General features: G+C 42.5%; 2 protein-coding genes across 8 annotated transcripts; both read left to right on the top strand.

Moving 5' to 3' along the window:
* Nucleotides 1–17,502: 17,502 nt before the first annotated feature.
* On the top strand, nt 17,503–36,014 carry TMEM196 (transmembrane protein 196). Of its 7 annotated transcripts, XM_064167009.1 has the most exons (6): nt 18,104–18,193; nt 24,036–24,149; nt 28,463–28,519; nt 30,363–30,617; nt 32,471–32,544; nt 35,102–36,014. In XM_064167009.1, exons 4-6 carry the CDS (start codon nt 30,363–30,365, stop codon nt 35,106–35,108), a joined length of 336 nt encoding a protein of 111 aa, XP_064023079.1. In that variant the 5' UTR covers nt 18,104–18,193; nt 24,036–24,149; nt 28,463–28,519; the 3' UTR covers nt 35,109–36,014. The 7 variants fall into 7 exon arrangements, with proteins under 7 accessions (XP_064023073.1, XP_064023074.1, XP_064023075.1 ...); XM_064167003.1 differs by lacking the exon at nt 24,036–24,149 and having other exon boundaries at nt 17,503–18,211; XM_064167004.1 differs by lacking the exon at nt 24,036–24,149 and having other exon boundaries at nt 17,503–18,205.
* Nucleotides 36,015–53,275: 17,261 nt separating this feature from the next.
* POLR1F (RNA polymerase I subunit F) lies at nt 53,276–57,049 on the top strand. The gene is made up of 4 exons (XM_064167138.1): nt 53,276–53,545; nt 53,708–53,849; nt 54,953–55,161; nt 56,320–57,049. Exons 1-4 carry the CDS (start codon nt 53,328–53,330, stop codon nt 56,972–56,974), a joined length of 1,224 nt encoding a protein of 407 aa, XP_064023208.1. The 5' UTR covers nt 53,276–53,327; the 3' UTR covers nt 56,975–57,049.
* Nucleotides 57,050–71,686: the final 14,637 nt, after the last annotated feature.

Below are 71,686 nucleotides of genomic sequence, written 5' to 3' on the forward strand. Positions count from 1 at the left end.
ATGGGCTGCCCGGGGAGGTGGTGGAGTCGCCGTCCCTGGGGCTGTTCAAGGCAGGATTGGACGTGGCACTTGGTGCCATGGTCTAGCCTTGAGCTCTGTGGTAAAGGGTTGGACTTGATGATCTGTGAGGTCTCTTCCAACCCTGATGATACTGTGATACTGTGATACTATGCACACAGTAAACCACTTTATCATCATCATCACACACCTGAAGCCCATTAATATTTATTAGAATCATAGAATCAATCAGGTTAGAAGAGACCTCCAAGATCAGCCAGTCCAACTTAGCACCCAGCCCTGTCCAATCAATCAGTCCATGGAACTATGTGCCTCATCCAGGCTTTTCTTGAACACCTTCAGGGATGCTGACTCCACCACCATCCTGGGCATTACTCCTTGTCCTGTCATTAGAAGACCTTGTAAATAGTCTCTTCCCAGACCTCCTGTATCCCCCTTCAGATACTAGAAGGCTACTACAAGGTCTTCTCAAAGCCTTCTCTTCTCTGGGCTGAATAGAACTCTTGTAGCCTGTCCCCATAAGAGAGTGTTTGAAGAGAAAAAGGAAACTGCAGCCAGCAAGAGATGCATCTGTATCAAGCAATCCTGACTTGGATTGAAAATAGAAAAAGAAATGGAAAAGTGAATGTGAAATTAAGTGAACTTTGTTTATGAGAGATTCTTTCTTCCAAAGGCTCATTGAAAATAAGGATGGGGGATTTGAATTTCATCAAAGTGTGTATTTTAAAGTAGCAGTTAGGAACTTCATTTCCTTTATGTGAAACTTTGGATCAAGGGATTCTCCATCTAAAAATTACCCATCAAAATAAATAGAGTTGCAGAATCCAGACAAAAGGAGTTTTAAAACGAGGTGATAAATGTGTGAGTCAAATTCTGCACACACCTAACTGACATTTTTCATATGAAGCATCTTCCAGAGAATGGAAATTATTAGACAAACATTACCCAAACAGACCATGGAATAAAAATCAACTATATCAACCTAAATGATTTAGTACAGTGAGGGAAAGCCTGGCTTAAGATTTAGAGGATCTAACACACCTTCACCTTGCCATTAAAAAGATTAAATAGAAAACAAGAATAGCAAGATTATGTAGCAGAAGAATTCAGTCCACAGCAACCCTGCTTGTTAACTTCTGTCCCTGACACGTATTTTTGAGGTGATATTACTTTATACCAATTTTGTGACATGTTAGAATGACTTCATACATCTCTGAACACAAGCTTGGTGGGTACAGAGCAGAAAAGAATGAGCTCAAACACCTATTCTCTGCTGCCAGGCATGAGATTTTACAAGAGAGACCAGACTTAGGAATGTCAGATGCCTGCCTAAATAATTGCCAACTACAGTGAAGTGAGGGCAAAAGTCATTCCCAATCAGACTATATTTAAACCTGCTTTCTACTCCAGGAAACATGACTGAGATTCATCTTCAAACCCATGCTGTGTGTTTCCAAGCTCAGTCATTCTGAGCTCCAGAACACTTTAAAATAAGAGATTTACTGAGCAAGGTACTGCACCAAACTAGCTACAGGGAAGGTTGCATTGTGTTGATGAAAACAAAATCTCCTCTGTCACATCAGAGCAAAGCTAATTTAGAAACAGCCTGCTGTCTCCAAACTTCTGGCTGGATTCATGCATTGAAAAGAATTAGTTTCATTTATGATCTGAAGTTGTGATTTGCTCAGACATTGTGGAGGTAATGTTAAATTCCAGTCAATGCATAGGCAGAAGGAGCAATATCACTGTTCAAAGGATCTGGTGGTTGTGTTCCAAATCACTGAGTGGGCACCAAGCTCAGGTGGGTCAAATTCTTCTCCTCATGAATATACCCTTCTCCTGCCCAAGTCAGTGAGAGCAACATGCCTACCTTGCAAAGCTGTGCATTGTAGGCACAGAAGCAAAGATAGATTTCTGCAGAGAGCTATTTCTTGTGTTCTTTATGTGCATTGTTTGGGGTTGCTTTGGTTTTGTTTTGAGTGGGTTTTTTGGTTTTATTTTATAAGCCTGCAAAGCTGCAGGATATTGAGAAAATAAGTGTTGGATGAAATCCTGGTTCCACTAAAGTCATTGGGAAAATTCCTATTGGCATCCACAGGGTCAACTTCTATCTACAGTACAGTCCCTTGTGTGTTCTTTCTTGATGACACCCAAATAAAATGTGCCTGGCTTACAAATCAGACCTTTTTCTTTTTCTTTTTCCCCCTTTTCTTTAAGCTGCTAGCTCTTTCAGCTCAGCATGGTAGCTGAAATACAAGCTGTGCTCTCCTCTGCATCTCCTATTATTACCTGTCATAAAGAATCCGTAATTAGGCTTTAGCTGGCAATTTTGTTGCTGATACATGCAGCAGATGAAAATCCAGATTGTTTTTCCAAGTCTGTTTTAGCTGTGTGTTGCCAATGTAATAGCCTTTTCCTGGTTGGAATAGTAAGCAGATATGCACCTTCCTCCACACTGCCAGATCAGAAGCCAAATGAAATCAGTGCGTTGGACTCCACCCTCACTGGAAATTAATAGAACTCTGCACTGTTTCTGTCGTTTCATTTCTACAGTCCTGAAGCTGGGTTTACCAGAGCAGCTGTGCCAGGATACCTGATCTCTGCAGGATTTTTCTGAATGACTTAGTGACAATAGGACCAAGCCTTTCCCAGCTGACACCGGTACCTGCAAACACAGAGAGGAAGGAGCTGATAGTCTAAAAGATATTTTCAAACAAAGGTGACTCTAAAAAACCAAAAGTAGAAGGACATGGAACTGTTGGAGTGAGTCCAGAGGAGGCCACCAAGAGGATCAGAAGGCTGAAGGAGCTCTGCTGTGAGGACAGGCTATGAGAGTTGTGTTAGTTCGAAGCCGGCTAGAATGTTTTGGTGAGAACTAGATCATAGGCTGTGAAAGGAAAACAAGGGTGATGTCTACTCCCCTCAGAGTAGCCAGGTGGGGGTTGGTCTCTTCTCCCAGGCAACCAGCAACAGAACAAGGGAGCACAGACTCAAGTTGTGCCAGGGTAGGTATAGGCTGGATGTTAGGAGGAAGTTCTTCCCAGAGAGAGTGATTGGCATTGGAATGGGCTGCCCAGGGAGGTGGTGGAGTCGCCATCCCTGGAGGTGTTCAAGCAAAGCCTGGCTGAGGCACTTAGTGCCATGGTCTGGTTGATTGGACAGGGCTGGGTGCTAGGTTGGACTGGATAATCTTGGAGGTCTCTTCCAACCTGGTTGATTCCATTATTCTATGATAATTTGTGGAAGGTGTCAGAAACCTTACCTTTCTTTCCGTGCAAGATGATTCTAACTTGATGCCTGTCCTGTTGCAATGAAGTCAAGTTGAAATATTTCCTTTTGCCACAAAATGTCAACAACAAATTAATAGTTATTATTATGTATAGAATAATTTTGCATCAGGTCAAAAGAGGCAATTCTTCCCCTTTGCTCTGCTTTTGTGGGACCCCATCTTTGATACTGCATCCTGTTCTGGTGCTGCCATCCTAAGAAGGACACAGCTGTTGGAGTGAGTCCAGAGGAAGTCCACAAAGATGATCCAAGGACTGGAACACCTCTGCTATGAAGATTGGCTGAGGGAGCTGGGATTGTTCAGTCTAGAGAAGAAAAGGCTCCAGAAGGATCTTAGATCTGCCTTCCAATACCTGTAGAGATCCTACATGCAGGCTGGAAAGTGACTTTCCACCGGAGTGTTTAGTGACAGGACAAGAGGGAATGGTTTTAAGCTGAGGAAGAGTAGGTTTAGACTGGATCTTTGAAAGAAGTTCTTCAGTACAGGGATAGTGGAACTCTGGAATAAGCTACCCAGGGAGGTTGTGTATGCCTCCTCCCTGGGGGTGTAGAAGGATGAGTTGGATGAGGCCTTGAGCAGCTGAGCCTATTTGAGAGATGTCCCTGTCCACCATGGCAGATGATCTCTGAGGAAAGAAAATTACTAAGAGGAAACAAAGCAGATCTTCCAGCTTTTTGTAATTAAATTGAAATCAAGCCTTTCCCATGGAATACATATTTGCTCAAGAGAATGGTTCTCTTACTATTGTTTGTCCACATCTATAAATAGATGTTGTTTGCTCCACTCTTCTTCTCTGCTTCCTTTTGCATTACTGCTCAAATAATCTCAATTTGTGCTTTGTGCCTACATGGCAATGCAAAGGATTGAAGCCTGTGACATCTATTAAAATAGCCTGTGTCAGAGATTAGCCTGTATTTGCCTCGTCCTCAGGCATTTTCCTGTGGTCTTTTTGAATTAATTTACTTTGAAAAATGTTGTGTCTTTTTTTTTTTTCTGGAGCTAAAGTACATTGACTAATGGTTGGTTGGGAAACCAAATAACAAGAAATAACTCCAGCGGTTTTTGTCAAGCTACTAATTGCTTTGCTTATTTAAATTAAGAAAACTGTATGCCTAAGGACATGTTATGAATTCTCTAGACTATAGATCTTTTTCTCTGCCCAGAAGCAGTTTTTAAAATGAAAAGAAAAAAAGAAATGTAAACCAAAAAACACTCATTTGTTTCCAGAAAAAAAGGAGAGGCTGATTTAGTGGTTCTTTAGTTAATTGGAGGTTTTTAGCCTGCTTGACATGAGAATGGAAGTCAGGGACATGGCCCATCCTCACAGGCCAGAATGGTTATCTTCCTTTTAATGAGGCTACTCTCTTGCTGACAGGCTTTGGGCCAAACCATCAGCACATCTGTGCAAATCCACATAACATTCTGCCTTGAGCTGGCATCGCAGCAAAACCCTACTGACTGAGACTGACTGAGACCTAAAGTGAACACACTTCTTTCTTCTACGTGAACAGGCAGCACTGGAGCAGGCACAGTGCTGCTTTGTAACAAGAACCAGTCCCTCAGGAGGGGATGTTCTAAATCAAGTCTGTCAAAAAGGAAAGTGTAATGAGTATGTGTCCTATGGAAGGTGTTCAAGAAAAGACTGGATGAGGCACTTAGTGCCATGGTCTAGTTGATTGGCTAGGGCTGGGTGCTAGGTTGGACTGGATGATCTTGGAGGTCTCTTCCAACCTGGCTGATGATATGATTCTATGAAGAGAAATGCACTATGAAAATAAGAGCCTTGTGAGAGGACTTCACCATTGCCTCAATGTGCATAAATGCCTGAAGGGAAGGTGCAAAGAGGATGGCCCAGGCTCATTTCAGTGCTGCACATTGACAAAGAAAGAAGCAACAAACTAATCCTGAACACCAGGAAATACCTTTTTTATGGTGACTGAGTGCTGGCACAAGTTACCCTGGGAGGTTGTTGACTCTGTGTCTTTAGAGATATTCAAAAGAAGTTTGGACATGATCCTAAGCAAGCAATCTGCTCTTACGTGACCCTTCCTGAGCTGGGGAGGTTGGACCACAACCATCTTGTCATTGTGTGATTCTGTCTTGTCTGGAAATCAACCCTGCTGAAGCTATTTGTGGACCAGTTCTATTCACTCACTGTTATGTTATCTTCAGGGAACAACAGGTTCTTATTTAATAGTCTCAGTGACTTAATGAGATGCATCTAGTCTGATTCCCATTATATTTAGACATCTTTACACTGCTCTGGAAATGCAGGGGTTATACACGAGTGTGTGGTGTAGAAATAACTTATGCTGTCACAGAAGCATTTCCTCTCAGTTTTACAGCTGCTGATGGACCACTAGTTTCAGTTGCATATTCCTGATTTATAGTGATAGAAGGATTCACAGGATGTTAGGGGTTGGAAGGCACCCAAAGAGATCATATCCAGTCCAACCCCCCTGCCAGAGCAGGGCCATACAATCTAGCTCAAGTCACACAGGAACACATCCAGACAGGCCTTGACAGGCTCCAGAGAAGGAGACTTCACAACCTCTCCAGGGAGTCTGTTCCAGTGCTCTGGGACCCTTACAGTAAAGAAGTTCCCTCTTGTGTTGAGGCTGCAGTTTATATCCATTGCTCCTTCTCCTATCACAGGCCACAAATGAGCAGAGGCTGTCCCTCTCTCCTGACCAGCCCTCAGATATTTATAAACATTTACTAAATCACCTCTGTTTCTTCTCCAGACTAAAAAGCCCCAGGTCTCTCAGCCTCTCCTCATCAGGCAGTGTTCCAGTCCCCAGATCATTCTTGTAGCCCTCCTTTGGACCCTCTTGAGCAGATTCCTGCCCCTCTTAAACTGGGGAGTACAAAATGTATCTCTTTGGGGCTTTGTTTTGTTTTGTTTCACCTTGAATGTGACTATGGATTTGACTTAGTAAATTTGAGGTGTAGTTAACTAGCCTGGCAGTTTTTATTCTGGTGCTTTTGTTTTCTTTTCCCTTTTCAATTTATGATGCCTGATTTTCTTTCTCAATATCACACTGATAAGGCCATATACAGATAGCTGATCTGTCTTCCCAAGCTAAAAAGATTTCAGAAAAGGCTTTGTTCAGATCCTAACTAAGTAAGTATTGATAAGATCCCCTCTCAGCCTTTTCTTTTGCAGGCTAAAGAGCCCCAGGTCTCAACCTGGCCATATTAAAATTGTTTGAATGCTTAAATGGGTCAATCAGATTCTTCTCCTTCTAAATCAGTAAGCAGAAGGAAGAACATGAAATAATTAGAAGCAATGCTAAACCAGATAGAACAGCAAAAGACAATTTCCTGTAAGGAACGTGGCTTTTTTCCTGTACTCTTCAAATTCCATGTCTGGGTTTGTGACCTCCATCTACAGTGAGCTGAACCCAACAGGAGTTATGAACAATAAGACAATCTTCCAGCGGCGATGGTTTTCCCTGAGGTTCTACAGCTCTGAGAAACAGATGATGAATAGAAAGGTCTATGTGATGTGGTCAGAGCAGGCAAAGTTTACAACCATTACTATTCTGTAGTTAAATGCAAGTGCAGGAGGCTTTTGTTCATACCCATTCCCATAGTGACAACTCTTTTGGCAGCTCTACCAGATTTAAAACAATTAATGCACCCAGGGCTTAATTTGAAGGGCTATTTAAGTCTGTAAATTGTGTAAATATATTTGTTTTATCTATGTCGAGTTGTGTTTGACCACATCAGCTAGAAACCAATTAAAATATGTCTATTTCAATGGTGCTTTAGTTTTTTTCCTTACAATTTCCATGTATCATGGAAGAGAAAGCACAAATCTCTGCTGTAATTTCATGGAATCATAGAATCAGTCAGGGTTGGAAGGGACCACAAGGATCATCTAATTCCAACCCCCCTGCCATGGCCAGGGACACTCTACCCTAGATCAGGCTGCCCACAGCCTCATCCAGCCTGGCCTTAAACACCTCCAGGGATGGGGCCTCAACCACCTCCCTGGGCAACCCATTCCAGGCTCTCACCACTCTCATGTGGAACAACTTCCTCCTCACATCCACTCTGAATCTCCCCACCTCCAGCTTTGCTCCATTCTCCCTAGTCCTGACACTCCCTGATGGCCTGAAAAGTCCTTCCCCAGCTCTTTTGTAGGCCCCCTTTGGATACTGATAGGCCACAAGAAGGTCACCTGGGAGCCTACTCTTCTCCAGGCTGCACAGCCCCAGCTCGCTCAGTCTGTCCTCACAGGAGAGATGCTGCAGCCCTCTGAGCATCCTCCTGGCCCTGGGATTTCTAGAGTACTCTTCATTGGAGGTGAAGGTACCATGACCAGAGGGAAAATGCATTTTCTGTTTATTATATTTAGGTGATGCCACTCTTTTCTCCTAAATATTTATTCCCCCCCTCCCCCCCAACCCCGAGCATCTATTTTCCATACTGGCACCATTTTCTATGCAGGCACCTTACAGGCACAACACATTTTAAAATATATTTTAATTTTATTTTAAAAATTACTTTTTTTTTTTTTTTAAGTTATATTCACATTCAGTAGCCCCTAAACTGCTGGTTGAAGGGCATTTAATTTAGAGCAAAAATTAATTTCTGAGTAAAATAGACAGTTGAACTGCATTAAAAATGAGCATTAACACACTTAGAAGTATAGGATCATATTGAATGTACACATAGGGAAGCATCCTGGAATGGTGAGCAGGTTGTAATAGCAGTTTCTACTCTTTTCTTTTCCTGGTACTATAAAGGAGTCAAGAGGTGTGAAGTGTAATCAGTGATTTCTGTGAGTATGGTTTAAATTGAGAGAGTGGTGAGAGGCTGGAATGGGTTGTCCAGGGAGGTGGTTGAGTTCTCATCCCTGGAGGTCTTTAAGGCCAGGCTGGATGAGGCTGTGGGCAGCCTGATCTAGGGTAGGGTGTCCCTGGCAATGGCAGGGGGGTTGGAACTGGATGATCCTTGTGGTCCCTTCCAACCCTGACTGATTCTGTGATTCCATGAGTTTGGAAGAACGGTGAGAGGAATCATGCTTTCGTGAAAGACAATCTGTTCAGGCACAGCCAAACAAGCAATGTGAAAAGCAAATGGGAATGAAGTACTAGAGATGGCTGAGATGGCCTAAGGCAGTGCTCTTCCTCCCCTACCAGAGGTTTGATGGAGGCTCTCTCTCAGAGCAGCAGACAGAGAAGTCTGTCCCATGAAAGTAACCTGCTCCATTCCATCAGAGGCTGTGGGGTTCACAGACTCACTTTAAGGAAGGCGTGAGGGAGCCTTTGAAGGTTTTTAAGATGCACATTTCTTAGACAATTATTCCTTTCTTTTAAGATGCTTTGATTTTTCTCTCTCCACACACACACACACACACACATGCAAGCAAAACAGCCCTCAAAAATAATTATGCAGTAATAAGCAGTTTTTAAAGCAGTTTGGTGTAATTAATACACTGAGATGTAACACAGAATGCCAAAAAAAGTATCAGGAACACATGTTGGGGAATGAGCTTTGAATCAGAAATGAAAACACAGCTCTGTGATTACCTTCTCAAGATGGAAAGTGCTAAGCAGAAGTGAAAATCCTCTGGCAATACGACTGGAAGGAACTATTACAGAAGGAGTCTTTACTATTAACTTGTACTCACTGTTCTGCTGGTTGGGAAGGTATAGGGACTTTTGGATTGCTCAGCTACAGTAATTGCTGCCAGATGGATGCAATTTTAAGATCATTATTCCTAATCCTTCCTGTGCCCTCAGTATTTCATCTTGAAACAATTGCAATTACGATGCTCCTCAGCAGTTTTTTGCTGAGATGCATTCTTTCCTCGCTCAGCCAGGTTAAAACGCTGCTAAATTAATCATTGTACAATTTAGCCAAGGCACACAGCTTTGCTGATACACTGTTACTTTTAGCGTTTAATTACAAGCAGTCAGAGAGCTGATTAGCAGTACAATATGACAGCATGTATCACTGAGGCTCAGATGCCAACCTAAGTGCACTGTCTTCTTGCACCACAGCCAGTGGGCAACTACTTGCGCAAGCAGAGCTCCCCTGACACGAAACGCAGCAGTACCTAAGTGAGAGGGGGCTTTGATGGTGGGACCTGGTTGCTTTGTCAGATGTGTGGGAACTGATCTGATTGAAACCAAAGGGAACCACAGGCACCAGCACAGAATCGGTATAGAATCAGTCAGGGTTGGAAGGGACCACAAGGATCATCTAATTCCAACCCCCCTGCCATGGCCAGGGACACCCTGACCTAGATCAGGCTGGCCAGAGCCCCATCTAGCCTGGCCTTAAACACCTCCAGGGATGGGGCCCCATTCCAGGCAACCCACTCCAGCCCCTCACCACTCTCATGGTGAAGACCTTTCTCCTAACATCCAGCCTGAACCTACCCATCTCTAGCTTTGCTCCATTCCCCCTAGTCCTTACACCCCCTGATAGCCTGAAAAGTCCTTTCCCAGCTTTTTTGTAGGCCCCCTTCAGACACCTAAATGCCACAAGAAGGTCACCTCAGAGCCTTCTCTTCTCCAGACTGAACAGTCCCAACTCTTTCAGTCTGTCCTCATAGCAGAGCCTCTTCAGCCCTCTGATCATTCTCATGGCCCTCCTCTGGAGAGGCTCCAGCACATCCACACCCTTCTTGTAATGGGGGCTCCAGAACTGGATGCAGTACTCCAGGTGGGGTCTCACCACAGCAGACTAGAGAGGAAGAATCACCTCCCTCGCCCTGCTGGCCACACTTCTCCTGAGGCAGCCCAGGCTCTGGTTGGCTCTCTGGGCTGCAAGTGCACACTGCTGGCTCCTGTTGAGCTTCTCATCCACCAGCACCCTCAAGTCACTCTCATCAGGGCTGCTCTCCAGCCACCCACTGCCCAGCCTGGATTTGTGCTTGGGATTGGCCCGTCCCAGATGTAGGACCTTGCACTTGGTCTTATTGAACCTCATGAGGTTCAAGAAAAAACAGCAGAGGATCCAGGGTATCTTGGTGTCTCTCTAGCAATAGTTATTTCAGATACACTTACTCTTCAGACCTGTATGGGTTTAAATTGGCAGAGGGGAGATTTAAAGCAGATGTTAGGAACAAGTTCTTTACAGTCAGGATGGTGAAACACTGGAACAGGTTACTCAGGGAGGTTGTGGATGCATCCCTCCCTGGATGAGGCCTTGAGTGACCTGTTCTAGTGGGAGGTGTCCCTGCCTAGGAGGTGGGTTGGAACTGGATAATCTCTGAGGTCTCTTCCAACCTAAACCATTCTATGATTCTGTAAGGGCAGACTTCTGGCATATTTTATCTATAGCATATATTCATGTAAAGTCCAGATGTGATTTTGTTAGATGGGAAACAAACCAACGAACCAAACCAACCAACCAAAAAAACTGAGGGTGCTTTTAGCCTCCTTCTGTTTTTAATAGTGGCCATTTTTGCATCAGCTCCCTAATGCCATGACAGTGATGTGATTGGACAACCTTCCCAGTCAGACAGCAGGTCATCAAAACTGTCAGCAATAGACAGAAATTACTGACCAAAAGTGGTCTCAGTTTTATATGTAGCTGTGGTAGGATTTTAGCCTAGCTACATACCCTATATTGTCTCAGCTGTAAAAACTATCTGTAAACCTTGATCAACAAATAACTGTTACACAGCTATACCAAACCCAACTTACATTTCATTCAGTAGAAAGATTTCTACCAAGACAAGAATTGGATCATACTACAGATCTTTGATAAAATCATGTGTTACAGAAGTTAACAATTTGCTGGGCTAGTCCAAGAAAAGCTGTGAGTTCCAAGCAGGTTGGCAAGTCAGTCTTGCAACTCTCTGTCTTCTGAGCTCACCATTTGGGACTACTTTTTCACTTTCTCCATACAGCATGTTTCTTATAAAATATGTTAGAGTTCAGCAGACAAAATAGATTGAAAGAAAACCTTATTCCTAGCCATGAATTGCTATTTTTGCCTAACCTGGGAAAAAAAAAAGAAGTAATGAAAGTCTAGTCCCCAAATTCCTTCATTTTTATTTTGAATGCTGACCTTTCCCCCCACCCTGTATTCTACCTTAGGCACAAAAGTTTAACAATTGTTCTGTTAAAGTGTAATGCAACAAAAGAAAACCCAGTTCCAAATCTCCTCAAGTAAGAGCCCAGATGCCCCACGGTGAAGGGTTTTACTAGACACAATGCATCTCATCAGTGGAAAAAATTACTCAGTGGGAGATGGATTCTGATCTAATTAAAAGAGCTGGCAAAGGAGAAATAACCATGTGCCTTACTGCTCTGCAAAACCATCCTAACAGGCTCCAGGTTGGGGCTTTTAACGGGATTTGTCCCAGCTGCTACATCTTTCATGACTCATCCGAAGAATATGAGCAGGTAACAGCTGGAGTCTGGATTCTGCCTATTTCTACAGTGTATTGGATACTAAAAATGGGAGCAGATACTGGTCCTGAGGTTCTTGAGCACTGCTTTCCAGGTTGGCATTGTTCCTTGTTACTGCAGCAGAGTAAATCCCTGTCACGCATGAGTTATACAGTCTGTCAGGCCACTTAACATGTGCAGGTTTGCCCTAGCCCTAGTTCAGGCCATGCTCCCATTCAGGCAAATGTGAGCTGTGTGAATTTACATGAGGGAGCCTGTAATGACTTTGATTCAGCAAAGCTCTTTAGTGCATATTTAGCTGTGCATGTGTTAAGTTCATCCTCATTCAGGAGAATGTTATTCATAAGGCAAATTCTGAACACACACTTGAGTGCTGTACTGTGCGAGGGCTGGTACTGATGAGACACCTCCTAACCTTTATTACTTGAATGCACTGCAGGGCTCTGAAAAATGATGGCAGACCTATAATGTACCGAGGTTCTAGCTAGACACTCATTTCATGGCATTTTAGGTTTGAGAATGCTTTATTGCAGCCTGCACTGTAAGAAAATACTTGGACTGCATTGAGATTAGAAGGTTTTAATTGAATCTCCATTTGATGGACTTCTGTGGAATATGAAACCTACCCCACAAAGTGAAGGCCAGAGACCAAAATGATGGCAGAATGTCAGAGGGGTTATATAAGTCATGCATTTCAAAGAGCACTTTAATTTACTACCCTGCAGAGACTGTTTGTACATTCTGTTTACATAGCAAGACAGTAATGATGTTATCTCACCTTTGCTTTGTTTTGAACATCCAAGGTTAATGTATTAAAACAAAACAAAACAAAAAAAAAGGTGACTAAGTCAAGATTTTTCCTGGGCATTATATTTGAAAGCATTATTTGGAATTAAGATTTGTGTTCCTCTCTGTTTCAGAGCAGTATGCTTAATGTTCATCTCCACCAGCAGGATAAATTGGGGCAGACTTTGCAAGCAGAGAAAATGTAGATGCTGTTTTTTAACTGCTCAGTTTATTGCGGAGGACAAGATGAAAAGGAGATGTGTTCAGAAGATGTCAGATCCTTGTGGCATAGCTGGTGTTAGGAACTGTGTCTTGTAACCTTTGTATGCTCACAGCTAGTATGGCAATCCACTACTTGAAGTGCAACAGCTCCAAGAGTGTAGGCAGGTTTCAGAAATGTCTGAACAGGATGCTCACTGAATAGATTTAATGATTATGAAGTGTAAGAAAGCCCTGCATAGCAATGGATTTTTTCATTTGTAGAGCTGCTACAAATATATATATATATATATATATATATATATATATATATATATACACACGAATACACACACACACACACACATATATATACACACACATATATATACATTATGGTGTTTTTCTGATGATCATCCTTTCTTGCAGTTTCCACAGAAACCATATCAATGTAGAAAAAAAGTGTTCATTTAAGAGGATGTTGATGTTGGATGAATAAGATCTTCTTGGTTCAGCTGTAGGCTTTAAGTACAATGCTAGGCAAGTCACTTCAAAGATCCTGTGGCTCATACCCTTGTAGGTAACGTGAGCGTAAGTAATTTCACGTGCACTTTGAATGTTTGTTCAAATAGTGAGAGATTAGAATTTGCAGAGAGATTTCCAATCTCTTCTACTTCCATCTAATCAAGGTAGTAAGAGGGGCTTTGAGGGGAACAGACTTTCATACAGTTATAGACAAAGATCAAAGAATAAATCCATGAAAAAGTATTTTATGTCTACTTTTAACTTGTTCTATAGAGTCCATCCAATTTTCACTACCCAGCCCAAAGATGAAATGTGACATTTTCTATACAATATCAATGACTGCCACAAATCCTCTAACTTCTCTTGAATGAAAACATAAGCAAGCTAGTTTAAGAATATGTCGTCAGATTTTCTGCTCGTTGTAAGCCAATACCTTGATGACTTCATGTCAACAAAACCAACTGTGACCTATCAATCTGAACAGCCACAAAAGTGCCACAGATCCTAGCTTTGTTGGGGCTGAGCTACTCATTCAGCAAAAAGTTTCTCTGAAGTTTGAACTGGAAAGTTTGTACTTTAAACTGAAAAAAAAACCAAAAGCAATGCCAGTTCCTTATCTTCTCCCATACAAAATCCTGATGGGTTTTGTTCCCCAGATTAGAACAGCAGTGAATGCTGATTTAGAGCATGAACAAACTAAGGAGTAAAATGTATTATGAGCTGATTTTACACCAAAACAAAGAAAACCAAAAAGAGAAGGAATGTTACAAAGGCTGTTTTGTACACGTTGCGATGGATAGGATGCAACTGATACAGCTGGCTTTAGAATGAAATCAATAGCTATCTCTTTGTATCACTGCAAACACTTTGTTAGAATGCTGCTCTCAGTTGCTTTTGCTTCAGTCAGACTGAATCGAAGTGATCCACATGACAAAATTTGTAAAATGATGGAATCAACAAAGTAAGACAAAAGCAGAAGGTGTTGGAGGGGAAGGGGGGAGAAGGAGGGGAAAAAAGAGAGAAAAGAAAGGGGGAAAAAAGAAAAGAAAGGGGGGGGAAAGGATTTGCAAGTTGGCCTTGAGGCTGAATTTTTCCATTTCCCACAGAATGTCCTGCTAGAAGTCATTTAGCCTGTGTCCTTTATTTTAAGACAGCTAAACAGATAGTCCTTGGTACTGGGCAGAAAATAAATCCATGTGGTGGAAGGGTAATCCAGCTTCCAAGATCACTCGAATTTCTGTTTAGTTGCTCCTGACTGCTAGCTTATAACTGCATATTAGTAACACCAATGTTTAAGGAGCAAGTACCTCACCTCTTGAAACTGCAGTGATTTATTTCTCGCCTTCCAAGCAGCCATAGGATGGCTGCAGAGTTTCACTTTCCTTCATAGTTTACTTAGTCTGAATTAGATGTAACGGCCTGAGTTCTGAAGTAACGCTATAGACTACTCTGATGCACAATAAAGATCTTTGCAGCACTGTTTCAGAGACACATGGAATTAGGAAGTAAATAAACTCAACCACTGTAACAGGATGCATTGAGCTGTGAACTAAAGAAATGTTACATACAACCAGTCATTTCCAATGGAGAGGCTACAACCTTCTTAGTGTCTCTCCTTTTGGTCACCAGAGCCACAAAAAAAGGGATCCAGCAAAACCAGATCTTTGTGCTCTGATTTATGCTTCTTCATTGCCAGTACTATGTCATCCAGTTGCCCTTCATCCCACTGTGTGACTAAAATTGTTTTCTTGTGAGCCACTTTTAAAGTCTCCAGTGATAAAAAAGAGAGAGAGAGAAAAGAATTTTCCTTTAAAGAAGTCAAGAAGAACAAGATTGATGACTTCTGTTCATGAATCCAACATTTTAAATTAAAAACTCCAAAGCCCTCATGGCTCAATTAATTGTACTTTGGAGATGGAATTTCACTCTTTAACTTTCTGTTGGTCCTAATGAAAACTTGCCTGCACATGGACTTTTTTTCCCCCTAGTATTTCATCGTAATAGTATTGTTATGGGAATCACAAATACCAGCAACGTTTCAAAACCAGCTAGCTGAGAAGTAAGCAGTTAAATAACTCTAGAAAAGAGTGCTTTAATGCTGTAAAGATGCATGTGCTGAAATGTATGCATGAATAGTCCCATGTGTAAAGTTAATTGCCCAGACCAACACATAATGATGATGCCACACCATAGTACAACTAAACTGAAGTGATTACAGAAAAACTGTACCTTTTCATTTTAAAACTACAGTGATTAGAATGTTCCATTTCCTTCCTGTCTTTATTTGAAAGGGCACAAGACAAAAATAACTCCCACAGCTCCTCCTGGGCAAGTCTTACTAACTCTGACTGAGGTCTTGCTTAGTTCTTCACCTCTCTGCAGTCTGCAGGTTAGGAAGCATCACCCAGAACACTTTCTCTCCTGCCACTTGACTCCAGCATTGCATCCCTGGTTTAATAACTGTTGTATGAAATGATCTCCATCTACGATGCACTTTTCACAAGGTCTCCTTCCTCCCCATCTTTCAAACAACTTATTATGACTGAAGTGGAAATGTTACATAAAACAAGATGCTTATGGAGATCTTTCTGTCACGTGAGCTACATCTTGGTAAGGCAGGCATTCTATCTGGCTGCAGGTATGAAATATATTAATTATATCTATTACACAATTCCCCTCTTATCACCACTGGGGTTTATAGTCGTGGTAAAGTATACCCTGAGCAGTAAAATCATTGCACTTTAACACACTTGAACGTTTATAGCAATCTGACATAATAAGGATACTGTCATTGCAGAAACACCTTCCTACACCCATGCGGGTACTTGCAAATCTGTGATTTCTCCATCCTCCTACATAAATATAGTAGCTTAGGAACTTTTATGCTGTGCCTTGATTTTTTAATGATAGGAGATGTCAGGTACCATTTATAACACAAGAGATGAAGAGGGGACAATTTGGCTTTAACTGTAAGGTAGCTTTTGCTTAGATGTAGCCACGTCTTCTGCTTCTGTCAGCTGAGAAAAGTGTGAGAAAATGTGCAACAGCTAAGTTTTAAACTAAAAAGCATGAAGATCCTATCCTAGGATCCCTTTCTCTCACTCTCAGATACCTAAAAATCATAAACAGCTTAAGAAGACAGACACTGATGCCAGTGTAGCATTGCTCACATCAATTAATCATGCAAGATTTCTACATATGAAAACTAAACTCTGTCCTGTATCAGTGGACCAGATATTCCCAAGTGGATATAATGCCTGCATACAACTTGTTCTCTTGCACTTTAGGAAGTGCTCATTACAATGGGACAGTGGCTCAATGGTTGTATCCTCAAAGCACAAGACTTGGAGCCCAAAGAAATAAGTTCAGTCAGGATCTTATTAATCTCATGTTCTTGCCTCCAAACTGCACTGTCAAACTAACGGATTAAGCGTGAACTGCCCTTCTGGATTCTGATGCCTGAGTGCAGGATTTCTGTGCAGGTTAAAAATTCTAAATGCCTAAAATGAAAATAATCTTGCTTAGAATGAAAAAAAAAAAAAAAAAAAGGCACCATGTATGTAGACAAAATTAGATAAACCTTGCAGGATGCTTACAGTTTTGAACCAGAACCTAGATTTTGGGGATGTAATTGCTGAAGTAGCTCTTTTGTCCTCTTGTTCAGGTAAATGTCCAATCGTTGGTGATCCATACTTAGGAAAGCCAAGGTGCTAGATGGGGTGTTTATGTGTCACCACTTTTTGTAACACATTTGGGCTGCAAAACTGCAGTCTGAGTGGTGAAGCATTCCCTGTCCTTGAACCACAGGGAGAAAGGTTGGTACCAAGCAGTCCAGAACGGCTCAAGGAACAGCTCTGGATCTCTCCTGATATTTTGCTTTGCTGCTTATTTGCTTTAGGACTGACACAGTTCTAGTCATCGTCAGAGCAATGAGAACGGCACCAGCAGTCACCTATTTTGGCAGTAGTGTTTTGGAATCTGTGATTCTGTGATTTGGAAGAGACCAGAAAGTCATGCCATGGTGAGCCATTGCATCCAGTCCTTTTACAGACGCAATAGGAAGACGGACTTGCTTCTGAATTTTGACAGCAGCACCTGCTTGGAGGGAGGCCAGCGCAGACCCCATCGAGGGGCTGACCTGTCACGGCAGTGCTGCACGGCGGCAGCCAGCACCTGGCGCTGCCAGGGCTCCTTGCATCCCACCGCCGGCGCACTCGGGCGCGGGACGGAGGAGGTGCGCCACTCGGGGCAGCGGGAAGGAAGGAGGACCGGAGGACGGTGCCGCTGCCTTGTGGCTCCGGGGCGGGGCTGCCGTAGCGCCTCGCCTGTGCATTGGGTCTAGATTCATACATAAATATAGCCGGGGTGGGCTGGCCTCTCCCCCCACCCCCACCCCAGGCAGAGTCGGGGGAAAGAACTACGAGGGGGGGAAATAAATAATAAAACAAAAGGCAGTGAGGTCATTTCAATGAGAGCGCAGGAGGCGATCAGACACGGTCGGCTCTCTCGGCGGAGGCGCAGCCCCTGAGCAGCGCGGTGCTGCACACACCGGCCGCCGCGCTGCCCGCGCCGCCTGGCCCCGCCGCCGGACCGGCACCTTGGAGAGCTCCGCGGCGCCGGGGCCGTGCTCGCTGCCGGTGCGGTGCGAAGCTCCGCGGGGCCCGCGGGCAGCGGGGCCGTCCCTCGGCAGCGCCCCTCGGCAGCGCCCGGCGGCCGCGGATGAGCCGCTCCGCCCCGACTGCCGGCGAAGGAAGAAAAGTTTGGGGGCGACTTGGGGCGGCGGGAGCGCCGGAGGAGAAGGAGGATGTGCGGTTTTCCCGGCTGATCGGGAAGGAAGGATGACCGAGGGAGGATGTGCACCAGCAGCCAGATCATCGGGAGCCTCCTAGTGCTCTCCGTGCTGGAGATAGGGTTAGGGGTGTCCAGCGTGGCCGTGGGGGCGGTCAGTTTCAGCCTGGTCCTCACAGAGCATAAACCTCAGCTGGGAGACTCTTCTCCGGTATGGAGCGGGGTGTGTGTACGTTAGCCATTTCACTCTCTCTTTAACTCTTTATGGTGATGATCAGACCGTGCGAAGGCATCCCCCTCCCCTCCTCTCCCTTCCCTTCCCTTCCCTTCTCTTCCCTTCCCTTCCCTTCCCTTCCGCGTGTGCATGCTGCGCCGAGAGCCTCGCCGGGTCCATCTCCGATGTGCATGGGGAAGAGTCTGCATACTCGTGCGGTGATGGGGGAGGCATGGTGGGGAGAGAGGTGTGCAGCGGGAGGGCAGAGGGAGAGCTCTTCTTTCTGGCTTCTTTTCATTTTTCAATTTTGCCGAGAATAATTGAACTTTCTGTGAACCCACTCTCACACCTGGGGAAGCCCCGATGCCTCAAGTGGAACATGGGCCATAGCTTACAACCCTTAAATTAGCCATGAGTTTTTGCTTTTTAAAAGAAACAGTCCTGTCCTTGGTGACAAGACTGTTAAAACGGATTTTAAAATAATGTCAAGGGTATTTCAGCTGAGTTCTGAGCTCTTGGAGGAAAAAGAGACCAAAAAAATTGGTAAGGAAAAGGAAAGATATGTTCTCCTGATCTGGGAACCAGGAGATTCTTGTAAAACGAGGGGAGGGGGGGGGAAGCCAACCACCAATAAAGGGTTAATGGAAGCAGTGCGTTCACATCACAGAGCATTTCTCACTTCTCTCTTTTTTTCTCCCAGTTTGAGATATCCATGTTTCTAGGGGAAAAAATTCCTCCAAAAGATTATTTACATTTACAATACAATGAGTAGGAACTATTAAATATTCAGCCTAAACATGAGTGGGCATTTTTGAACTCCAAAGCTGGTTTTGGCCAGCTGCGATTGTACAGCAGCATTTCTGAAAGGATTGTTTGCTTTGCTTGAGATAAGATGATAAATGCAAAGCACTCTTGGTTATTCATCAGTGTAACCTCCTGTAATTTATAGATTCATTCTGACAAAGTGCTCCATGTAATATCCTCACTGTCGATAATTATTAATTATTGACAACAGTCACAAATATTTTTGGCAGCATATAAACAGACACATAATTCTGTGCTGCAAAATGGGCAGGTGAGAAAGGAGAATGAAGACCAAATAAGATAAGACAGTGGCCAACTGTCTTATCAAAATCAGTTCAAAGAGGGAGGTTTCTCATCAGTGATGGTGAAGAAAAAAGATCGCTCACAAACGTGTCTATCTGAAGGCTCCATAGCAGAGGGTGATATGCTGGGTTTCAGTCAAGTCAAAGAGTTTTGACCAGTCCAAGAGATCTATGCAGTGATTGCATTATGTGACAGCATTGTCATAGTTGATACCATTTCATGACTATGCAGATTTCCTGCACAACTGCCTCATTCATTTTTATGGGTTCTGTTACCCTAGAGCTTGTACTAGCTCTATATTAAGATTACATTACATTGGATGTTGGTTCTAAAGCAAGTCAAATGTAGAATTGGAAGGATGTAAAGGAGTATACAGAAATAGCAAAGCAAAACTGATATAACAGGTGGTTGCATTAAGAAACCATCAGTCTGGCTGATTTCAAGCTGTTCATAGGCAGAGTTTTAGAGAAGAGCAAGACAAAGGGCAATTGCATGATTTTATAGATGCTTATAGAAAATTCTCCCCATATGTGAGTGCAGTGACATGGAAGAGAACCCAAAAGGACTTGTTGGAAACATAACGAGTGAAGGATGACCACCACCAGAGCCAGTAGTAACAGGCATCAGCTGCTAGGAACTGAGCAAACACTTGCAGGCTGGGTAGGCAAAGAGAAGCCACAATGAAACTGTAAAGTGGAAGCAAGCAGTTTATGCTTCCTGTAGTAAAGGACATGAGATCTAACAGTGATAGTCAGAGTGGAATGACATGGTTATAGAAGCTTACTTTGCCTCGAATCACAAACCTTTGTTCTAAATTGTCACCACTAGGGTACTCTTTGTACCACTTCAGCAACTCCAACCCTCTGTTAGGTTGAGTTGCTCTGACTAGAGGACTAGCAGGTGAGACAAAACAAGAAAGGGGACAGAGATCTGCCATACTGCAGGGTTCACAGAATCATAGAATCATAGAATCAACGAAGCTGGAAGAGACCTCCAAGATTATCCAGTCCAAGCTAGTGCCCAGCCCTAGCCAGTGAACCATACCATGGCACTAAGTGCCCCATCCAGTCTTTTCTTGAACACCTCCAGGGATGGTGACTGCACCAACTCCCTGGGCAGCCCATTCCAATGGCAATGCTTAGGGCTGTGAGGAACTAGGTCTGAATTAAGACAACTGGAGAAAGATTTGTTTGCATAGCCCCTGGAATTGTCCTGCTACAGAAATGGCCTAAAAGCCACCTTTCTGCTCACTGGATCTTTCCATGAGCACACATTGCTTTTATTAAGGAATTCTTTTAATAAATTATGTTATTTTTTTCAGTTCATACTCTTTTCCATTCAGAAATGAACATCAAGAAAAAGAAATGGGCATTAAAGTACTACTAATGCTTTGATATGTTAGTATGCAGAATGCTGGAGTTAAGTTTAACAGTGTCACAGCTCTCGATGCAATGTACCTAGAAATACACTGAAAACTTTTGCCCCTGCTCTATCCTTTTATGTGGGTGGAACTCAGCAGAGGCCCAAGTTCATAAGGAAATAGATGAAGATAGAATCATCATGGAAACCTTAACCTGAATTCCTAAATTTTGGGCATCTTAAAATCATGCACATTCTACCTCCTGTGCTTGCCTCCATTGAAGCTTTGCATTGGATGCACATTAGATTTCTTCTCAAAAGAAGGTTGATGTTCTTATTGTTCACTGCCTCCATTCAGCCAGGTAGTTTACTTATGTACCTAACTAAAAGCATGTGAATCCCACCGATAGGATTAGAGATACAAGTCAAGCATGAGCTGAAGTGCTCTGATCATTGCATCCTCTGCATTATGTATAAGCAAGCCAGGGAAAGTGGAATAGACAAGAATGAGGAAATGGAAAGCCCAGACATTGTCTACATCAAAAATGCATGGAAATGGGAAAGCAGTTTCTAGATTTGTTGTTCTTGTTGGAGTAACTGGATTGAGGTAATAAGAGTTGTTTAAAAAGTAGCCAAAAGGAAACAGCTGAAGGTGTGGCTGACTTCTCAAGTTATCTGGAGCACGCAGAGACAGTGATCCAATTTATTTTACATCATATCCAACCTATTCTTCCTTAAATAGACCACAGCTGCTAAATAACTACAACAAACAAACAAACAAAAACCATAAAAGTCAAAATCCAAAATAAAATATCAAGGAAAAAGAATCAAACAAAAGAAACAACCCCTCTGAACAAATACCAGTCCCATACAATCTAAGGTGAGCACGATGCTGCTTTCTGGATTTTCTTTCTGTTTGTTAGGATTGTATTGGTATTATCTACTTATCTACCCCATGGGCTGTACTCAGTGTCTCTCAAATGTCTTCCCCCTGCCCCCTATAAATTAAGGTATCTTTCTGGAATCACCATTCCAATTCACATTCATGAATGACAGCATCCAGAGCAAAGGTTAAAATCATAGAAATAAAAAGAAAAGAAAATCAGAAGATAATTCCCAAAGCACTCACAGGTACTTTTCAAATGGTCACATACTCTCCCACTTAAGTTTAGAACACAATGGTTGCATCACTGTCACTATGAGTAGTGGGTATGTATTCATAGACATATATAGATGGCTCTAAATCTCATGTATTCTGAAGGGGTGAATAAATTCTTGCTATAAATGAGATCTCTTCACAGAAAGAGAAAGAGAATGAGAGACAAAATCCACATCAGTAGTCACATATACCATTTATCTTAATATGCACTGATGGCTATGCCCCTCCAGAGTAATATTTGCTTCCTTATAAAGACAAATATCTAAATGTATTTCAGAGATAAGCACTTTCTGGATGTTGGTCAGTCTGTCTGTAGGGTTGTTTTCATGATTTGTGATTTTAGCACAGTGGAACTGTGCCTGCCCTTGAAAAAAAATCTACATTTATACTTCAACTACAGAAATTTCCTTCAATTTGGCATTATTTTATTTCTGTGGCTTATTTTCACCCAAGGCTTGAAGGAAAAGCAAAAGGCTCAGACAGTATGGAGCTCTCCCAAAGCAAGATTTCAGACAGCTAAATCAACGCTGGTGGCCTAAAACTTTAAAACATTAAATTTTGCATCTAGTTTCTGCTCCTGCCAAGTTTCTTTTGGAAGTGGTAGTAAAATCTTATTTATTTCCTTTTTCAAAAGAACAGTGAAAAAAGAAAAATCACACTGCTGTTTAGCATGTAGGCAACATGCAGATGTGAGCCTATTTTATTTTAACGTGCTTCCATCAACCTGCCCATATTTCTGGCTGGCTCCTCTTTCTGATGAAATGAATTGCAGCACCGTTGGTGAGCTCAGTGAAAGATGGAGAAAGTTCTGTTACCTATAGGTGAGGGAGAATGTACCAAGCGTGGGAGCTTCCTGCCTTGCATGGATCCAGGAAAATTCACTCCAGCTGGGAAGTCTTTCAGTAGGACTTTAGTACTCTACCAGTATAGGTCTTTGTTCAAACACTCCAGAAACAGAAACCAATTTGGAATCAGAATCATAGAATCAACCAGGTTGGAAGAGACATCTAAGATCATCCAGTCCAACCTAGCACCCAGCCCTGTCCAATCAACTAGACAATGGCACTAAGTGCCTCAGCCAGGCTTTTCTTGAAAGATGATCTATCCAAGGAGACTTGTCATTCCTGGGTTGTATTTAGGAGGATCTGTTGAATACAGACTGGCTTAAGTATGTGATTAAACATTTTTTCTGAAGAGAAGATTTTCATTTACCTGCAGGGAATATTCTTTCTCTTTCTCTCTCTCTTTCTCTTTTCCTTTTCCTTTCCCTTTTTCTTTTCCTTTCCCTTTTTCTTTTCCTTTCTCTTTTTCTTCTTTTCCTTTTTCTATAAAAGCAATCAACAAAAAGCCAACAGAAGAGCCAAGAAAAAGTATTACTATTTAAAATGTATTATCTAACAGGCCCTAAACAAGTAAATAAGTGTTGTTATTATTTAAAGTCCTGAGAATTTGAGTGTTCTGGGTTTTTTTTTTCCAAATGGCCAGAAGCTATTTTGAATCTCTGGTGGCAAGGCAGACTTGCAGATTCATAGACCCACTTCTAAATTTGAGTGTTTCTAAAAACTTTTCCCCATTCTTAAAACATCTCTGCAGATTTAGAACCAGATAAATGGAAACACCATTCACAAAAGCTAGGGTGGAATTTAATCTGCTTGCACCACCTGACTAAACAGCACACTGCCAGGTCAAGGTATTAGCTCAGACAAACCATGTCTCACTTTAAATAGCAAAGCCCCCCCTCTCAGTACGACAGATTGGATGGGATGTGGAGTTGCAATGCCATTGCACCTGGCTCTGGGTCTGGATGACCTGCAGCCAGCTACACACTCCTGTCTCCACAACCCCTCAAATGGGACAACAACATCACTAAACGTTTCCATCCTACTTTGGAAAGATGATTCTGTTTCTCTGCAGAAGTAATGGGCAACGCCACTACCTGGACTCACTCTTTTTGACCGTTATAATTTTTCTTTAGCTTAATGCCTTTGTTTTCATGCATGGATTTATGCCTGCATTAAGTAAATTTAATCCTTTTCCCGAAAGAACTTTGAAGAAGAGTTAAAATCAGAGACATCTGCTCTGCTTGGTTCACCCATTAGAGATTTCAGCTATTTTCTCATTTGGATGGAGATGAAGCAATGAAATTATTAAACAAAATGGTCCTTTCTAGACATTATTCATTTCAAATTCCTGACTATTCTCATGTTTATATAGTTTTAGGGTGAAACATAGATTTTCTGGTTTACCACCTGACAAGAGAGTACAGAAGTGAAGCTGTTGATTCTGTTGTGATGGTTTCTTCTTTCAAATGGAGGATTACTTGAATAGGTATGATATGCTTGCATTTTAACTCTGTGCATTCAAATTTGGCATCATTTCCCTTCCACCACTTCATCAGATACTGATGGATGTCCCAGAATGCTGGAGGGCTTTCCACAGAGTATGTAATGTGGGATGCTTCTTTGTCATGACCAGTAACTAGGGATCAAGCACTTCTTATATTCAGCAGATTTCCCCTACTATTTTCTTCAGCCTCTCTCCAGAAATATTTTACATGTTTTTCATTTTCTCAAGAGAATTCCACTCAACATTGCTTTTGCCTCCTCAAAATAGAAGAAAGGAAGGGTCCTATTTATTTCTTCTTAGTTTCAGTGCAGAAAATAAAATGATTTCTTTTTTTCTTTTGCATGCTGGAAACAAACACATCTTTGGCTCTCTGCAGATATAATTAAAATGGAATCATTTTTACAGACTGCCAGTAAGAAAGTCACCTTCTTCAAGGAGAAAGTGAGAGGCCAAGGAAATATGAAATAGGGATGGATCCAAACCACAGAATTTGAATCTAAATTGATGTTTCAGCCTCCATACCAAAATCTCTGGGATGTTTGGTTCTCAGGTTCATTTCAAGCACACACTTAATACCATGGTTTGTTCAAAATAAGCATTCCATTTTCTGGGAGGTCTTTGGTTCTTTGTTCCAAAGTTCAACAGACCAGAAAAGAGATTTTGAAACATGCATATTGAATATAAGCAGGCATAGCTGCAGTGTGAGCAGCAAAGACTCCACAAATGGACATCACCTTGCAGCCACACAAGTCTCTTCCAACCTGGTTGATTCTATGATTCTATGAACTGTGACTCTGATAGGTTCCTGGCAAACCTTCACTGAAAAGGGGACCGAGGCAACCACAGCCCACTGACTCTGAAAGTACCTTTTGTGCTTCATACCATCTTTCTTTGGATTTTTTTTTATCACTAAAATGTGGTTCTGCCCCTGTCTATTATGGGTTGATTCACTCAATCAATCCCTGCCACCTCTGCTAGTCTCGACAAAAAAACACCCTGAATCACAAGAGGCACGAATACGTTTGCAACCAAAAGTAATCCCAGGAGCAATGGGAATTGGATGCAAATAATATCCTGTGTAGGTTTTTTATGTTAGATTTTGGTTCTTTTAGCCTTTTGTGGTTTTTCTGATTGACAATAATTAAAATTAAAGTCCAATAGTGAAACAAGTCCCAGTTGAAAGTCCTTCTCTCCCAGGGCATTATTAAGAGCTTATTAACTTAACTGATTAAGTGTTTTACCCTTATTTTCCCCATGGGTGTGAACACTTCAATGACTGATCATTCTTTGTAACAATCTCATCTTCAGTGATATATTTCTATTACACTCCAAATGTACAGTATTGAGAAACAAACAAACAAACTTACCTATTCTCTCAGCTGTGAATGTAAATCATCAAATCTCCACATTTTAAAACTAGTTAACATACACTTGGTAAAACTGGAAACTACTTTTGACAGTGCCTTACAGATACCTTCTGTAAGGTTCCCAGAACTCATACATTTCCCTTTATATAACATTTTCCTTTCAATTCTACTCAATCACTACAGAGAGAAATTATTAATCAAATTTATCAATTCCAACTGAATATAATTTAATTACAGTGATGTCTTCAATATTTTTCCCCCTGAGGTTTCTGCATCCATATTGAGAAATGCAAAACTCTGCATGTGAAAATCTGAGGCATCTGAAGGACTAGAAGACAATCTGCAATGACAGGACTGGGAATGATGCTTCAAAACTTCACAGAAAGCCTAAGTGAAATCTTGCAGGTGTAATAGTTATGATCTGGAATCTCCTTTGCCTCTGAGAAAGGGGCAGAGGGAGCCTTACCCATCAGTTTTCTTGTTATTCCAATGGGTGAGTTCTAGTAGCAACTGGCAGCAGTATGTCCTCAGCCATTTGGTCTCATGGCCTACAAGGCATAACTCTCTCCATAATCAGATTGGTATTAAGTCCTCGTCCTTTGCTTAGCACAGAAGTAATTAACATACAAAATGTAATCATATTCATTGTGGGGAATTGAGACATGGACCTACTCAAGTAGGTCCAGAGGGTCACAGAGATGATCAGAAAGATGGAGTAACCCACTCTGTGAAGTCAAGCTGAGAGAGCTGGCATTGTTCAGCATGGAGCAGAGAAGGCTTTGGGAACACCTCATAGCAGCCTTCCAGTACTTAAAGTGGGCCTACAGGAAAGGCAGGAGAAGACTTCACCAGGGAGCGCAGTGATTGGATGAGGGACAATGATTTCAGATTGAAATCTGGGGGTAGATCTAGACTGGATAGAAGGAAGAAATTCTTTACTGCAAGGTTGGTAAGACATTGGAACAGGCTGTGTGGATGCCCTGGAAGTGTTCAAGGTTAGGTTGGATGAGGCTTTCAGCAAACTGATCGAGTGGAAAATGTCTCTGCCCATGACAAGGGGTTAGAACGAGATGATCTTTAAGGTCCCTTCCAACCTAAACCATTCTTTGATTCCATGATTTAATGGGCCTAACTCAGTGTAAAAACACATCTCACCTTCTGCTTAGTTACATGCATGAAGTAATTTAGTTGGAGGAAGATAAGCTATGTGTTTAAAGCACCTCCTCAACTAATATACAGAAGTTGCAAAGTTTTTGAAGGGAAATGAAATGTGATGCGATATATTGCAGGGACCCTGACAGATGTATGGAAATTGCTTTCAAATGTTGTCTCCTTTTCATTTTTCCATGTAACAGCCAGGTCTGTTCTGAGACTTAATCCTAAATCCAAGTTGAGCACAGCTTGCTGGGGATACCATCTCAGTGCAAAAAGAATGTGAAAAAAACCAGTTTTGAAACTCTAAAATCACTTCCTAATAGAGGTATAGGCTTAGCTTTACTGAAAATAAGTTTAGGAGGTGTTGAAAAAAATCTTTTGAGAGCATTACAAACATATGGAGAAGGCATTATTGCCTTCACACAACCCCTGTATTTCCTATCATGACTGCTCCCTCAGGGAGTGTTTGCTGTTTCCCTTATTAAACTTTTCTGTGGGAGGAAAAAGAGCCATCAGAGGACATTACTGGTCTTTGATGCAGGTCACTCAAAAGCATTAACATATACACATATCAGTTTCTGGTTTTGTTAATTAGGTTTTTGGTCCAATGCTTGATGCAACAATTAACAGATTGGTTTGTGAAAGGGAGCTACATGAAAAAAAGTACAGATATCTGTGTGCCAAGGAGGATATCTGAAATAGGTGTTCCTGCATGCTCACTGCAGCCACACAAACAGATACACTTTACCCACCCCCCTATGCTTAAGAAAATCACCCAGACTAGACTCAGCCGAGCTGGAAATTAAAGAATAAAGCTTTATATTTACAGCTTAGCACAATATACAAGGAGACATTTACAATATATATACAACTATAGATAGAAATATGCAAGTTAATAAAGTAATACAGAAACACAACAGCCCTCCCAGAAACCAGAGTCCCCAGGAGGGGCTCCCAACCACCCTTCTGTCTCTTTTCCATCCCTCTACCTTATCCCAGACTTTGCCTTACATTCATGGTGAGTTTGAAGAATTGGCTAGAGGATTAGGAAGCAGAGGGATTAGTTACACAGACAGCAGGTGAAAGAGAGAAGGAAGGCAGCCAAAGCCAGAGAGCAGCTCTGTTATCTATATTTGTGTTCTTTTTTTTCATACATCTCAGCAAGCCTATGAGTGAAACAGACATCACCACTGATTCATTTCCACAGCCTATAATCTAATTCTTCTCACCAAAATATCCCAGCTATGCCAAAACTAGCACAACCAGCACCCATGGAGGTGACTGAATGGCATTCTTGCCCAGAGTTCCACCACCCTGGGGACAAAAATCCACATGTGATCCCCCAGTGATTCAGATGGCAGAAACAGGGCATTAAGTGGACAACTGGATCTCTGACTGTTGCCTTTTCTGAGAAAGAGAGTCAAAAGGCATCTTTTGCTTGCAATAGCAGCTTGGGATTTTTCATGTTTTGCCTACCCAAGCAGCTTAAAAGTTTTGGTTTGTTTGTTTGTTTCTTCTGAGTAATCACCCTCAGTCTGACTTCTCATTCCCATTTCTTCTTCTTGGATAAGTGTGCTTATGGTTGGGTTACAACTTCCTGAAACAGAAGAGTTGTGATAAAAATGCTGACAACTGTAACCTGCTGGTGTGGTCACTACTACAGCCACAGAGCAGGATTTACACTTGAGACATTTAATGATGAAATAATTGCCTTTTCTTTGTTGTTTTTTTTTTTGTTGTTTTGTTTTGTTTTTGTTGTTTTCTTCCTTGCAGTTTCTACTTTGTGGCATATGTGGAATACTGTGTGCCAAAAAAAAATCTGGACTCGTTGTAAGTTTTTCCACTGCATATATAACACCTGAGTATTTGAAAGGCATACTTATCTAACTCCAGCTCCTTACTGGGGGCTTGCTCTGTCCAAGGCTTTCTGATGAAAACTGGAAGTCAGCATTCCAAAAAAGCAATAAGCACTTTGGGTTAATCGAGCCAAAAAGGCAGTTTCTGAGATGACTTGTTTAGCTCATGTCTGTTTAAGCTACACATCACTGTTTATTCCTGTCTGGATAAATTTGAATGGAAAACCTCCTGATACAAATTTAAGCCAAGTCAATAAGAATTTCTCTGATAATGTCACTGTTTTGTATCTTCTCTTGTTCAAAACCCAGCATCAAGCTCCACCTCATTGAGGCTGCTGCCCAAGTTTGATTCTGGATATCATAGCTGTTTGCTGTTTAAATAAGTTAATTTTGCAATCAGAATCATGTATAATGCAGTTCTTAAGTGATGGTGGATGTTTTCTGTCTCCTCTGAGAATCATTTTTCTGACTGCAGCAAAATGGTGTAGTACTTCACAAGTCACAGCAGAACTTCATATTAAGGACATGATAATATTGTAAGCAATATCATGTTATAGACATGGCAGTATTGTAAGCAATATCTGGCTTAGTTTTCTATCAGTCTGATTATTCTGCTGTGTACAGATGGGAGTCAAGTTAAGCCAATATAAATGTGAAGGGAAGATAAACTCTCCATCAGATTATCTCTCAATATTGATGAGTTATTCTGAAGCCTGTTACAATGGCAATCTCATTTCCTGAAGCATGTGGACCATAACCAGTTTCTAAGGGCTATCTGCTCTGGTGGTCTCATGGAGCAATCCCTTCCCAGTGGACTGCAGCATAGAGCCTGAATCCAAAGTTTCTGACAAGATTCTCATCCCAGCTGTGTAAAGAAGTGGTCTCCATAGATGGTTTCTACCACAAAGGTTTAAGTACATATAGAAAGCCTCATGGAGTAAACATCAAAGGCCTGTCTAGATCAACATCTGACAGTCAAATAGTATCAAGGGGAGTGAACAAGACAGTAGTTTAGCAGTGTCTCCATAATAATGTCTTTTGCCCTTAAGTAATTTGTAGTTCAGGGACCGAGGTGGCACCTGTGTGCTTAAAGTGACAGGAGATCTTTACACGTCTCATTAATTGCAGCCTGTTTCACATCCTTGTGAAGTTCTGTGAAACATTTTAACTGAGTTAAAAATAAACAAACAAGCAAACACAGGCACCACATCGATCTGCCGTAGAGCTGCAGCACAGATTTCTCTGTTGGTTCTCTTGCTTCTTTGTCCAGCACGTTCACTCTGAACAAAGTCTCCACAAAAGCTGTAGAAAACCTCCAAACTGCTGACTGAACAAATTAGAACTGAACAGGAGGCAGAGTCAGATGGCACAGAAAGCAAGAGATTCACTGTGAACACGAGGCGTTCACGCCTGAGAAGCGATGCAAAACTGCACAGCTGAAATGATGACACTCTGCAATGTAACCTTTTTGAATGAAGCCCTGGAAATCAGAAGAATTGTGTCCTGGTAGTCCTTCTGTTGACTTGCTTTTTAACATGATCGCCTCACGCCGGTCGTGTTAAACTCAGCTTTATCTTACACGCAACATCAATCTCAACTCTTGTACACCAGAAGGCAGTGGATTCCCTCAGAGCTCTTTGGGAGCCGAGGGAGATAAAAGCAATGTCTGTGCAGTACTTTTCAGTCCGTGATGCTACTAAACCTTTGAGGTATAGTTAGCTCCATTTTTTATGTGAATGAATCTGTCTCTTGAAGATGTTACTATGACATAACCTCTCTTGTTACTGTGACATAACCTCTCTTGTCTCTCCTGACAGATGATACTTTTCTCTGCCTGTTGCATCTGTGGACTAATCGGAGGGATCTTAAATTTTCAATTTCTTCGTGCTCTGACAAAGAAGTCGTCTGCTCTCTATTCTTTGCATCTTGCCTCCATGTCTCTTGCATGCATTGGAATTGGTGGTTGCACCCTTTCTTCATGGCTCACTTGTCGGCTAGCCAGCTATGAACAAAGGCGAATGTTCTCAGAAAGAGAACATTCATTGCATCACTCCCATGAAATGGCAGAAAAAGTGAGTTGTGTGTCCTCCCTTCTTTGTTCTGCTGCTCCTAAAATGCTACCGTGTGTGTTAATGTTTACAACTGGCAAGAGATGTAGTCAGTTTTCAGTTTGATATGAGAAAGAGCTTCTGGGAAATGAAATGCCACCCTTCTCTGTAAGCTTTATTATTTTGCATTCTATGGAGCTGTTTTTAGGTACTGTGTATTTGCAGTACATCCATTTCAACGAAGTACATCCATTTTCGACATAATTCCATTGTATAGCTGTTCAAAGGCTTAGCTGCTAAATATAGCACTTCATAAATAATTGGAAGCCTTATTAATGTGGATTATCATGTATTGCACAGTGAAAAAGCACAGAATGCTTTCTATAACCACATCATTGCATGCTCCCAGGACTAAATCAATTTCTTCCTCTCCCAAGTATTCAGCTTATAAAGTAGGCTATTTAAACACCAAAGCCACAGTTCACAAACCTGGATGATTAAACCTAAGGATGTAAGGGTGTGTTTAGGTACCTAAATGAAACTGATCTGATGTGCTACAGCACTGAGCATTTACTACCTTTCTTTGTTAGAAGGAAGCTTACCAAGATCTATAGGTCTACCAAGATCTGCTAGGTCTATATTTAAGTGCTGAAACTTAAGCTCCCCCAAGTAAATCACATAGGGCCAAAAGAATGAATCGCATAGAAGCTTGAAATCCTCCTTGTATTTACAGATCTGATTAACATTTGAGGATTAACATGTTCAGTTACACCTTGTGTTCATGTGACTTCATATCCAAGGCCTTTCATTTGAGAAATTAGTTGAGAAGGGAACAAAGGTCAAGTGGACTCTCTAAACCTCCAGGTGCAAGTTTGCCTTACGGTGAAGTTCAGCAGTCTGTGTCATACCGACTGTGACGTCTGAAGAACAGAGTGAGGATTCATTGACTTAGACTTGTAGAATGCTTTCAGATTCTCTGACAAAATATGGTATAGCACTTAACTGTTCATTAACTAAAAATTATTTGGTGCTATTCTCTGGTTTCTTAAGTGAGATAAGATTCTGAGTAGAAACATATAGCTCTGGAGATGTTTGAAACGTGGTTTAAAGAGTTAAATGGTACAGGTTACAGTAGAAACAGAAAGCAGAGTGATAAAATCAAGAGAAGAGATACCATTTCCCCTCTCATTTTCAAATGAAGCAGAATTCTGGCAAGCTACATTGGCAAATATGGCCATGGCCTTGCAGATGGTAGGCTATGTTGCCTTTCAGAGATGCTCTTGCCTTATCAAGGACAAAGATGAGGCCCATTTAAGAGAAAAAGAGAGAGGAGGAGAAAAAAATAAATAGCCCAGGAAGACAAAATTTTCAAAATAGAGACAACTGCCAATTCTATCAATTTGGGCTGAAGGTGACCATGTATAGCAGCAGTTCCTAGCCTGTTGATCTACTGAGCTTTCAGACACTTAGCAATGAGGATTGTCAAGTGCCCATGTATCCTGGGTGAAGTGCTATGATTAATGTGTACCGCACATGCTCAGCAACTGTGGGATGCACCCCGCTGATAGAGGTCTCCCTGCATGTGTGTGGTAGAATCAAGTATGCATGCTGAGATGGTTTGACCTGGGACTTCTTAGACCAACAAGTCTGCGAACTGCCTGCTGTCGGCAGCCTGGCTCAAGGCAAGCCCCTTAAAAATAACAAAGAGTCCTTCAAAACTTGCATTAAAGGAGGCCCTGATTTCAAGAACAGCTTTAAACTTGTTGTATACGTAAAACTACTTTGTATATGTATACTGCTATACAGTAATATAGACATGTACTGCATGTGCATTTGTTTGTGCTATATTTATTGTATAATTGTTATATTTACATCAGAGATTGAGGGGTATTGAAATAACCGACCTGCCCAGCTGCCCGGTGGTTCCCCCGACACCAGAGTTACCTCCAAGGTACGCTGAACACTAGGGAGCTACCATGGTGTTATGTCACTTCAGGAAGGGCCACCTCTAAGAGGAAGTCATAGTTTCAGCCAACCCATGTTGGCTGATGCTGTGATGTCACTCTGAGTCAGGAATGGCGCTTCCAAGTAGTGACATAACTCTATGCGGTGAATGCTGCAATCTGGAAGTAAGTTGAGTATTTGAAATATTCACCCCAGTAACAGACATCCAAATGCTCCTATTTGGATGTTGCCACCATTGACTCGCTCTGCTTCTGATCTGTGTGCTCCTTCATGTCTTGAATTCAGCAACATTTTATTTTTAATGTATTAACCCTTTTAATTTTGGAAGTAGAAACATTGGGGGAAGTACATGCTTTTTGCTACTTTCAGAAATGATGATGATGTTCTGATAGCTGATGTCTGTAGAGGATCCAAGTGACAAATCTGACAAAAAGAAACTTAACCTCACTCATGAGTAGCCTTCTGACAGAGCATTACTATCAACGTGGCTGACTGATAATTGGTAGTTAATATTAAATGCCTTCGATAGTTTGGGTCCCTTTCCCAGCTGATTGCTATCTTCACTGTAGATACAAATAAAAGGTTTGGGCACCTACAAACAGGCAAAATGCAGTGCCCTGTTTCAGAGTAGACAACCCCCAAACTAGGATCCAGAGCCCAATGTTAAGTATTCCTGTTCCTCTTCAGTACATGAGGAAAATAAGGCACCACACACATCCGGCACCATACAAACACAACCAACACCATCACTTGCTAAATGGAGAGCTGGGTGGCAGGAAACACTGAACATTCAGTAAGCTTACACACCTGGTTTTCTCCGAAGCTTAAAATAGTTTCAGGAGTATTAATTGGTAAGGCTACTTAATTTAATGGCCCTATTTGCACTTTACAAAGAGGAATAGGACATCCCTTCTCTTGAGAACTGTGCAGGGAACAATTAAGTCTCACAATCTACTTTAAAACGTAGCTGATCGGACCTAAGAGAGGAGGCATCAGTGTTGCCACTTTAAATTCTGAGTTCTGGTCTCTGCCTCCCGAACTATTTATAAATCAAATACTGTGGATGAAAATTGAAGATTTTTCTTCTCCTTATCAAGAAGAAAAGAAGACTTTTCTTCACTTTACCAAATGAAGGATTTTCTTCTCTTTACCAAGAACCTCAGCTATGATGCTACAGAGTCAGGCTCTCTCTGTTTTCTTTTTAGCCCAATGATTCTTGCTTTTCTTTCCTCATAGAAGGACAGATAAATTCTTCTTCTTCCACGTTTCCCCCAAGTGTACCTAGGAGGTGGAAGAGGTGAATATAACCTTTCCATGAAGAGAAAATCTTCTGTTTCTCATGCAAATATTTTAGAACTAGTCTGGCAGTGGCACCTCTGTTTTATCTACCTGGGTTTTTAAAATGTTAGCTCAGTCTGTGTTTTTATATGTGCCCATCCCTTTTGGCATTGTTGGATGTTCTCTAGGATCTGTCATCAGACATAAACAGCAGACAACTTCATTTCATTGTATCACAGTATCATCAGGGTTGGAAGAGACCTCACAGATCATCAAGTCCAACCCTTTACCACAGAGCTCAAGGCTAGACCATGGCACCAAGTACCACGTCCAACCTTGCCTTGAACAACTCCAGGGACGGTGACTCCACCACCTCCCCAGGCAGCCCATTCCAGTGTCCAATGACTCTCTCAGTGAAGAACTTTCTCCTCACCTCGAGCCTCAATGTGGTATGAATTAGGCAAATGACTCCTCAGGATAAGGCAATTTCAAGCATAAACTCTGTGTGGATTTGCAATCTTGAAGGTTGGAGAATTGCTTAATGAATGTAGCCATCTCCAGGCTTAGACAGCTGCTAAGTAGGTGGTGTTTGGATTGCAATTTTAGAATTAGAAAATCTAACTCCAAACAAATGGTGGCTTAGGTGCCCTAGGAGTCTGACTCATGGTCAGGTCAGCTTATTCTGGCATGACTCATGTGCTGCTTCAGCCACAATTGCTGAATTGCTAAAAATCTTAGTCTGGCATAATAAGGGAAAACCCAAATCAGTCCTACCCCAAGGCAAGCAGTCAAAACCCTTAGATCATCTTTGGATCTAGAACTATTTCCCAAGTGTCTATCTCAGATCGCATCAGATAGCATCTGTTTGTAGCACAGCATTGCAGAAAAAGGTTTGACTGGAAACAAAGACTTAATTACCATCTCGTTCCTTTGTAGATTACCACACAAGCTTGAGATGATGCACTCTCAGAGGACAGTGTCACAAAATCTGCACAGATGCCATCAATGCTGTATATGTTGTCTGAGAGCAATGTCCAACTCAATCAGTATCACTGAGCCTATCAACTTTCAAATGTACTTCATTTGCATAGGAAGAAATGTGAATTTTTTTTTTCCCTACAGTGAGCCTTATCAAGCTAAATAAAGTTTTTTGGAGGGTTTGAAATTAAGAGTTTGTTAAACTTTTATCAAAACCTTATCTAGCTGAACTTCAAATACCAGAAAATGCTTGCAATATTAATCAGTGTTTTCTATTCTTGTTCCAGGAAATGACAGACAACCTAAGCAATGGAGGCCCACATCTGATTTATAATGGAAGTGTATATTAAAAGGATTTTTTTAAAGTTCCATGGAAAGAAGTGGGCTTAGAATTTTCTTCAGGAAAAAATAGACTCCAAGAAATTGAGCAGATGGAACTACCTTAGCTTTTACAGCTCAAGAATCACGACTGCAGAGCAGCACAGTTGCATTTCTCTTTTAGAAGGATGTTCCAGATTCGTCTCTCCTAAACATTTTGTGGATGTACAGTATTTATTCACTTCCTGGCTACTCTCTTTGGGTTGTTTTGGGGGTTGATTTTGTTTTGGTTTGGGTTTTTTTTTTTTTTTGTCTGAATAACTTTTCAAGACTGTGATAATATTTGAAAGAGACATCTCAAGGCTCTTCTTCTAATGAAGTCTCAAAAACTAGAAAAAAAAAGAATTAAACTAAACCACATTCAGCCTGGTCACAGGATTCCTAAAGAGAAGAGGAGAGGACAGAGGAAGGATGGCTCAGGGGAATCATTTTCTCCTCCCCACTTGGCAGCATCTGGTGTAATATGATGGCTTCAGATCATATGGCACAGTACCAGCAATACATCTGCACAGCCCCCTCCCTGCATCCCGAATGCATTCAGCCTCAGTTTTCCCAGTAGATCGTATCAAAAAGAGTACAAATCACTCTTCCAAGAGGCTCTCATTTCACCTTCAGAGTGTATATGGACAGTGTGCTGAAAACAACACCAATGTCTTTGTTTTGAAAGACAGAATGCTCTAAGAACGCCATAAATCAAAGAACCTCAACAATGCCTTGTTGTAAAAAAACAGAATGCAATTGTAAATATTTCCAGTTTGTGAATGAAGTCTATTTCGTAACTTGTTCATAAAAGATGACAAATAAAGGGAAATATAAACCAGATAGTTCAGAGAGTTCTGCTGGAACTTTTCCTTATTAGAAAGATCTTCCAAGACTGTCGTGCCCACAGTCTTGCATAACATGCTGAAAGGTTCCTAAAGGAGTGAGGCAGACTCAGAAAAGAGAAAAAAACAAAGGCTGAACAGAAGCATGGCCAAGCTCAGAACATGCTAGCAACTCTTCACATCCACCACAGAGTTCAGAGTCTGAACAGAAGCATGGCCAAGCTCAGAACATGCTAGCAACTCTGCACATCCACCATAGAGTTCAGAGTCTGAACAGAAGCATGGCCAAGCTCAGAACATGCTAGCAGCTCTGCACATCCATCATAGAGTTCAGAGACTCTTATATCACTGTATATGTTAAGGTAACAGCTTTACTAAGGTTAAGTCTCTTACTTAAACATCATGCAGATTAGTTGAATGGTTATGCTTGTGAGTCAGAAAGTGGCCCACATTGTAAGGCCACTCTCCGCTTACCTACTGCTCTTATTTCTTGATGCACTAAGATGTATATTATGTATATTAGCACTTTCTAATGAGACTGTGAAACTTCACAAAGAACATAAATACCACCACAGCAAAAGAATCAAATGTTAATGCATCTCTGCTCAAGGAAAGTGCTCCCCTTTTCAAGTCCTATCAGCCTCTAGACTGTCTCATCTCCTCCATTCCAGCTTGCTTGAGTTCTTTATAGATCCCATTCTGTCCAGCTTCATGATCCTCTTCCTCAGCAGCAGGAAACATGGGACATATCTGTCCCCAGTACATGCTTATTCTGGGAGAAGTATTGCTGCAGCTCTGGACACAGTCTGTCAAGAAAGGACTTCTGCCTCATGGCCTGCAGTTGCCAGTTGCATATAGATTGAAGAAATCTGCACTGGACATAGAACCAGAAGTAGTGGTTCTGTAAGATTCCCTTACAGATGGTGAGTTAGGAACTTTCCCCCACCCCATCCCAAATTACAGTTTACCAGAGCAGCCCAGACAGATTGGAAGTAAGATAAAGCTGTATTTACAGCAAAGTGTGCCAAACGGCCTTACCAAAGGAAGACAAGAGTGAAATGAAAGATTACTCAACTACCCACCTCAGAACCACCTGGCTGAGATTTCTCACCAGCTCTGTAGGCCAACTGTAAAACCATACACCTCACACAGAGGTAGCTTGTGACACCTCAGGACTGGGAATGGTAGCTTCAGATTCTAGAGAATGGGTTCAGATTCTGCTCGGGAATGACACGAAGGAACAGACCATAACATCACCCATTTAATTTTCATAAGCATTTAATTTCCCAGCATAGTAGTAAGTGTATGGGATAGCACAAGGAAAGAGGTGGTTCTTCGATAGCCAACACAGCAGCCACTTTCTCATGCTTTAGAAAGGAAAGGAGGATACATTCTCCAAGCTCACAATGTCTGAAGTCTTACTGTAACATATGAAATACACTCACACGACTTCTGCTGCTTTCCAGGAGGTGCTGGAACAAGAGAGGAGAGATCTGGGTCTCAGAGGACAAAAGATTCAATTGTTTTGTTGTTTTCTTCTTCTTTTGCTGCCAAGCCTGCAGAATGCAGAAAAATTGGCTGGTCCTTGAGTTAGTAAAAGCCTGGAAAAAGCAAAGCTGGAATTCAAAAGACTTAGGAACAAATGGGAGAAACAAATGTGCCCTACCTGAGACATGCAAAGAGCATCAGAATGCTTAAATTCAAAATAAATGATTCAAGCAGATTATATAGATGTGGTAGGGCAAGTCTAGGGAGGTTATTCTTCCCCTGTACTCAGCACTGGTCAGGCCACACCTTGAGTACTGTGTCCAGTTCTGAGCCCCTCAATTCAGGAGAGATGTTGAGGTGCTGGAGCTTGTCCAGAGAAGGGCAACAAAGATGGTGAAGGGCCTGGAACACAAACCCTATGAGGAGAGGCTGAGGGAGCTGGGGCTGTTTAGCCTGGAGAAGAGAAGGCTCAGGGGTGACCTCAATGCTGTCTACAACTACCTGAAGGGAGGCTGTAGCCAGGTGGGTGTTGTTCTCTTCTCCCAAGCAACCAGCAATAGAACAAGGGGACGCAGTCTCAAGCTGTGCTGGGGGAGTTATAGGCTGGATGTTAGGAGGAAGTTCTTCACAGAGAGAGTGATTGGCATTGGAATGGGCTGCCCAGGGAGGTGGTGGAGTCACCGTCCCTGGAGGTGTTGAAGAAAAGCCTGGATGAGGCACTTAGTGCCATGGTCTAGTTGACTGGCTAGGGCTGGGTGCTAGGTTGGACTGGATGATCTTGGAGGTCTCTTCCAACCTGGCTGATTCTATGAAATTCCACTTCCATAACCGTGTAGAGTTCAGCTCTAATGGAAATATTTTCTGTACATTTTCATTACTGGTACAAGGACTCTCATTCCACTTATCCAACTGTATGAAGAACAAAACTTTCCTTTTTTCAGAATGTGACCAGCAAACATATCTACACCAATAGCTTGAAGGCACCTAAATCCATTTTAACCTAAATAAGATGAAGCATGATTCTATTATTCCATGTATTGTCCTTAATACAGTTATTCCTGATTCATGCTGCTGTAAAAGCAGATGCTGGCTCAGACCCTCTCAGAGATATTAAGCTGTTACTTACTAGGCCAAGCAACACTCTTCCTGAAAGAATTTACTTACTGAACTTTGTGTGTAGGCTTTAGCTGGTACACTGCTGTAGGTTTTACTATTTCAGGCTCTGCTTGGCATTTCATAGAACCTCAGCCTACGAGGGTCACACATGCTTTGAATTTACAGCAAGCAAAAGTTCTGACTGCAAACTATGCACAAAATCACACCCAGTATGGTTGAAATCTTTGTGTTGCACCATCTTTGGCACATATTTCTTGCAGTAGGACACAGGAATTTCCCTTCAGATGGTCTGGGGAGGTATGGAGGTCAGCAGAGCTGAACAGATTCAACTGGAAATTTATATGCAGAAAGTGATAACTTACAAATAGCCTTACCAATATTTTCCTTGAGAGAGTGATTGTGAGGATAGAGGGGAAAGAGAAACGTAATGATTGAAGCCAGTTTTAATCCTTTTGGATCCCAGTCCAGGGCAGGTTAAGGAGTTAAATGGAGTCTTATATAATTAAAAGCTCAGAAACATCTAAGAGCAGATTGATATTAGGCTATCATATCATTGTAGAAATTACTGCACAACCTTTCTGCCTAAAATGATTCTAGCTAGCTTTTCATTTCTGTATCACAGTGACGCCTTTAACTCCACTATATACCTCTGACAAGCCCCACAAACCTATTGTACATGCATCTGAGAGTAAAACATGAAAAATCTATTTAGAACTTGTACAAAGGTGCTGGCTAGATAGACTCAGTCTCCAGTGTGGGGAAAAAGGGTAGGGGGAGAGGTGGAGGGAAGAAAGAAGAAAAATGCAGAATGTCTTTGGGTTTTGGTAAATTCTACTTTGATTGGAGTAGTCTTGGTTTGAGGAGTAAGACAGACAGGTCCACCTTCTGGACCTATGTAGCCTCTGGAGGCCCTCAACTTTATGATTCTTAAAGGCACCCAGCCTCAAACCATAACAGGAGTGAAAACGTTAAACCCATCCTAGATTAATATCACCAGCCTAAGGAATTCTGATTGAACTTCAGATGGTCTGGGGAGGTTGTGGATGCTCCCTCCCTGGAAGTGTTCAAGGCCATATTGGATGAGGACTTGAGTGACCTGTTCTAGTGGGAAGTGTCCCTGCCTATGGTGGGGGGTTGGAACTGGATGGTTTTTGAGGTGCCTTCCAACCTAAACCATTCTATGATTCTAACCTAAGGAGCTTGCTCTGGAAGGCTGTGTTCCCCCCTAATGGTAAAAGTACAAGTATGTGATTCAGCCTTCTGAAGGAAAAGGGAGAACTAGGTGAGGTCAGTCAGCAGCTGGAATTTCAATAGGAATCTGTGTGCCTGGAGTGACTTATTTGGTTGTGAAACTGTTGTTCTGCTTCAGAAATTAACAGCTTTGATTTGAAGCAAAAAAAACCCAGAGGGCTGCACCAAGGTCTTTCTCATCATCTGTCTACAAAGTAGTCAAAGAAACATTGAAGACGCAGGATAGAAACGTCTGCTAGGGAACTGACTATTGTTAGCTGTGCAGGGCAGCCTCACAACTGCCTCCAAGGAGCCCAAAGCATACACAAAATTGCCAGTTCATCTGCTTTCTTTGCCCTCACATTACATTTGTTTTGCTGTGAGGTATCTTTTATATCCTTTAGCCACCAAGCCACAGCAGGCCCTTTAATGATTTCCACATCAGTGTAATTTTGCTTTGTAATCAGCAAAAGTGGTTTTCCTTCCCCCCGAGATCCTTTCTGAAATTCAGTTTTAATACTGTCATAAGCCACAACACGCTTCTATCTACAAATACAGGCAGTTAGAGTATGTGAAATAGGTTGATCACCCACATTAATTACATCCATGAAAACAGCCATCTTGGTGAACTGCCACAATGTACAATGGGAAGATGCTAGGAAGGCAGGCAGGGAAGAGGGACCACAAGTACAACTGAAGTCTTGAAATGCAAAGTGTCACTACAGTGCTGTATATAATTCCACTGATATAAACCAGGTATGAGAGACAAAACAACTTCTCTTTGTACCCCTAAGAAAGTAGACATAGTTTTAAAGGGAGCTAAGAGCCATTAGGATTTCTTGCCCTTTTTCTCATATCCCATTACTGGTAGCTAGTGTGAGACAAATGAAATGATGTAACCGGGCCCACAGACTCATGCAGCTCCTCTCCCACATCATTAGGTGAACTCTTTTTTCTCTCCCTCCCATTTCATGCCAGTTCAAGCTAGGAGGTCATGTTTTATATCTTCTCTTATCTCTTCTCTTCTGTTAAAAGGCAGCTGTATCCTTTCAAATGTTTAATACTGAATAAATCCCTACCTTCCCTGTCCACAGAGAGCAAACACAGATCTTTGCCTTCATTTCGATGAGAGATTGCAAATGAGGCAAATCTAAATCTAAACCATGAGGTCCAAGCACCCAAACTGACAGTACTAAATTCCTGTGGTTTGCTATACTTACTGATATCATTGCTGTCTCCTCCCTAAATCCAAGCATAAACTCCAGGCACACTGACAGCTAATATGTTTCTGAGGCCCCTGGAACAAGACGTGTGTCAGAGCTCCTTTGGTAACCATTCCACACAAAGGAGAGTGAGTTCATTTTGAATCTCACACTGTGATGTCAACAGCAGAGATCTTGAAACAGCCCAAGAGTTCTCTATCTAAACACCACAAAAATGCATAGGATTCTTATCCCAATGAGCAGCAAATTTTCCTGCTTTAAAGTGATTTCTTTCTATGCAGAATATTTGGCTTAATTTCCTGGGCACTGGCTCTGACTATGCTATTGTCTGCTAAATTAAGAAGCCTTGGGGAAACAGGGATCAAGTCATGTCTTAACCTCCCTCAATTTCCTCACTGTGGGGCAGATTTCCAGACATCACACACACACACACACACACACACATTTCAGTTCTTTCCTAAATCCTATTTTTTCTATGTGAACTTACTCATTCTTTCCTGTTTCTTTTCCGTTTCTTCTCACACAAACACCTTATTTTACCCCAGGAGTAATAAGGAAAATAAGGAGTTTCTTGGTTTAGAATCTCCCTCCTTCCCTGATTTTCATCAACAGCTAGAATTGATCTTTTGTGTGGGCTTGTGTCAGGCTGCCAGTGCTAATGCCTGTATACCAGGGAATCTTGAGAGGTTTAGACAACACAGTGAAGATTCTGCAGAACCTCCAAAACCCTCAGACACAGTCTCAACTTGAGCTAATTAGCCATGCTGAGAGGCAGGGGTGACAGACTTGAACAGAGAATCACACGCACATGAATGTGTGCATATAGACATATACATATATATATATATATATATATATATATATATATATATATACTATCTCCTACAGGCTTGGGGCAATGTGGCTGGAGAGCTGCCTGGCAGAAAGGCTGGGGGGGGTTGTAACTAGTAACTGAATATGAGCCAGCAGTGTGCCCAGGCAGCCAAGAAGGCAAATGGCATCCTGACTTGTATTAAAGATGCTGTGGCCAGTAGGAGAAGGGAAGTGATTGTCTCCTTGTACTCTGCTTTGGTGAGGCCACAGCTCGAGTTTCATACTCAGTTTTGGGCACCATAATACAAGAGAGATGTGGAAGTGCTGGAGTGAGTCCAGAGGACTGCAGGAATCTTCTCTTCCAGTTCAATTAATGTTTATGTATTTTGCTAGTTATTATCTGTAAAATGTTTCCATGACAGTGCAAGGAACTGATTATTATTAAAATTAGTGGTTGGGGGGTAGTGAGAGTGATGAATATCAAAATTATTAATATTAATTTGGGGAAAAAATACCATCTCACATTAATTAATTTCTCCTTCATAACACTTCCCTTGAGAACAATGGCAGTAAAACTTATGGTTAAAGTTAAACCTGGACAACTGTCTCAAATGGGGATGCTTTTGTGAATGATAGCCTAACACTGAGATGTGTACAATCACCAGCAATGAGTCTTGGCTTGCAGAGGTGCCAGTGTGGGAATTAAGCCCTTAATCTGCATTGCTTCTACTCTGCAAAAATAGCAACTGGATGTCCAGACCAAAGGCCCAGAAATGTTCAATGGAATTATGTAAGTACAGATTTTCTGGGAAAAGGAAAAGAAAAGAAAACAAAAACCCCCACAAAACCCCCCAAACCAAAACAAAAATAAAGGGATAAACAAAGGTTTCTACTGCCTTCGTCTCACCTTTCCATTAGAACCCAATAGCAAAAAATGACCATTTCTATCAGTCAGTGAAATTAGTTGCCTTGCCTGCACAGCACCTGAAGGTAGACTGCATCACCCTTCATCACTCCTGGCACCTATATTTATAGTCTGCAAGAGACTTTAAGGTGACTCTTTTTAATGGTTTGCCCCAATGCATTGCTATTAACTCCAGAAAGATTCATGCTTAGATATCCACTGGGACTGTCAAGGAACAGAAACACAACAGATGTCCAGCAGCTTATTGTCAAAGAGAAGTTATGTCAAAACTGCATGTTTATTTGGAATTAAGAATCTAATTTTACATCTCTATCTTTGGCAACATTCCTATCTTTGGTATTTACATGTCTAATGTTTATACTACTGTCTTAAGAACCCTTAAGTAGAACATTCATTTCCAAATAAAGTTTCATAACTTGGCAGGCTCACACTCACTTTATAAATATAGGAACTTCAAATCCTTTTTCATATCAACATGTGTAATATTTCCTACTAAAAGTGTGTGGCAGCCAAGAAATTTTATCATGCTCAATTGATAAATCTGTGCAAGACAGCTCATCCAACATAAAGCATCAGTCCAGGCATAACTACAAATACACATGTCCAGTGAAGGTAAATAAATAAATACCTTCTAAACACGAAATAGCAGTGACTTGCCAGGAAAATTGGACTGTATATTAGAACACCCCATAGGTTTGTTGGAATGCAGTTGTGGTGAAAAACTACCTCATAGCATCCACAGCTCTTTGTTGAGGTGGCAGTTAGCAAAACGAGAAGAAGAGAAAGAAACTCCACATTGTGCTCTTCACCAGTATGCCAATAGCCCAGCAGAGAGGAGGCTGCAGGGAGAACTGTCCTGTCCCTCCCATCAGCAAGCATCTGTGGACATGATCCAAAGATGTGCAACACTGAAGCGGGCACCTCGCCTTGTGCTCTGAGACACAGAATAAAACATCAAAACAGAATGACAAAAACCCAAACCAAAGTGTGTTTTTGCAGCTGGTGCCTTCAACACACAGTGCCATGTGAACAGCTCCACCGACTGCACAGGGAGCGGTTGCAGAAGCAGATGTTCCTCACTGAGAATGAGCAGGGTGGTGCTGGTTTAGCCTAGACACCTTGGATGGTTCAGCAGCAAGAGATTAGGAGCAGGCCCGAGCAGGGGTTTATGTGTGCTGAACGCTGTGTCTTTCACCATTTGTAGCTGTCACCAGCTGTCAGCCACACTGCTTCGAGAGAACTGACCCTTGGCTGCCCGTGAGTGAATGGGGCTCCATGTGCTCACACCCATCTGGCCATAATGAAGCCGGGAACATACTAAAGCAGGCAATGATCTCACATCACTCTTCTCTGGAGTCTGGCTTCAGCCTGGTGGTGCTGGTGAACCTGAATTTGACAAATTTGGATTTTCTTAGAAAGCTTCCAACAGAAATAGTGCAGCATGCACTCAAACTGAGGCTAAGCACATTCTAAGCCCATGTAAAGTTAAATCCCACTGATGAGCCAAGTGCAATGTCAAAAGGCATTAGATTCTGTAAGCTAGGCCTTGAAAGCCTGATCTTTTACATGCCTTGCTCTCAAAGTGAAACACCCATGTTTCTTTAGATAGCTGGCTTCTCAGAGATAAAGGAGTGAGCATCGGCCCTCAGTAAGAAGCATTTCCAGCTCTCAGGGTCAGAGAATCATAGAATGGTTTGGGTTGCAAAGGACCTCCTAAGGTCATCTAGTCCAGCCCCCCTGCACTCAGCAGGAGCATCCTCTGCTAGGTCAGGTTGCCCAGAGCCTCGTTGGGCCTGACCTTGAATGTGTCCGGGGATGGGGCCACAATTACCTCCCTGGGCAAGCTCCCTGGTTCCACTGAAGAACCTGTACCTAACATCCAATCCAAATCTGCTCTTCTGCAGTTTGAAGCCATTGCCCCTTGTCCTATCACTGCAGGCCTTTTGAAACAGTCCTTCTCCAGCCTCCTCGTAGGCCCCTTTCAGGTACTGGCAGGCTGCTATTAGGTCTCCCCAGAGCCTTCTCATTTCCAGGCTCAGCAGCCCCAGCTCCCTCAGCCTGTCTTTGTAGCAGAAGTGTTCCAGACCCCTGATCCTTTTCATGGCCCTCCCCTGGACCCCCTCTGTCAGGTCCACATCCTTATGTTGAGGGCTCCAGAGCCGGATGCAGTACTCCAGGCGAGGTCTCAGAAGCGCAGAGCCAAGTGGCAGAATCACCTCTCTGATCTGCTGGCCATACTTCTCTGGATGCAGCCCAGGATGCAACTGGCCAGAGATCTGTGCACTTGAAATTCCATGAAGGAACTGGGCACTATAAAACTCAGGCTGCCTCGAGAGAACTTGGAGGTTCTACCACTTGAATCGCCCTTGACAAGAGCCCACACTGCTCACTCTGAAAGCATTCAAGCTGCCGTCCCCATTTCTCAGGACACCTCACCAGAAGTCTTGCTAAAGGTGAAGCTGGGAGGCCCTCTTCTGTCGAAACGAAGCAGGCATGATTTAGAGCACACAAAGCAGCGCAGAGCTCTGCTATCTACTGAGCAGGACAGCAGGTTAAGGAGAGAAGGGCAGGCAGCCAGTCAGAGAGCAACTCTGCTATCTGTGTTTGTGTTCTTGTTTTTCTACATCTCAGCAAAGGTTATGAGTGCAGCAGACATCAGCACTGCTTCCTTTTCACAGCCTATCATCTCATTCCTCTCACGAAATTATCCCAGCTAGGCTCAAACTAGCATAGTTGTATTTCCAGAATCCTAGATGTCTGAGAAAGCTTTTCTTGACAGGAGCAGAAAGCATTGCTTTAACAGCAATAGTAAATGGCTTTTTATCACTACCAGTAATCCAGCCTGCTTTGCCTCATCAGCTCAACAGGGATGTTATACTTTTTAGCTACTTATTAACCTCACCAGTAGTGGAAAAAAAAATCTCAGAACATGAACCTCTCACTAATCTCAAACAATGCCATAATAATAACATCCATCCCTGAGAGGAATGTTTTTTTCAGCTGACTTTTGTACACAGAACACTCAAACAGCTAAGCTGGATGTTTAACTGATGTATTTCAGGAGACCAGATCATTTTCTTTCAGCAGATTTGAGTTCCTTTACTGACAGGGGCACTCACAAGCATCACAAATAGCTGGAGATAATTACAAGTAATGTAACTAAAGCAAACAAAAGTATAACATTTTCAAAGCCATGCAAAACGCACACATAGATGTTCACAAAGTATGAGTTGTGGATAATATCTATGTGGTAAACAGAAATTATTCTAATTACACAACTTCTTCTACTGTCTAGATTCAAAATCTTTCTTAAAACATGTGTGTATTCTTTCATTTCTTTTCCTATTAGCTTATTGAGCTCCAAATATAAGTTTAGGCAAATAAATAGATGTAGGATTTCACTTTCCCACTCATGTTGCTCATCTTTCACATCCATCTGATAAGCACAATCCTTATCCTTGAAAACATGCATGCAATCAAGAAATACCCTGTGGGAAGTTGCACTGAGTTCAATAGAACTCCCATTTATGTGTCTTACAAGACTTGCAAAAATATGTAAGGGGAATAGAGTCCCTATATAGATTATATGCAAGATGGCCACTAAGCACAAGTAGTTAAAATGACTGTTCTGTGCCCTGCTGTCCTGTTCTAGCCTCTTCTCCTCCCGACAAGCTCCACAGTGAGGAGACTGCAGTGCTGGGTGAGCCCAGGGAACCTTGTTCACTAGTGAGAGAATAATTTAAACTGCTAATTCAAAATCCTGCTGCATTGTCCTGCTTGTCAAAGGTCAGCCTAGCCTGGGCAGATACACTGTCTATGGAAATACAGAATCACTGCATATATCTTGCTGGAAGAGACCTTTAGGATCACCCAGTCACCCAGCACTGAAAGGTCAACACTAAACCACATCCCTAAGCACCAGGTCCACATGCCACTTAACCACCTCTAAAGATGGTGGCTCCATCACTGCCCTGGGCAGACCATTCCAATGCTTGACAACCTTTCCAGTGAAGAATTATTCCCTAATATCCAGTCTAAACCTCTTATGGTGCAGGTTGTAACCATTTTCCCTAGTTCTGTCACTGGATTGAACAACCTCAGCTCCCTTAGCCACTTCTCACAGAACATGTGCTCAAGGGCCTTCATGAGCGTCACTGTCCTTCTCTAGACACACTCCAGCACCTCAATATCATTCTTGTAGTGAAGAGCCCAGAAACAAACACAGTACTTGAGGTGTGGTCTCACCATTGCTACATACAGGAGGACAATCACCTCCCTGTTCCTGCTGGCCACCTAAGACTCCATCCCTTGCCAACCTTTTGACATGTGCTTACCTGCTAGCATGAGCAGTTTCACTGAAGACCATTTTCAGAGCAAACCAATCTGTGTTCCTAAGTGCCTTTGAGCTGAGATTTAACACGCAGTACCAACTGGAAGCTGGCAATGTGACATTTTGCAATGTCCTTCAGCACCTGATCATCAGCAGCATCGCAATATCGGGCAGCGCTGAGAGTTGCAGTGGCAGGGTCACATTATTTTTGGAGCAAAGAGTGCTCTGAAACAGCCTATTTCAATTTGCAAAGTATGCTGATGTAGTGCACCACTGTTGTGCTGAGTAAACACATTAGTTATGCTTTGCCTCATCCACCACACACTATGCAATCTGAAATATCTGCCGAGCAGCAGTACAACAAACGTCACAAATTGGAAGTCAGTAAACCAACAGCAACCACACAGTGGCACCCAGGACATTTATTTCCTGATGAATACTGTGGAACACAGCAACTGCTGTGTCATAATTTTTGGTGAAAAATGCTTGCTCTTCTACAGATGCCAACCACAGTGGCATTTACTGTTAAACTTATGTTTGACTAACTGACAGTGGCATCCTGTTTAACATATTCATTAATGAACTGGATGATGGAGCACAGCGTAACCTTGGCAAGTTTGTGGATAATTCAAGAGGAGGAGGAGTGGCTGATGTGCCATAGAGCCATCCAGAGAGGGGGACCTTGGCAGTCTAGAGAAAAGAGCTGAGAAGCAGCTCATGACATTCATCACAGGGAAATGCATCTGTGGAAAAGCAATCCCATGCACCAGTACATGCTGCAGGCCACCCAGCTGGAAAGCAGCTTGGCAGAAAATGATCTGGTTGTCCTGGTGAACTTCAAGACAAACATGAGCCAGCAACATGCCTTTGCTGCAAAGAAGGCAAATAGTATCCTCACCTACACTAGAAAACAGTTCGAGAGAGGTGATCCTTCCCCACTCCTCACCACTGATGAAGCCACACCTGGAGTACAGCTAACAACCATCAGCATCTCTGGAGAAATCTCTGTCCATGAGAAATGGGCACAGTGGAGCCATGGCCTCTATTTATCCTTGGAACAGAGAACTGTAGTGATGTGTATCCTATACTATCCCATCCTGCAACTACAGGATACCTTATGAGCACTCCCTGAGGTATTTAGAAGGTTTCTGCTGATGATTGCCTCTAGATGTATAAACAAAGAGTTTCTCAGACCACAGGACAAACTGAGGGTTGCTGCAGGGCACTGTCATCTGTTCTGCTTTCCCCAGGTTTTACTAATGTTAACTCTGATTTAAGACTGCCATGGCCCTCTTTGTGTCACTGATGAATACTTCTTTTTCTGTAATGAAGCTGTTAATCTAAAACCAAGGAATAATTATGTTAGATGAGGCCTTTAGAGGCCACCTGATCCAAGGGATTTTGTTAGCATTTCAAAATACACAGATCCCATCGCTTCTCCAGGCTACCTGCTAGGGTACTGACCACCCTGCCTGTAAACAATCCTTTCCTGGTATCTAGGAAGAATGATTACCCTGTGTCAAATATAGCAAGGCACTTTATGCCCTTTACTCATTGAAGATACCTTACTCATTTAAGATATCACTAATATTTCATTAACTACATTTACTGATGATGCAAGCCTGCCTAAGTGGGACTCAACTATCTATGCCCTTGCTAGCCACAGTGCTCAAAGATTGTTACCATGATAATACTGTATAGTAGAAATAGAAATAATTTCTAAAGGGCCAGTCTAGAATGTACTGAAATCAAAGTAAAAACTCAGTCCTGGCTTTAAGTCAGGACACTCTAATTTTCAGATCCCAATGAAACAGAAAAAGTTCTCTCCAATCACCTTGGCATTTTTAATATGCCCAACAAACACTTGAAAAGAGTTCTAGTACATCATGCAGAAATGAGAATTAGAGGCAATGTGGATTATTCCTCACATGTAGAATGGAAATACTTTCCCAATGTACTGTCAAGTCCTCAGACCCCTGTGTAGATTTCCAAGGCCCAAAGAGTAGCAGGTCCACTGCATCACAGTATTTCACTACACTACATGATGCTAATTACCATACAAGTTTTCCTAGTTGCCATCGTTTGATGAAGATGCCACAGCTATTTCCTGTCTTTTGTTAGTTTTAGAATGAGAGCAATAACTGTAATTTCTGTCTATGTGAATTAACACAAGTCAACTTCTGGGCTCCACCTCCACGGCAAACAGCAGCATGGCAAGCATTACAACCTCCCTCCATCACATACAAGGGACTTCCTCTTCAGCTGCCGTGGTGTATCTGTAGTGGTTTGGGTATTACCCACCCCCCCACATGAATTCACACAGACTAAACTCAGCTGGCTAGAAGTTAGGGAAGATACAGCTTGGTTGTCTCATTCCCACAGATGTAAGGCCAGGGAGCTGCTTGGATAGTGTTCTTTTCATAATACATTTATAAATGAGATGTTTAATGTTCAGAAGAGTGATTCACAGTGCAGACAATACTGTCAGCCTGCCATGTCAGTCGTTTCTTGGCAGGCAACAACCTACTTGGAGAACCAAGGGTCAAAGGCAAATCTAGCCAGTCTCCACTGCCAGGGTGGGAAGGGATGTCAAGGACCTTCCAGCTCCAAACCCTCCCTCATGGGCAGAGAGAACTCATACTAGAAGATGCTGCTCAAGAGCCACATCCAGCCTGGCCTTAAAAACGAGGCTTCTACCACCAACCTGGGCAATCTGTTCCAGTGTCTCACCAGCCTCATGGTGAAGAACTTCTTCCTAACATCCAATCTGAATCTACCCACTTCTGGTTTTGCTCCACTCCCCATAGTCCTATAGCTACCTGACATCCTAAAATTTCACTACAAACCAAGACAAATTATTAGCTGAAAAAGACAATGTAATTGCTGCCTCATCCCGTTTCTTTCCCGTAATCTTTCTCTTAAGTAATTCTCTGGGGTTGGTTTGTTTGTTTCTATTAAAGACTGACTTATTAATCACTGACTAAACAAAGCCCGTTCGGCATATTGTAACCTAGATGAAATGTCCATCCTGCCGCGCAGTTACTGTGGTTCTCTCGGATGATGGCAGATTCCAGTACCAAGGCTTTAGTGTGCCATCTGGTGGATTTTCAGCATCTGGCACATATTATGTACAAACCCACGGATACAGACATGTCTGACATACTGATGAAACTATCTACCGTCTCTTTGGCCAATGACAATATTCATCCTATCACCCTATATTTGCTCCCTTTCACCCGACAGTAATAATTTAGTTCATCTCCCGCTTCCAGTCACCTCAGTTTTTACTGCTGTAACTACTGTAACTTTAGCTAATCATAGAAACATAGAAAAAATCAGGTTGGAAGTCACCTCCAAGATTATCCAGTCCAACCTAGCACCCAGCCCTGTCCAATCAACCAGACCATGGCACTAAGTGCCTAGTCCAGGCTTTTTTAAACACCTCCAGAGACGGCAACTCCACCACCTCCCTGGGCAGCCCATTCCAATGCCAATCACTCTCTCTGTGAAGAGCTTCCTTCTAACATCCAGCCTAGACCTTACACTGACTGATTTTATATGTAACTGAATGTTGTTTCTCTCAACAAACCCCAAGTTCCATTAAACTAGCCTAACAAAATTCCTTATTTATGGTCATAGAATGAGACCCGCAATGAAATGGTCTTGGAATGGTCTGCCCAGGGTAGTGGTGGAGTCACTGTCCCTGAGAGTGGTCAAGTGGTATATGGACCTGGCACTTAGGGGCATGGTTTAATGTTGACCCTTCAGTGCTGGGTGAAGGGTTGGACATGATGGTCTTTGAGGTCTCTTCCAACTAAATACATCCTGTGATACTGTGATTAAATTTAGATACTTAATTTTCAGTGACCAAACATGCTAGGATTAGTCTCTATTTGGGATAAGAGTTAACGATGTTGAAGCAAACCTTTCACCACAAACATTCAAACAAAACTGAGAGTTTGAGTACTGACTCTTCACTCTAAGTACCACAGCAACAACTGTCATTAAAAACACTGTAGGTTTTTATGATACCACATGATAAAATATTTATGGGGGAAAAAATGGACAGTCTTCTGCTGTCTCTACTACTTCTTTGTAAGTGTGAGGCATTTCTTCATTTCTCTTTTTTATAGAGCACGAGTTGTGTGATGAAGAACCTGGAAAGTATTCAATTCAAAATGCATACAGCCTAAGAGGGGAGTGTATCTTCTACTCCAGCACACTGCCACAGGCACTCTTCCACTCTGCATAAGTTACAGTATATTCCATCACATCTAAGACTGCCACAGCTGATCTTCAAGGTCTCTTCCAACCAAATGTTTTCTGTGATTCTGTTATTTTAATATTAGATGGAGGCTGCCCTCTGAATGAACTGTAGCTGCCACAGAAGAGCATGAATGGGCAGCTGGATGACGCTTCTACCCAACATATGATGTCAATTCAGAAAGCTGGATTGAAAAAAGCAATGACTGCATGGGAACAAAATAAAAGACCAATTGAGAGGTGCTGGACATGTAGCAGTTAATGAATCTCCTTAGTGGCATCTGGTCTTCTTTCCATTAAGTGGAAACAAGACAAACAAAGCTAAAACAGAAAGGAGAAGAACATCAGTGATTGAAAATACAGCTTTTGGGTTTAGTCCCAATTGCTACTGGCAACTTGGCCATTAGAGAAAAACAGGCTCAGCACAGTTTTATCAGCTACTGTGAGACTTGGCCAATGTACCAGTGTTATGCTGTTTTAAGCATTGACTTTAGCTGCCTTTTTGGACACAGGCTGCTAGAAGATCAGCTGAGTCAGACTATTTTTAAACTGAAATCTAACAACATGAAGTGAAAAGAAAATATACTACTAGGGAAGAAGAAAAGAAATTAATGTGGGGCTATCCAAGTGGTTTTCAGAACTGTACTGTGGCTGGAGGAGGAGGCAGCAGCACTGAGATTCCTCACTCCTCCTGCTTCTGGGTGCTACCTCAGCCTACAGCACAGCTTGTCAGCAGGAACTGGGGAGCTGCAGACCCAGACAGCAACAAGCCTCGAGGTGCTGTGCTGCTGCAACAACCAGCGTGGCTGCTCGGGGAGACTTCTCATGAACCTCATGAAGTTCAACAAGAGCAAGTGCAGGGTTCTGCACCTGGGAAAGAACAATCCTCACTATCAGTACAAGCTGGGGAATGAGGTCTTAGAGAGCAGCCCCTCGGAAAGGGACTTGAGGGGTGCTGGTGGACGAGAAGATGGACATGAACAGACAGTGCACGGTGGCAGCCCAGAAGGCAAATCATATCCTGGTCTGCATCAAAAGAACTGTGGCCAGCAGATCCAGAGAGGTGATTCTGCCACTTTAGTCTGCTCTGGCGAGACCTCGCCTGGAGTACTGCGTCCAGCTCTGGAACTCTCACTGTAGCAAGGACATGGACACGACAGAGTGGATCCAAAGTAGGGCCACGAAAATGATCAGGGGGTTGGAGCACCTCTGCTGCGAGGACAAGCTGAGGAAGCTGGGATTGTTCAGTCTGGAGAGAAGGAGGCTCCGGGGGGACCAAGAGCAGCGTTCCAGTACCTGAAGGGCGCCTACAGGAAGGATGGGGAGAAGCTGTTTACAAAGGCCTGAAGTGACAGGATAAGGGGCAATGGGCTCAAGCTTGAAAAGAGTTTGGATGTTAGGAACAAGTTCTTTACTGAGGGTGGTGGTGCGCTGGCACAGGCTGCCCAGGGAGGTGGTTGTGGCCCCTTCCCTGGAGACATTCAAGGTGCGGCTTGTCGGGGGCTGGGTAAGCTGGTCTGGCGGGGATGTGCGGCTGACTGCAGGCGGCCCGCACTAGCTGACATCTGGAGAACGCTTGCAGCGCGCAGCCGGCAGCGCGCAGCCGGCACCCCGCCGCGGCCGCCCGCACCCCTCCGCCAGCCCCCCGCCGCCGGCCGCCCGCACCCCGCCGCCGGCCGCCCGCACCCCTCCGCCAGCCCCCCGCCGCCGGCCGGCCGCCCGCACCCCGCCGCGGCCGCCCGCACCCCTCCGCCAGCCCCCCGCCGCCGGCCGCCCGCACCCAGCCGTGCGTCACTGCCCGCGCCGGGGCCCTGCCAACCCGCGCTGGGCGGCCGCGGCGCAGGACGCGTGACGCCATCTGCCCGCGCCGCGCAGGCTGTCCCTGCTGCGGGCCGTGCGGCGCTGCTGGGGCACGCTCGCAGCATGGCCGTGGCCGGGGAGCTGCCGCCCATCGCCCCGGCGCTGCCCGCCGCTGCCATCCCCTCCTTCGCCGTGGCCCGCGGTCTGGTGGGACGCCGCTACTCGTGCCTGGTGGTGGCGCCGCGCCGCAGGCATATCGCGCTGCCGCCGCGCTACCTGGGCCGCAAGCGCACCGGCATCCGCGCCCAGCTCGACGGCGAGCTCCTGCGCTACTCGGAGAGGTGCGGCCGGGAAGGGGGCTCGACTAGGGCCCACTGGAGTGGGGTGGAGGCCTCAACCCGTATGAGCGCAGCGTGCCACCTTCCGGGGCAGTCGCCACCCCGGAGAGCGCCCTCCGCCTTGCAGCGTCCAAACGACTAAGGGTGCCCCTCTTCTCTTTGCAGCCTTCAGGGTGTGCCGGTGGCTTATGGCAACATCAGAGTGGTCGGTGAGCTCGGGGACATTTACGATGACCAGGGATTCATCCACCTCAACATCGAGGCAGACTTTGTCATCTTCAGCCCCAAGAAAGGGAAGAAACTGGTGGTATGTAAATGCGTTGCCGTCTAATGGGGTTTTGTGTTTTCTAAGTAATCAAAGTTTGGCTTATCTTCATCTGGAGCTTAGATGAGATTATATTGTAGTTTGTGTTAGCATTTTGTGAGTGTTTTGAGTAGTTTACAGTAATTCATTAGCGGCTTGTAGCAGCAGTACTTAGCATTTCCAGCTGTATGTCTGTGTGTTTGGAATTTCCATGTTATTAAAATGCAAGGGCTGTGCATTATTTAATACAGCATCGGTTTTGTGTATCATATTGATACCTTGTTATAAAGAGCAGTTAGTTCTCAGACAGATGTGCTTGTTCTTATTGAAGAGCTGCAGGAATGTAGCCAGGGGACACAGTCTCAAGCTGTGCCAGGGAAGGTATAGGCTTGGTAATAGGAGAAAGTTCATGACAGAGAGTGATTTGCCATTGGAATGGGCTGCCCAGGAAGGTGGTGGAGTCACCGTCCCTGGAGGTGTTCAAGAAAAGCCTGGATGTGGCACTTAGTGCCATGGTCTAGTTGATTGGACAGGGCTGGGTGCTAGGTTGGACTGGCTGAGCTTGGAGGTCTCTTCCAACCTGATTGATTCTATGATTCTATGACTAGGATGTTCTCATGAGTTGATTTCCTCAGGTACAAGAGCAGTACATCAAGGTGAAGCTTGTCTTTCAGTAAAATGAAATGTGTGGCTCATGGAACAGCTTTGTGCTTTTGTCAGTAGTGGAAACCCCACTGAAATAAGTACTTAAAAGCCTTTTATGTGTCAGTTGTATCTTTATCTGCTAAGAAGTGCTGACATTGAAGACCATTTTAGGCAAGTAAATCAGATTTGAAATGGCTTTAAATCAAAAGTTGATTGAGGGGAGAGTTACTTGTTCATTGTGGCTAATTGCAGTGCTTTGACTTTGTCTTGCAGGTCAGTTATATTTTGGGGGGAACTGTATATGAAAAGTGTGTAGGAAGAGCTTTGATTGTAGTGAAAAAGAGTTTGCTTGTTTGCTAAACTGACTTCATAACTTGTGCATAAACTCTTGTTAAAAAGTGTCAATATAAGTAAATGTGTGTGTTTAAAGAGATAATCTTTACTGTAGCTTCTTTTTCTAGGGTGTAATCAATAAAGTGGCTCCTAGTCACATTGGCTGCCTGATACATGGATGCTTCAATGCTTCTATCCCTAAACCTGAACATATGTCATTTGCACAGTGGAAAGAGCTGGGGTTAAAAATAGGGGATGAACTGAAATTTCAAGTGCTGCACTTGGATTCTGATGCAGCTGGAGTGTTCTTCATTCGAGGAGGACTCCTTAAAAGCAGGTATTGTGCCCTACTAGAGAATATTTTAAACTGTTTTAATGGGTTTGTTACAAGCTGAGTGATTTGAATTAGCATCTTAAATCTTGGAGCTTTCCTATTTTTACAGAAACCTGTGTCTATATAAAGCCTCTCTTGGTTATCTTAAACAAAACTTTCTAGAATTGAGGTCTCATTCAGAAGTTCTCTCTGCAAAAATAAGTTTCTTTTAAGCTTTAAAAAATCTGAGTGTGCTGTCTTATGGACTGTTAATTGCATAAGCAATGTGTCTGTAGTAGTGGTCTATATGAATGGGCTTCTCAAGTGAAAACACTTCTGTTCCTGAACACAGTGTTTACATGGGGCTTTGCACACATCATATAACCACAAGTAGCTATCTATGGGTGACTTAAATGACTGCTGAGCACACAAGAATATCAGAGATGCCTCTGTACATTTTTAGAGCAGCTTGCTGAAAATCTTCATAGTGATATCTATAAAAGAGTTCATTCGGAGTATTGGGGTTTTAAATGGTCACTTGGCTGGGCAAATTTTTATCTACCAGGGTTACATATTTGAGTAAAGATACCATGTAACTACTGACAGAATCATAACAGACTTCTGTTGGATTTCTCTTTTCTAATCTGGAAGGGTGCTCTGGATTGTTTCAATGAACTTAAAATGAAACAAGGATTTTTCTCCTCAGTGCCTCTGGGGACATCTCTTCCTCCATGGTTTTTATCTGCATTCTTTGCGCTTTCGTCTTCCTAGACATTTTATTCAGTGCTCTCAGTTGCAAGGGTTTTTTTTTTATGTTGATTATTTTTTTACTTTTCTGGCATCACCTCTGTGTTAGCTGCATAGACTTCAGCCAGAGAGTTGATTGGAAAAACTAGGAGTGTGCTTGGCACACAACTGAGCAGGCTCTTGCCTGTGTGTTTGTGAAGATCTCTTTTTTTTTGTATTTTTAAACCATGTGTAATTATGAATTAAAGCTGAAGGTGTACAAGGAAATACCAAAATGGTCTGTACAGCATTTTAAATAAGATTTTTTGGCTAAGCATTGAAATACTGGTTCTGTGGTAAGAAGGAAGCTATTTAGGTAATGAAAATTACCCAGAAGATACTAAACTGTCTTTATTTTTTCTTTAATTTAGCTTATTTTCTCTATTTTTTTTTCAGCATGAAGCCCAAACAATCTGAGATTATCACTGGCGATACAAATGGAGGTGAAATTCAAAAGCCTGACCACCAGGAGAATGGGTTGCATAACTCTGAGGGAGATAATGTCACAGAGGAGCCTCTAGATGAGATGAGTGACACTGGGAGGGAAAATGCAGAACAGCCAAGTGTTGATGCTGTTGCAGAATTATGTGATGATAAAAACAAGAAGAAGAAGAAAAAGAAAAAGCATAAGCAAGAAGAGCAGGAGCATGTGTTGCCTACCAGTGACTCCAGTGGTTACCAAAATGACCATGAAAAGTCAAAGAAAAAGCATAAGCAAGAAGAGCAGGAGCACGTGTTGCCTACCAGTGACTCCAGTGGTTACCAAAATGGCCATGAAAAGTCAAACAAAAAGCATAAGCAAGAAGAGCAGGAGCATGTGTTGCCTACCAGTGACTCCAGTGGTTACCAAAATGGCCATGAAAAGTCAAAGAAAAAGAAAAAGCATAAGCAAGAAGAGCAGGAGCACGTGTTGCCTACCAGTGACTCCAGTGGTCACCAAAATGGCCATGAAAAGTCAAAGAAAAAGAAAAGAAAACATTGTGATGAGATTGAAGAAAGTGAATTATCTCAGCTGTCAGAAGAGCCCAGCGCCAAAAGGAAAAGAGACTAAAGTCTGAAGTGCCTTTCCTGGATAAAAGTGAAGACATTTTCAATAAGCTTCTAATAAAATCCTCTTTTTAAAAGGCACATGTATATTTCTTTACTAAATAATCTGCTTTGCTAGGTGGAATGATATTTGTGTGCCTATGTGCACCAACAGGAGCTTTTAAAGAAGTGATAGAAGAAATGGGATAGAAGCCATATCTGCCTGTTTTTATGTACTGGAAATTAAGGCACAGGACAACACTGGAAAGTTACTGCAGGAACACGAGCAATGTGTCTGTATCTGCTTCTTGGTTCCACACATTCATCAGTAGCTAGTTATGATCTTTGATACTCTAATCTCTGCTGCTGAGTCTTGATTTTATAAAAGCAGGTTAGCCTTATCTTGTGGCTTCTAGGAAGCACACTTGAATTCCAAGAAGCTGAGAAGAGATATATTTTGTTTCATTGCAAGGGACCATGAATATCTGTGAGTGGAACTCTGCAACTTGACTTAAAGGTTAAGCAAACTCGAATGTCCCAGGTCTTTCAAAACACTTTTTGCAGTACTCTAAGAAGAAATAATATGATCAGTTAATTTACAACAGGAATGGAAGACGGGAAAAGATTAGTGTAAACTAGAGTAATGAAGTACCACTTACAGGTTAGAATACCACGGAGATAAAGGCAGTAGTTAATGGGATGTACTTGGATAAGGTTCATTTTTATGCACCATTGACTTCACAGGGTTTGGGGTTTTTTAAAGACTCTTCTGAAAAGTTCCTGACTGCAGCTCTTCTGTATTGTGAGGAATTCTAAGAAGAACTGTAGTGTGATGTGGTCTATGCAAAGTGTTTAAAAACCCAGGTAGGAGGCAGTGACCAATAGTCATTTATCTCTTACAGGAAGACAATCAGCTCTTTTTAAGTCTTGTAAGTAAACAGCATATAATCATGTTGGGTGAGAAAACATTTTAACTCTTGGTGACTGCTGATGCTGTTAGCTTGCTTTACTAGAAACATGTAAAATCCTTTCACTTTGGACATGTTCTGAATTCGAAGTGTGAGAATATTTGTTTTAGGTCCTTTTTATGTATATTTACAGTCCCAGACTTACCAGAAGAAATCTCAGTTTGTCTTTCAGGCTTGATAGCATGACAGTACACCATAGGCTTTTTTTACTAACCCCATAAAAAAACAGAACATAAAAGAGTTTTTGAAGACTTATAAGGTAAGCTTAAATAGCTGTTTAAGGGCAGCAGAATCTTCAGTATACCCTCTTTTGTTTGCTGTTCAGCATGCCTGATTTTGAAAACTGTTTCTGCATGGTCCTGACATGAACATGGGTTGTCCCTGTTGTGTTTCTACAGGTGACAATGATGACACTTGAACTACATGCAACTTCAGGAGTGCTGTCTCATCTGTTCATTCTTCCTGTACTGTGACATAACCTGGGAAGTCAGAGATTTGCATGCTACAAGGTCAACTGAAGGCAGCTTTCTGGTGTGTTAGGTGTTGCAGAGAGTAGCACAAGGCATCCCTCTCAGATGCTTAACATTTCAATACACAGGACAGATGAAGGTTGGGACATACTTTACGGTCAGAAATGAGCTCCCTTTCTGTTGTTTTCATTTTTAAAAAGTATTGATGTGGAGGGAAGAAATTAGGTGGATATGCTATCAGAGAGGATATATCAGGTGGCAAGTGCAGATAGTTTTTTGTTGAGGTCCATGGGAAGAGAATGATGAAGGCAGTTGCTATTGCCGGTCAAACAAAGACTGGGATATGTATGATTTAATGTGTTAGTCCTTAATCATCATTGCAACCCACTTCAACAGACACATTGTTGGTGACTGCAACTTGAGCCAAGACCCACCAGTTTGCAGCACCCTTGTAGCATCAAGGTTTTGCCTTGCTGTGTTACAGCTTTTCATAGAATCGTAGAATGGTTTAGGTTGAAAGGGACCTCAAAGATCATCCAGTTCCAGGCCCCTGCCATAGGCAGGGACACCTCCCACTAGAATGCTCAAGGCCTTATTCAACCTGGCCTTGAACACCTCCAGGAAGGGAGCATCCACAGCCTCCCTGGGCAACCTGTGCCAGTGTCTCACCACCCTCACTGGAAAGAACCTCTTCCTAACATCTAGCTTTAGTCTCCCCTCTACCAGTTTAAACGCATTGCTCCTTGTCCTGTCATTACAAGACCTTGTTAATAGTCCCTCCCCAGCCTTCCTGTAGGCCCCCTTCAGATACTGGAAGGCCACTCCAAGGTCTCCTCAAATCCTTCTCCAGGCTGCAGAGCTCCAACTCTCTCAGCCTGTCCTCATAGCTGAGCTTCTTCAGTCTTCTGAGCATCTTTGTGGCCTCCTCTGAACTCACTCTAATAGTTCGATGTCCTTCGTGTGCTGGGGGCTCCAGAACTGCACATAGTGCAGGTGACTGATGAGAGCAGAGCAAAGGGGGAGAAGCCTCTCCCTTTCCCTGCTGGCCACACTGCTCTTGATGCAGCCCAGGAGACAAAAGAGATGTTCAGGGAAGAAGAACTTGAGTTGCAACTAGTGAATGAAGTAACAGTATAAATGCTTACAGTGCTTTGCTTTTTTGTTGCTTTTGCAGCTTTACCATCAACTTGTGAAAAAGTAGTTACCTGCTGTAATTTACCAAACTATGCACACTGTATTTTTGAGAGTACTAAGCAGCTTTTCTGAAATCCTAAGGTAGCCTGACTCAGTTTGGGGCCTTAAAGCCAGTGTTGTTTTTTGACAGGCGAATGTTGCCAGCACACTGGTACCATTTTTGAGTTTTGTTTCTTGGCTTACACCAGGAGAGATTAAAAATAAATTAAATACAGGAGCTGTCAATTCATGATTGCAAAACAAGTTGTTTCTCCAGTGTTACTGTAACGTGTTAAAACCTTCTTAGGTTAATATGCAAATAGGAACTCTGCTACAAATTAAAAGTTGTAGGTTCTCTCGCCTGACACAACCTACAAAGTAGTTGACTGTTTTCTGGTGGGTTTGGTGTCTTTAGAAGGCAAACAGTGGAGAGACTTAAAAAATAGGAAAAAAATGTGCTTTTCACAGTTGGAAGCAATATTGGCAGCCTCACAGCTGCAGACACTATCTTAGCATTAGCTAAATACGGTTAGGAGATTTGGATTTTCAAATGCTGATTCATGACTTGAAATCACTTCTCTTTGTTTTTTGTTTTTTTCCCCCCTTAAAAAAGTTTTTCTCATGTTTTTAAACTAACAAAGGAAAGAAACTGAACTTGACACTTTCCATAAAAGCTAATTGTTGTAAGTACTTCATGTTCTTTGTTCCCCTGGACTACAAATGAAGAGAATCATAGAATTGGTCAGGGTTGGAAGGGGCTACAAGGATCATCCAGTTACAACCCCCCTGCCATGGGCAGGGCCACCCTACCCTAGATCAGGCTGGCCATAGCCTCATCCAGCCTGGCCTTAAACACCTCCAGGGATGGGGCCTCGACCACCTCTCTGGGCAACCCATTCTGGGCTCTCACCACTCTCATGCTGAACAATCCTTTTCATGTCCAGTCTGAATCTCCCTACCTCCAGCTTTGCTCCATTCCCTCCCTCCCCAGCTTTTTTTGTAGGCCCCCTTCAGATACTAAAAGGCCACAAGAAGGTCACCTGGGAGCATCCTCCAGACTGAACAGCCCCAACTCTTTCAGTCTGTCCTCACAGCAGAGCTGCTGCAGCCCTCTGAGCATCCCTGTGGCCCTTCTCTGGACACACTCCAGCACCTCCAGATCCTTCTTGTAATAGAGGCTCCAGAACTGGATGCAGTTATATTTAGTTTTGAGTTGAGAAATTTTTGAGTATAGAGAACAACCATTTCTAAAGTTTCCAGTGAGGCCAGGTGACTTCATATTTGTTTGCACAACCCTTCTGTTCCTTTTTATTGTTCAGAGTACATTCTAGATACGACTAACTTCTGTCAAATAGCCAAGAGGAGGTTAGAAAGCAGCATTGTAATTTGTCATAACTATTGATAGTTGCACCAAGGTAACAATCAGGTAATCTAGAGAAAACATGCTCTTTTCTTCCTGTTTTAACATGAAGTTGGCAGCTTCTGCCTGTAGCTGATAATCTATTGTCTGTAATTACGAGAAGTTTCTAAAGCAAGGACTGTTTCTTTGTGGTATTGTAAATATTTTGATTCAGCAGACATGCTCCTCAGTGTATTGCATGCCTTTGGCAGAAGAGCAAGCCTCTTAGAAGAAAATATTTTTAGCTCTCATTAAAGCAATTGTTTTGTACTCTCTGAAGCTTGCAGTGGTCTGCAGCTTTAACTTCTGCTCTTTGTCTTCTCTTCTCTTAGAAACAAGTTCTTTGCTTTTGACTTGCCAGTTTCCTGCCACTTAAAATATGCAGCCCTAACAAGCCCAGTGGATGAGCTCTAGGGAAAGGCTTTCTTCAAAGGTCTTTTGTAAAACATGAGCCTTGATCAAATCTGCCTCTTTTTTTCTTTGGAAGCATCCCAATCTGTGGATATAAAGTGAAGAAAAAATTGACTGAATATCTCTGCAAATGTCTTACTATGAGAGCTCTCACTAGGCTCCAGGTAAATTGCAGGCTTGCCCATTTTCTGGTTATAATGCAGCAAAGCACTTTCACATCAGCAGTGAGGGACTGTAGATGCAAACACTGCTGCTTCTTATCATAAAGGGTATGGAAAGAGTTGGATTCTGTCTTGCAGCATTTTTGTATTGAATGCTTCCAGTTGTTTTTTTGTCTCTAAGCAAAAACTATTCTGCAAATGGTACTTCTAGTGGTTAGGAAATGTTGAACACAGAGAGTTCTGATCGTCCAAGTTTTGTTTGGGGATTATGGTTATTATTGCAATTATATCTGGTTAGGCTTTTGTTGTTTCTTTACTGGACTACACTCTGGACAATGGTCTAAGAAAATACAATGAATTTGTGGAAAGCTGACTAGGAGAGAAGGATTTTTTTTTAAAGATAAAAGCCTGTGAGTTTCTTCTTAACTCCCTAGAGTACAAAGGGTAGCATTTCAGTTTAAGGAAGTTTACGAAATGTCAAAGTCTTTCCCAAGAGTAAAACTTGAGCTTCTTTTTAAAAGCAGTTCTGTCTTTTCTCCACTAAACATATTCAGTCCATTCATAATGCTTCTCTGGTTTTTGACAGTGTGACATGTTTTATATGTACAATAGTCATTCCAGTTAGGTAAGTAGATATCTGGATTACAATGTTAGATAGGAAACCAAAGGTGTTTTTCCTCATGAATTCATATTCTGGTGAAACAAATTCATAGAATCAACCAGATTGGAAGAGACCTCCAAGATCATCCAGTCCAACCTATCCCCCAGCCCTATCCAGTCATCTCGACCATGAGATTGTTAAAATGTGTCAGAAAATTATCCCAAGAAAACTGTCATCAACTCTGAATTGATGTTTTATGTGTCAAGTCCACGTAGAAGTTGGCAAAGTCTGGTTTGCAGAGCAGCTCTGCCTATTCTCATGCAATGCCACACGGTGGAGTACTGCTTTTTCTGTCAGGCTTTTTCCCTACATCTGTCTAAAGAACTCAAAACTTCTCTGAACTGTTATTTGATGAGAGGAAGTTTCTGGTAAGCATTTTAGCTTCAGAGCATTGCTTTCTATTAGTACCATGCTACTGGAGCAATTACGAAGTCCCTTGTGAAAAAGACAGAAGGTTCTGAGTGACAAAAGGACTCTGCTGTTGTTCTACTCTTGGACTACATTCATAGTGCCTCAATGCACTCAGTGAGAGCTCGCAGACTCTCCTTTGTGACATAGCAGGGTACTTCCATATTCAAGTTGACAGTAAAAAAAGTGTATATTCAGATGGAAAATGAGCTAATATGTAAATCTGCATTTTTTTACTCAAGTGATACTTTAAGAAGTTGAAGTATGCAGCAAAACAGAGAGGGCTGGTGAGCTTGCAGAAACATGACTGCAAGGGACAAAGAGAGTTTGTATCTGCTCAGCCTTTCAGTATCAAAACCTTTGTGCATACCCTAGCTGCTGTGATCAGGTTAGTTTAGTGTGATTTGTAGTGACTGTCCCTCTGCACTCAGCCTTGGTGAGGCTGCACTTCCAGTACTGTGTTCAGTTTTGAGTACTGCAATATAGGGAGAATATTGAGGCACTGTGGCCAACTAAGCTGGTGAAGGGCTTGGAGAACAATTCCTATGAGAACCAATTGAGGGAACTGGGGCTGTTTAGTCTACAAGGAAAGAAAAAGAGGCTGAGGGAGGACCTTATTGCTCCCTGCAACTATCTGAAAGGATACTGTAGAGAGGTAGACACTAGTATCTTCTGACAAGTAACTAATGATAGAATGAGAGGGAATGGCTTCAGGCTAAACCTTAGAGTAAGTTTAAGCTGGACATTAGGAAAGAAAATTTCACAGAAAGGGTTGTCAGGCACTGGAATGGACTGCCCAGCAAGGTGGTTGAGTTGCCATCCCTGGACGTGTTTAAAAGTCAAACAGATCTGGTGCTTGGGGACATGGTGGAGCATCGAAATAGCTGGACTTGGTGATCTCAGAGCTCCTTTCTGTCCTGGATGATTTTCTGATTCTCTGAAGTGCAGATAAAACATGTTCATCCAGTCTTTTGCTGTTCAGATTCCTTCCTATACAAGGAAAAGAGTATTAAATGGCCATGCTGTGAATACAGACTCCTGCAAATGCTGATGTGCAGATGCATCTGTTTGTCCCTCCTTAATGCGGTTTTCGTTATTGGCCAGTTCATAAGCTTCTGTCTACTTAAGAGAAATACTGAAATCATGGAAGTTTCACGGAAATGAGTTGTTGGGCAGAGAGGAGAAATTATATTAGTTCCCCTGTTTGAATTAAAAATTACCCAAGGTCAGCTTTGGTAAGCCCTAACCCTTTGGTGGAGCCCATGGCAGGGGGAAAAGCTGCAGGCAGGACATTTCACCTTATTAGGCAAGGGAGGATGAGAAGGGAGGCATCCTTAACTGTAGTGCTGTAAAAACACCTTGCTTTTAGTGCATATGGCAGCAAGTTACAGCATGTAATTATTTAGTCTTCTTAGCTCTGTTTTTTTCTGGGTTTGCTGTATACTAATATGTTCTCCTTTTCATTGTTTGGATCAAAGAGGCTGAAAAGTTCATGTTAGGCTTCAGTTCATCAAAGCATTTGATTTCCACATAAGGCCACTGTTAAATCACCAAAAGCACAGTACTGATCATGTCTTGGTTGATTCTATGATTCTATGATTTCATGTCAAGTCTCAATGGCTGATGTAGGACCTAGAATTAAGATATTGAAGAACAAATTGAACATGGGGGAATTTCTCTGTATATTGCCAACCTGCTCAGACACAAAATATAGAAACTATCCTGGCAGTTGGCACCATAACCCACCTGACTACAATGAACTGCAGTACGGTGCTCAGTTATGCTTGTCCTTGCTCTGGATAAGAGTATCTTAAGTGCTTGTCTGTAGAGCTTCAATGGGGAGGTTCAAAGGTGTCTTAATCCTGCTTAGCATGTTGAGTGATGTTTTCACCTGAACATAATTCCATCTGTTTTACACGTAAGCAATGCAGCTCTTAGAATCTTGCAGAAGAGGTGGATAACAAAATCTTTACACTTCTAGTCATGAATTATGTTCTGAGAGCAAACTGAGCTCTGCTTATGGAATGGTTGTAGAGATTCCTCTTTGAGAGGGATTTCAGGCTTTTGTGTGTGGGGACTCAAACATCCATGAGACTCAGTCATGTGTGTGAATAGTGCTGATAGAATTTGTGACTATGCTTGTGACAAGTCTGGGCTCCTGAATGGGTGTACATCTGTATCAGATTTCTTCAAGACTAGTCATGAAAGTGCCTAATGAGTTAGTTTAGGAATTGCATGTTGGGTTTTTTTTTAAGGTTAACTAGAGGGTGGAATTAAGGGGATCCTTTAAAATACCAAATATATAAAGACTAATTCAACACTTTACAGACAACATTGCATAAATACGATATGAAAGACAGATAATGGGATGTGTGGAACTATTCACTAAACTATGGAAGAGGTTCACACTGCTTTCTAATGAGATGGGATATTAATTCTGCACCCTATCAAGAAAAAAACTCCATGAGAGCAATCTTCATCAAACTATGCTCGTTAAAACAGAAGTTTCTCCTTGACAGGTAACATCTGTGCTTAAAAGACTTTCACTTGGTTAGTCTTACTAAAAAGTATCTCACTACTGAGCTGTTTCATCTGTTCTTAGCCTTGAATTACCAATGATATATTTAGGGAAAAATATATTTTAAAATCATCTATCTGTAAAAATCATTTAGTGCTAGCAAAGTGGCAGTATTTACTTGTTTTCAGGTACAAATTTAATCCAAATCACTTCCTCCCCCCCCCCCCACACACACACTTTGAATTCATAGGATTTTGTAATTGGAAAAAGTTTACACACCAATTACAAGGAGATTAATACTCTCACTAGCTCAATATAAATTAACCAACCCTTTGTTAATACTGTTCCAGTGGCAAACACAGTGAGATCTTAGTTTTGTATGGTTGTGCAGTTTTTGTAGTATGATTCATAGCACTGTGCAGCAATGCCAAGATGCAGGACTTCTTCTAAGGGCATGAAGCTAAGACAGTTAGGGGAGTATGGTTAGGAGGTTACAGGAGAGTAAAACTGTGGTCTTGGTCTGATCTTCATAATGTATCAATATCATAATTGTGATCAGTATCGTAAGAAATAATGTTACCTTCATATTTTATGCTCATCTAGACTGAACATCTTACAGCATAATTTTGGCACTGTGCTAGCAGTGTGTCAGCTGTCTCCAGGGGCCCTGGTCAAAAGCAGAGGAAAGTCTTCTGCTGTGCCAGTACTGTAAAAGGAATAACATTCTTAGAAGATTAATGCAGAGCTGGAGCACAGAGTGTTAGTAGTTGTCATAAAACAGACAGAAAAAGGGTTGCATTCTGAAAGGGAAGACTTGGGGAATGACTGATCTCAGGGAAGGATGTTTGTTGATCTGGAAACATCATTAAAGAAAGAAATGATGAGCAATTATCCAGCAGTTTGAAAGTCATGAAGGGGCACTTATCCAAAATGCACATCTATAGCTGGATTTATTCCAAGTACATTTAACCTTGTTTATTCTGGAAATCTCCTGAATCTGAATTGTGTTTTGAACTTACACTTATCAATATTGGTTTCAGTAGAAAATAAATGCTCTCTGGGGAGCCTCTTTTACCCTATATTGGTACTTATTTCTAGCTGAAACTGGTGAGAGAGTTAGTGCATCGATTGCCTTTCAAAGAACACATAAAGACAACTCCCAAATGTGGGGTGACAGCTAAATTCTTGTATAGTTTCCTTGTGAGTTAAATTTTGCTAACCATTCCTAAACTGCAGTGAGAGTAACAAGTCTCATGTCTCTCTCCATCTGTCTCCACCACCCCTCGTAGATCAGAGCACCACCACCAGTTCCAAACTGCCTTCTGTGTGCCTACAGATATTAGAAGTGTTGCTTAACGAGAAGTCAAACAGCTACTCACAGTCACACACACTGTAGGTAATTTATGGCTATGCCAAGGGCTTTGCCATGTACTCCAGCAGATGGATCCTGCTGCAGAGGATCAGGAGACTGTTGGGGCATGCTGCTCCCTGCCATCCAGCCCAAATCTTGGCTTTTTTGTCCATGGGCTGGAGGTGCAAATGTAAGCCTCACCTCAGTTCAAAGAGGGATTGCAGCTTGAGGAATGTACACTACTAAAGAACTGCATGCATTCATGATTGGTTAAAATTCTGCAATAACAACAACAATAATAATAATGAAATCATTAAAAACCCAGAACTGTCATGAATTTGGAACAGAATTGTTCCTTTCATGTCCTTCACATCACCCTGAACACATACATCTCAGCAACATGAGTGGTATTTCATGACTGGATGTTCCAGTCATGAGCAGCAACTCCCAAGGAATGAGGCAAACCTGATTTGTAACAGTGTTGAGAATTGTAAGGCAAGTCCTTACCTGGACTGGGCCAAGAGTAGACATACAGGGCAGCCCCAGAATGCTACACATACAAGCACCCTGGGTGCACGTAGACCTAACGTTGGACTGGGTCCCACCTTTACAAGTTTTGACAGTGACAGTGTATTATGCTTTTTTTCCCTATTCTTAGCTATTAAATTGCTAATAACGTATAATGACTTTCTTCTAGAAGTATTTCTCAGTTTCTGTTTATTGGTTCATCTGTGTGTCAGGAGTTAGCACCATCTGCAATTCTCATTTCACAGAATCACAGAACTTGAGAGGTTGGAAGGGAGCTCTAGAGATCATCGGGTCCAATCTCCCTGCCAAAGCAGGATCACCCAGGGTAGTTTGTACAGGAATGCATCCAGGCAGGTTTTAAAAGCCTCCAGAGAAGGAGACTTCACAGCCTCTCTGGGCAGCCTGCTCCAGTGCTCTGTCACCCTCACTGTAAAGAAGTTTCTTCTCATGTTGAGGTAAAAACTTCTATGTTCCAGTTTGTAACTGTTGCTTCGTGTCTTAATGCTGCTGACCACTGAAATGAGATTGGTCCCATCTACTTGACACCCACCTCTCAGATATTTATAGACACTGATGAGATCTCTCAGTCTTCTCCAGACTAAACAGCCCCAGGTCTCTCAGTCTCTCTTTGTAGGGGAGATGCTCAAGTCCCCCAGTCATCCTCATGGCTCTCTGCTGGACTCTTTCCAGCAGATCCCTGTCTCTCTTGAACTGCAGAGGCCAAAACTGGGCACAGTATTCCGGGTGTGGCCTCACCAGGGCAGAGTAGAGAGGGAGAAAAACCTCCCTGGACCTGCTGGCCACACTTTTCCTGATGCACCCCAGGATGCCATTGGCGCTCTCGGCCACAAGGGCACATTGCTGGCCGATTTTAGGTCCTATTCACTAGGTGTTCTCCCTGTCACTCTATTTTTCTCAACGTTACCTCAACAAATTAATCTATTCCCTGCAGTCTTCAAAGAATCACAGATCTCCATTACTTTCCTAATCACAAACGCCTGGTTTCTGCAGCTGAAGCAGAAGTCAAATGGAAATTCCCATCTGTATTTAATGTGCACTTGGCACAATGCCTCTGTTAGTTCTTTAAAATTATTTCTCCCTTTTAAAAGGCAAGGTTGAAAGCTTAGACCTGATCCAGTCAGTAGGGTTTTTTTTGCCATAGGCTACTGAAATGGACCCCAGAATCCCAGCAGGTACATTTTTGTTGTCCATTTTTAACCTGTCAACATCAGGTTGCCTCATTTGCTTGAGACCTTCATTACTGTCTCCTGAACAGTACCGAATTTTAATCTTAAGAAAAGGTTTAATACGTTCAGAGAGTTCTGCTTTTTACTTTTAAAGAGTTGGTTGGTTGGTTGTTTCTAATCTTTATGCATAATTGAGAAAATGTCTCTTCTGAATCCTCTAAAAAAGCAAAGTAAGAAGTTTTTATGGAGCAAAGCTGGAGATGGGTAGGTTCAGGCTGGATGTGAGGAGGAAGTTGTTCAGCATGAGAGTGGTGAGAGGCTGGAATGGGTTGCCCAGGGAGGTGGCTAAGGCCCTGTCCCTGGAGGTGTTTAAGGCCAGGCTGGATGAGGCTGTGGCCAGCCTGATCTAGGGTAGGGTGTCCCTGGGCATGGCAGGGGAGTTGAAACTAGATGATCCTTGTGGTCCCTTCCAACCCTGACTGATTCTATGATTCTATGACCTTTCCTGTTTTCTGTATTTACAGCAGGGATCTACCCACCTCTTGCTTTTCACCCTGCTCCTTTTCACAATTAACAAACATATTTACATCAGGAAACTGTCTTTCACCTTCTGCAATCCTTCAAACTGATCATGCATAGTAACAGCGGTGCTATCTGAGATCATAAAAATCTAAATCTGAGATTGAAGCCAAATGAACCTCAGAATCCATCAAATAGGGGAAAGGGGTCATGATCTGTAGCAGGGAGTTGTAATTACCATCGTGGGCTGATGGAGACAGTAAAAGCTCAGTCTGTTGTGGTTCCCTGTCAGAATATAATGAGGATGAAATCAACTCTTTCCTTTCTTCTGAGTAGTCGAAAATACATCCATTCCCCTTTCTGAATATGTACTCAAGCAGTGTCTGGCTGTTAAAGAGCTTGGAACAAAAAAGTCTCAGCAGTTCCTATTCTGGTGTAACATGATGCCCTTTATTCCTAGACAGTAAGGGATGGCATGGTACTTTGAAATGCTTACCCTTGGAGAAAGTTGGGTGTTGGTAAAGGGAACTTTCTACCCACAAAATGATCTTATTTTAAACGTCTTCAAGTAGACATCAGCAAGAAGATGCCTGTTTTTTCTACCTGTGTCACCAAGTGGAACCCTGGCAAATATTTCCAGTGCTTGTCTTTCTCTCAGAATAAATTTCTGACTATTTGCAAGTACTGAGTGCAGATGAATTTCTGGTTTAATCTCTGACTGAGTTCTCAACATCATATCTCGTGCACCCTTCCCATCCCCAGGGATCTGTCCTGAAGGAAAACAGCAGTCATTGCTCTAACTGAAACAGAGCTCCCCCTGTCTCTTTTTGGTCTCAATTTTTTTATTCATAAGAGGAGTGTTATTGTGACCCTCCAGGATCAAGCCACTCATTTAGTGCATCATGCAATAAAACTGGCTGAGCTCTGAATCTTTGTTTAACAGTGGCTGCTGTGAAGGAAGCACTAAGTGATGGAATGAATCCATATTCAGTGACAGCACAGTTCAAGCAGGGCAGGTGCAGCAGTGATGACTGTGAACCTGAAAGCTCCTAACAGGCTCCTGTGCAGATTGTGGCTTTGTTTCTAAGGTTCAAGCATCTTGGAAACTTGCTGAGGACCCTGTAAATGATGCTGTGAAGGTTAGTAAGCTCATCAAAGGGAGGACCAGTTCTGTTTGTTTAAAGAAGTGAGACAAGTGCTCAAGAGTTGCATGAATTATCTCAGAGGAACATGAGGTAAGAAAATTAAATGAGTACAAAGAGCTCATCCTGGAAAAAAAAATACTTTAAATCAATAGTTTTTTCCTTACACATTGATTAATTATCTTTCCTGTATCAGCTTTCTCTCCTAATTCCACCTCAGCCTAAATATTTTGAGATTTCTCCCTTATTTTCTGTCACTTCCCCTCCCCTTATTTTCTGTCTCTTGGAAAGCAAGTTGTGAATACCTACAGAGCCCCTAGGTATGATGGTGACTCACATTAGTTCTGAGTTAAATTAGGAAGGAAGACTAACAACATTTGTGGGATGCCAGCTGCTGTAGCAGAGAGGGGACCATCAAAGAATCACAGACTGTCAGGGGCTGGCAGGGATCTCAAAAGATCATCCAGTCCAAGCCCCCAGGATCACCTGTACCAGATCACACAGCAACACATCCAGGCAGGCCTTGTATATCTCCAGAGAGGGAGACTCCACAACGCCCTCGGCCAGGCTGCTCCAGTGTTCTGTAACCCTCACAGTGAAAAAATTCCTCCCCATGTTTACATGAAACTTCCTATGCCTCAGCTTCCACCCATGGCTCCTTGTCCTGTCATCACAGCCCCTGCCCCCTCAGTCTCTCCTCGTAAGGGAGATGTTCCATTCCCTTCACCATCTTTGTGGTTCTGTACTGGACTCTCTCAAGCAGTTCTATGTCCCTTTTGAACTGAGGAGGCCAGAAGTGGACACAGTACTCCAGATGTAGCCTCACCAGAGCAGAGTTGAGGGGTAGGAGAACCTCTCTGGACCTACTAACCTCAGCCCTTTTAATACAGCCCAGAATAGCACTGCCCCTCCTGGCACATTGCTGGCTCATGGTTAACCTCCCATCAACTAGGACCCCCAGATCCTTTTCCTCTTTACTGCCTTCCAACAGTAGCTATACATCATGGTATACTGATCTCTTTCTTATATCAACCTCTGTGTTGTCCATAACTGTTATTTAGGATGTCACTTCAATATCCAAAATTCTTTTCAGTGTGACATTTTGTCTCACTCAAAAGGGCTTCAGGGGGCAAAATGTAGAAAAGGAAGTAGGAGAAAAAGAATTTCATTGCAGACATCCTTACTCATAACATTTCTGTTCCATGTTCCTAAACAGCATGTCAATATTACCTGCATGCTTCATTTATGTGAAAAATAATCCTAAACTTGATGTAGAAGCACTGGACTTTGATCAACTCCTCAGTTTTTCTCCACAGCAGATGTTTGTTACCCATATGTGGCAAAATGCTAGTTTAACTTCTTCCAGGCTGCCTCGTGTGCCTGCACAGCCTATGAAATTGCATTTGACCCAGAAAACCAGAGTCTTCATGTCACCAAGTCCTCCAATATGTAAAGAAAACAGAGCAATTCCCAAGTGGTTATAGCTGCATGTCAGTGTGATCTGCCATAAACCCAACGAGCTGATGTGCTCTTCCATCCTTGCAGGCTTCAGCAATTTGGTGCAGTAATAAACATCCCCAGATCTTATGTCATCGATTGTTTGGCTTCAGTGATGATGAAATATGGAAAACAAAATGAAAGAACATAAACTGTGCCTGAGATTTATTTGGAGAGTGTATGTGAAGCATACCTGCCTTTTCATGCTTATCATAGCACCTGACAGAAGGGACACATCCAGCCTTAGTCACGTCTAGTTTATCTTGTCAGTGTCTGAAACAGACAGGGGAAACCTTTCAGCGTTGTACTTCATAAAATGGTGACCAGACTGATAAATCTGTTTA

This window comes from Pogoniulus pusillus, chromosome 28 (assembly GCF_015220805.1).
Source record: "Pogoniulus pusillus isolate bPogPus1 chromosome 28, bPogPus1.pri, whole genome shotgun sequence".
Classification (NCBI taxonomy): Eukaryota; Metazoa; Chordata; class Aves; order Piciformes; family Lybiidae; genus Pogoniulus; species Pogoniulus pusillus.

Bases quoted from the DNA above. Each gene is read 5' to 3' on its own strand.
- TMEM196 (XM_064167003.1), top strand. From the start codon at position 18,047: ATGTGCACCAGCAGCCAGATCATCGGGAGCCTCCTAGTGCTCTCCGTG. The intron at 18,212-28,462 runs GTACGTTAGCCA...TCTTCCTTGCAG, and splicing joins CGGTATGGAGCGGGGTGTGT to TTTCTACTTTGTGGCATATG. The intron at 30,618-32,470 runs GTGAGTTGTGTG...TATTTACATCAG, and splicing joins CCCATGAAATGGCAGAAAAA to AGATTGAGGGGTATTGAAAT.
- POLR1F (XM_064167138.1), top strand. From the start codon at position 53,328: ATGGCCGTGGCCGGGGAGCTGCCGCCCATCGCCCCGGCGCTGCCCGCC. The intron at 53,546-53,707 runs GTGCGGCCGGGA...TTCTCTTTGCAG, and splicing joins CTCCTGCGCTACTCGGAGAG to CCTTCAGGGTGTGCCGGTGG. The intron at 53,850-54,952 runs GTATGTAAATGC...TTCTTTTTCTAG, and splicing joins AGAAAGGGAAGAAACTGGTG to GGTGTAATCAATAAAGTGGC.